Source organism: Cyprinodon tularosa, unplaced genomic scaffold (assembly GCF_016077235.1).
Source record: "Cyprinodon tularosa strain WSP-4 unplaced genomic scaffold, ASM1607723v1 ctg1300, whole genome shotgun sequence".
NCBI lineage: Eukaryota > Metazoa > Chordata > Actinopteri > Cyprinodontiformes > Cyprinodontidae > Cyprinodon > Cyprinodon tularosa.
Genome location: NW_024038116.1, coordinates 34,050 through 95,817, shown reverse-complemented (window position 1 = coordinate 95,817; position 61,768 = coordinate 34,050). Strand labels below are relative to the sequence as shown.

The 61,768-nt window shown below is 38.2% G+C and overlaps 3 protein-coding genes and 1 long non-coding RNA gene across 10 annotated transcripts; all 4 read left to right on the top strand.

Annotated features, from left to right (window-relative positions):
• Window positions 1-5,393: 5,393 nt before the first annotated feature.
• LOC119778213 (solute carrier family 12 member 3-like) lies at window positions 5,394-27,841 on the top strand. The gene is given in 29 exon segments (XM_038277363.1): window positions 5,394-5,479; window positions 6,162-6,350; window positions 8,439-8,595; window positions 12,107-12,241; window positions 12,353-12,428; window positions 12,871-12,966; window positions 16,417-16,556; window positions 16,694-16,804; window positions 16,918-17,029; window positions 17,821-17,873; window positions 17,875-17,952; window positions 18,030-18,114; window positions 18,375-18,532; window positions 18,660-18,767; window positions 18,871-18,994; window positions 19,125-19,226; window positions 20,636-20,791; window positions 21,270-21,369; window positions 22,248-22,359; window positions 22,513-22,647; window positions 23,058-23,164; window positions 23,292-23,374; window positions 23,485-23,553; window positions 24,644-24,748; window positions 25,430-25,541; window positions 25,685-25,771; window positions 26,498-26,633; window positions 26,765-26,832; window positions 26,972-27,841. Coding segments are annotated over 28 exon segments (3,114 nt in total). The 5' UTR covers window positions 5,394-5,479; window positions 6,162-6,180; the 3' UTR covers window positions 27,111-27,841.
• A 3,542-nt stretch (window positions 27,842-31,383) lies between these two features.
• On the top strand, window positions 31,384-35,990 carry LOC119778212 (piggyBac transposable element-derived protein 3-like). 7 transcript variants are annotated; one of them, XM_038277360.1, is made up of 6 exons: window positions 31,928-32,684; window positions 32,793-33,626; window positions 33,884-33,934; window positions 35,366-35,435; window positions 35,574-35,631; window positions 35,707-35,990. In XM_038277360.1, exons 1-4 carry the CDS (start codon window positions 32,492-32,494, stop codon window positions 35,419-35,421), a joined length of 1,134 nt encoding a protein of 377 aa, XP_038133288.1. In that variant the 5' UTR covers window positions 31,928-32,491; the 3' UTR covers window positions 35,422-35,435; window positions 35,574-35,631; window positions 35,707-35,990. The 7 variants fall into 7 exon arrangements, 6 of the variants coding, with proteins under 6 accessions (XP_038133288.1, XP_038133287.1, XP_038133285.1 ...); XM_038277359.1 differs by having other exon boundaries at window positions 35,704-35,990; XM_038277357.1 differs by having other exon boundaries at window positions 35,519-35,631.
• Window positions 35,991-42,105: 6,115 nt separating this feature from the next.
• Window positions 42,106-44,829, top strand: LOC119778208 (macrophage mannose receptor 1-like). The gene is made up of 5 exons (XM_038277355.1): window positions 42,106-42,207; window positions 42,420-42,512; window positions 42,617-42,994; window positions 43,207-43,557; window positions 44,138-44,829. The coding sequence occupies exons 2-5, from the start codon at window positions 42,467-42,469 to the stop codon at window positions 44,482-44,484; spliced, it is 1,122 nt and encodes a 373-aa protein (XP_038133283.1). The 5' UTR covers window positions 42,106-42,207; window positions 42,420-42,466; the 3' UTR covers window positions 44,485-44,829.
• Window positions 44,830-58,725: 13,896 nt separating this feature from the next.
• On the top strand, window positions 58,726-59,977 carry LOC119778210. The gene is made up of 4 exons (XR_005280030.1): window positions 58,726-58,824; window positions 59,034-59,126; window positions 59,231-59,614; window positions 59,827-59,977. It is a non-coding gene; the product is annotated as an uncharacterized LOC119778210 (long non-coding RNA).
• The last annotated feature ends 1,791 nt before the right edge of the window (window positions 59,978-61,768 follow it).

Sequence of the window (61,768 nt, the reverse complement as noted above, 5' to 3'; positions counted from 1 at the left end):
TTTTGAACCATGAGACAGACAAGACATTAATCTCTTGTGAATTTTTGAAGCTTAAACAAGGACAGAAAACAGTTTTTGAATTAGCCATAGATTTCTGAATTATGGCAGCCGCTTCAGGCTGGAATGAAGCAGTCCTTAAAGGGGTTTTTTCTCAAGCATTTTGTGAATTTTTCAAGAATGAATTAGCTTCCTTAGACGAGCCTGAAACGCTCGAGGATTTGATTAACCTCTCTATTCATTTGGATAATCGTATTCCAGCCCTTGTTAAGGAGAAGAGTAGCAAGATGGCTCCTACCAAGCCTCCAGTAAACAATTTTCCTGTCAGACTGCCTGCTAGTCCTTCTGCACCCTAACCTATGCAGTTAGGCAGCCTTCGTTTAAGCCCTGAGCAAAAGCAACACAGAATGCTATCCAAACTCTGCTTATATTGTGGTGAGGCGGGGCATTTTGTAGCCTCTTGCCCTCTGTTGGGAAAAGCCAGGGTCCACCAGTAGAGAGAGGTCTACTGGCGGACCAGAAAATTTCTCCCTCCTCACCTCGTCTTCTCCTTCCTGCATCATTACAGCTAAAAAATAGATCCTTCTCTTTATCGGTTCTGACTGATTCTAGCTGTGAATGGAATCTTATTGACTCAACTTTTGCTCAACAGATGGGAATAGAGTTTATTCCTCTACAGAGTCCTCTTCGTGTTTTTGCCTTGGACAGAAGAGACCTGCCCCAAATAACTCATCAGACAACACCCCTACAGCTAACAGTTTCTGGTAACCACATTGAGAACATTTCCCCTTTTGTTTTCCCGACAGCTTACTCTGCCTTAACCTTGGGATTTGAATGGCTCCAGGCTCTCAATCCCTCTATTAACTGGACCAACAGACATGTGGATTCATGGTCTGTTGATTGTCATTCGCACTGTCTCAGATCTGCTGTTCCCCCAGGTTTCCAGGTTCAGGAACCCCTTGAGTCAGAAACCATTGATCTTTCTTCCGTATCTGCTGACTACCGCTACCTCTCCCAGGTATTCAGTTAATCCAAAGCCTGTTCTCTGCCTCCCCACAGACCATACGACTGTGCCATTGACCTGCTTCCTGGAGCTCTGTTTGTGTCTCTCTGTTTGGCTTCATTGCATGTGGGTCCGAGCCTTAGAAAAAATCTTGACTTAAGTAAAAGTGAAAAATAGTTTCGAAAATACATAATAAAACAACCCTGTTTGGAAGGTTTTCCAGGAGAATAATTCTTATAACTAAAGGCACTGTTGAAGTTTTTAAGGCAACTTTTCAGTTTTTAACTGACTCTTCATCCTTACCAATCACCAGGCAAAACCCTTACTCTAACATGACAGACTGAGCTATCTTACAGTAGCTACTGTTTGGTTCTGGCCGAGATGAAAGAACTGCTTTCATCAAGAGGTCACAGAGAACGGCATCCAATCAAAGTGCTGTAACTGAAATATTTAAAGCTCCATAGTTTAGTTGTATGACCTAATATTAAAAAATGTTGAGCTTGTAGGTGAATCTAAATCAATTTATCGTCACTTACAGCTTATTTAGAAAGCATACATGCTGGGTACCAGATGGATTATTTGACCTTGAATCAAATGATCTCTTTAACACTAAGCCTTACAACTAGTGGTGCTTTTGAACACCATCCAAATATTAGCCAACGGACTTTAGCAGCTTGTTAAGGAGACTGTGAATTTCCCTGTAAAACAAAGTACTGTAGTAAATGTGAGGCTGTCCAATTACTGCAAAATAAGGTCATGCAACTGGACACTAATCAGAGAAACAACAGACCATTTTCAACAGAGATCAGACAAAGACCTAAAAAGGCCAAATCATGGTCAAGAACTGAAGCTACTTTAAAGGGTCAATTCTAATGGATTTCTGTAGAGTTATTATCAGTAAATTGTCACTTATATACAGCAGAAATGCCATATGTGTATACTTATGCCTATTGAAAACAAATTAAATCCTTACAGTAGTTAATGGCATAACGAGGTAACCAGATGGGAATCATCTGTTTTGCCTGACTTACCTTTTAAAAGAAACACAACATGAAAATTATAGAAGTGGTATCAGTGGGATATACTACAGTGGTAGAAGATGTTAATAGTTTCCCATTAAACAAGGGACTTTTTTTTTTAAATGTGGAGCCATTGCTTACCAAGCACCAGCCATGATTTTATTAGTCTTGCTGCAGCACAAGCTGAAAATACTTGTCAGGTCCAGCATGAATGGAGCAAACTTTTTGATGTGGCATCGGCTAATTTACAGCCGAGAAGATGATACGTTTATGTGAATGCAAAAGCTTGTGGTATTTAAAAAGGATTAAACCTTTTGCTGTATGATAAGGCCCTGAAAGGGTTGACATACCTCTCTCTTTCTGTGCATTCAGGCTATTTAGACCATAAAGACAAACCAACCTTTAAGCAATTCTTTAGACCTGCTGAAAAACTGTATCCTCCTTTTCAGAAAAGCTTAATGTTGCTTAAGTTTGTAACATTTTACTCAGACGTTGAGAAAAATAAAACAGTACGAAGTATAAAATTTTTAAGAATAATAAATGATATAGAAAGGTGGAGAAATTTGAGCATAATTAATTTGCATGAATAAATAGAATGAATAAAAGGAGCCTGATAAAGTGACTTAAAGCTACAGTGTGTAATTTTCAGCGACATCTAGCGGTCAGACTACAGACCGCAGCAACATGAACATCTCCCCCCCACCGCTTCTCCCCCCCAACAGTACGGCGAGCGTTACTGGACAAAATGTCTTCCACGACGTCGGAATCACCTACCTTCTCAAGTGATGAGGTTTGTTTACATAGATAATTTTACAGATAGTATTTCATTAGTCTGTGTAGGGTATAGATTTCATGTAGACTTAAGATAATAAATATACCCGTTATTTTTTCTACATCGTTGTGACGTTTTGGTGAGCTGCTTTGCATGGTGATATAAACAGACGAAGTAATTGTAGTCATTAGTTTAACAGCGAGATTGTGTTCGCTGGAAGAATATATATTCCCCGTTTACAGAGTCCAAGTCATGTTTGTGGCACGGGGGTTACAAGGCGAGGGAGGGGAGCCAGCGGGGTGACTAGAGCAGAGGAGGAAAGGCTTGAAGACCTCCAAAGGAGCCGGAGAGAAGTAACCGAGGTATATATCCAGAAAATTATTTTACAGAAAATTACTGAATCATTACCTGTGAAACGTCAGGGACGTTGCTGAATAAGTATACTGGAGAGTAACAGCATCATCACGCAGCATGTTATTGTTTTAGACAGGTCTGAGCATCCTGTACTCCAAAAACTGCAGTGATATTAGACAATTGTGTGTGTAGGATTAATTACCTGTCCAAGAGAAAACTGGCAGCGTCACTTTGAAAGCCTTTTTCCTCCATCAGTGACTTCCATCGTGTAAATGCCGTGCCAATGTTGATCCGTGTTTTTTGTCGTTTCTTGTCACGCTTGCGTTTATTCTCGTCGTGTTTCCGCTTCTTAGATGACGGGGGTTCGGTGTCCGCCGTTTTTCGTTGTGATACAGAGTAGGCATGATCCTCCATTCGTCTGATGTTTGGCCACACAGTGCCAAACAGTTTGCAAAGTCACTCACGCCTGCCGCCTTGTTCACCTTTCTTGTTACTGAGGCGCAGTATACCTGCTTCTTCTTCTTCTTTGGTTTCAGGCAGACTAAACGCTTCTCAGGCATAATACTGCCATCTACTGTTCAGTACCGTCTCAGTTCATCTCTCTCAACTTGCCGTAGTTATTTTCGAGCGTCATGGGAGATCTCGCAATCGCTAGTTTGTTGCCTCTGCGCTTGCCGTAGCGCAAAGATGTCAGCCTCCATGGCTGCGAGACCCGCTCCTATGTAATTATAAATAACGAATTCTAAGGCAACGCAAATATTATGGTTAAAAGGCTGAGCTCATAGGTGATGATAAATAACATAGTTATGTATAATATATTCAATTTCTGACTTTATATGCCTGTAATTATTACACACTGTAGCTTTAAGATGATTAGATACTTTTCTTAACATTATTTCCCCCACGAATGTATTGCATTTCACATTCTCCAGCAAAGTTCCTGATTTAAAAGCCATTTAAACTTTAACGTTCTTTACTTTCACACCAAGTCGCATATAAAAGGTTGACGTATTATTATGCATCAGCATAGACGTACCTGACTTTTTTCTTCCAGCAGCGTAGGTGCAATGAGTGGCTTCAACTAGAGTACAAAGGCTTTGTGTGAAAGAAAGGCTTTGAAGCAAGTTTAATTATAGCAGGGCTATGTGGAACGCACTGGAAAAAATCTCCACCTGTTAAGGGATACCCAGTGCTGAGGTTTTATAACATCTTTACATCATATTTTTTCAGCTATTTAGGCATTTTAAATATATATATATATATTTATTTGGAAGAAGACCTCAAATTTGTGAGAGATGGTAACATTAACTTTAATCTTAAGCTTAAAGCTAAATATGCATATTATTAATGCACTTTGTCAGCATGGTTTCCTGCAACACGTTTATAAGTAAAATATTTAAAAGGGAAGGAATTTAAGCTAGTTTTTTAGATCAATATAGATCAATGCTGTATGAAATCTTTGGAAAGGCATTTGTCTGACTTTCCTGTATTAACTTGGACTATATTGGAATACGCACAGATAGGGGCCCTTATTACTATTTTTACTATGGTCAGTGACAAAGCAGAGGTGGAGCTTCCTGTTTCATATTGATGTAGTAAACACTACAGGCTCATGTATTGTCAACAATTCTGAAAAAAAATATTTGAGCTACCAGTTAACTATTTACTTCTACCTCTTGGGAGCTTTCTCCCTTTTAGTTTCATTAAGATAACCAAAAATGAAATATTTCTCACATTTGGAAGACTTACAACTATTTTCTTGCAGCACTTCCAAGCTGTAATACAGGTCACATAACTGTAATAGAGATAATTCATATATTTGTGTAGAAATTATCAGATTTTTTCTTCATTTCACTGGTAATAACAATGCAATAAAATCATATTAGACTTGCCAAACAAGTTACAGGTATGAAATGCCTGCATATTCTTCTATTTAGTACAACAGCTTTGCTGCTACCAAACCAGTGGTACATGCTTCTGTTGTTGTGGGTCTTGTACTCAGATTTCTAGACACCATTTTCCAGAAACTACATTTGGAAAAATTAAAAGAAAAGAAAAAAAAAAAGTCTTCCATATATATGGTGTGCATATGTGTTCAAAAGCATGTGAACATGTGTGCGTGTCTGTGTTTTATAAAGATTTGATGTGTGCATGTGTGTGCGTATAAGTGTGTGTGTGTGTGTCTCTGAGGGGGAGGAAAGTACATGAAGCAGATGGGAGGGGATGTAACCTGCCTCACCAAAGGTATAAATTACAAGAGTTTTGTGTTGCATTGATAAACGCACATATTTCATCTTGGGAGTGAGCCTCATTCATCAGCTTAAGGAACCTTTTGTGAGTATATTACTTTTTGTTCTCCGAAGTTTAGGTTTCATATTGGGCTGACAAAATCTCTTCAAAAGTCTTTGGCATTTAATTTAAAAGCATGTATTATTGGAGAGATTAGAGATAATGTGTTTATTTGTTTTAAAAAACAAATAAAGCTTAGAACATTTCCATCTAAAAATATATTTGTTTGCAGGAAAGAGTTTTATAACCAGTTTGGACATCATACTTTTTAATAACATCATGTTTTTAGAAGGGTTCCTACAAAAACATTTATTTTTAAGCACCCATATTTATTTAACATGTTCAGTGTTCTGTTTACTATATAATGAAAAACAGTCTATTTGCGAAGCCCTTTTTAACAGATAAGGGCAGTAAATAAAAAACTGAATCAGCATAATTTTGTTTTATTATAAAGTGTTATTTATAATAACAGCAAAAAACAACATTAGTTCGGTTCCCTTAAGGCTCCTCTCCAAAGATAGGTATCAACAGTAATAGTTAGTGATTATGTCTTAAACAAATGTATACTTTAAGACTCATGAGTTTTAAGGATTTCTAAGCTTATGTTAATAACTGTGGCTTTGGCCTTCAAACATCGAACAGAGAAGGAAAAGTAATTAAAAACTAAACACTGGTTTAGTATGAACTAGTTGAACAATGATAAGTATTCCTCTGTCGGACTTCAAAGGAGCCACCAGAACGTCCTGATGGGGCTGTTTGCATCTAAACGTAAAATTCTGGGCCGAGGTGTGCACTTTTCCACCAATGAGGAGGGGCCTCCCAGGTACTCTCCACACCACTTTGATGGCAGCACTGTACACCGCAATCATGGGCTTCAAATTCCTCCAACCATCGTCGTCTCAGATGAGGAATCAAGGTAGGCGCTTTCCTTTACTTATTTTTTTCCTTTCAAAAAGACATTTATGGGAAAGCTATAGGATCAATTGACAGAAAAAAGATATTATAGTTTTATTAGATAATTATTCAGTCATCTCCCCAAGATGGTGGTCTTTAAATTAATTAATCAATTAATTAATACAGCCATGAACAAGTCTACACACTCATACACACACACAGAGACACACACACTATAGATATGCATATAATTGTCTTGCTAAAACACTATGTGGTTTTTTTTTTTCTTTATATCAGAGAAACAGTTGACAGTGTTTTGGGAATTGTTTCCATTATTTTGATCCGTCAGAGGCTCGTATTTCCCATCAATCCTAAAATGAAAGCATAACACCACCTGAGGCCAGCAGAGTTTGGTTTAAAAGTTTTATGGTGCTAAAAAAGACTTAAAGACCATCCTTTTTGCCAGTTTGCAGTCAACTAAAGAAAAATTGCCAATTTTAATAGAGATATATCTTGTAGTTTGATTTAAACTGATATGTTGGCCAAAATTTGTTTTTTATCTTTAGATTAAAGAAAAGCAAACTTTCTAAAATCATCTTGGCTGTAAAGCTCTGTAATTTCACCATCATCAGCTGTAGTGGGGAGTGTGTGCCTTTCAAAATAAATAACATTACAACGATAGACATCAACATGGAAGTTACTCATCTACAAGAAAAGTCATCACAAAGCCCTGATCTTAAGCCAGTAGAAAATGTGGGTAGAGCTCAGAAGGACTATTGTGAGAAGCCTCTGGATACACAGAACAGTTGACTGAATTAAAGACTTTAAGAAGCAATCATTTAAAGCAACACTGTGTAAATTTTGACACAATTATTAATTTAAACTGAGGATTTTAAAATTAAAGCGTTTTCAGGCCTGTGTACAACACTTCATTTCTATATATACTCTGAGTGGGCTACTTAGTTAAAAAAGTTTCCCTTGAACATCAGATCCGCCTGTCTAAAAGTGCTTGTTTGGCTATAAAATTAATATGACCCTTATCTAATCAAACATACTGTTTGTTCTCAGATGAAGGATGTAAGGATTTTATCATGACTTTTTACTCTTCTTTGCTGGTTCAAAGTGGTCTGTGATAGGATCCTTAAACTTGTACCCGTCGTCTTCTGCTTTATCTAAAACCGTGTCACGAATGTAGCAGTCTCGGAGAGTCACAGACTTCCATCTCCCCAGAAACCTCCTCCAGCTCTGCTTGGGGAAGCTCCAGGCGCTCCCAGGCCAGCCTAGAGACATGGCCAATGCAGTGTCCTGGGTCATCCCCTAGGCCTTGGCCAGGTTGGACATTGCTGGAACGCCTCCTGAGTGAGGCGTCCAGAGGGCATCCAAGATATCCAAGCCTCCTTAGCTGAATCCTCTCGATGTGGAGGAGAAGCGATTCTACTCCAAGCCCCCCTTGAATGACTGAGCTCCTGAACCTATCTCTATGGGAGTGTCCAGCCACCCTGAATTTAAACATTGTGTTTGCTTTTTTTTTTTTTTTTATGAAAAAAACTGCTTCTAAAACACAATGTTTAATTTGGCAACTGGCAACATTGTCAACGGCCTAACCTGGAAGTTACAGGTTTGGCTCCCCTAGGGTCTAAAGATTACACAGATTTGTTTTAAAGAGAAAGCCTCTCAAGAAAGTTGTGACATCTTTGTTATTACTCTAGCAGTTAGCAAGTACAATAAAACAGGTAATCCTAACTGATCTTCAGGAAGCATTAAACTTGATTTACACTCAGAAAGTAAGCGAATTGATGTTCATTTGGCTTTTTGAAATTTATATGTAAAGGTTTGGTCATATACATACATATATATATATATATATATATATATATATATATATATATATATATATATATATATATATATATATATATATATATATATGTTTTGAAATTCCATGCTTTCGAAATCACAATAAATAAAAATAACTTTCGACAGTATAAATATCTATACATCTTGGTAAGGTCCAAGCATTCATTGTAGTTATTTCTATTTATTGATCTGATTTTTACAATCTGGTTTATCTTTTGATGTAACACTATTGCTACATTCCAACAACTTTCAGTACATCAGAGCGTCGAGGCTCGAGGGCAGAGCTGCGTCGATCCTCTGTTTACAGCACTATGGACCTGGTACCCCAACTGGAGCATTATGCCAATTCTTTACCCCGTCAAATGATGAGGAGCAGGCCATCTCTTGAAACACTCCGCAAAACATTTGAGGTAATTTTCAGTTTTTTTTTTTCCCTTTTTATTTCATTTATTTTCTACAAAACTAATATAAATAGATTTTTTTTCTTTTAAAATCAGTGAAGACCAAATAAATATATATTATCATAGATGTTTAGTCGCTGGCATTTTTTTCAGTATCAGTATATAACTTAAAAAGGCTTTATTAGGAATATGTGTTGCTTTATCCTTTCATAATAGTTTACATTTCATAACATTACAAATATATCATGTTTGATGAACATTAAAATAAAACTGCCATATTTCAGTATGTACATACTGCTGTTAAATCTACATAAATGCCACAAAAACATCCTTTTATTGACCCACTACTAACATTACCTTACCTTCATATTATCTTTAGGGTCAGTTTGACCCTATTCACTTCTGTAAATGAATGTTTGACATACTTTAAAGGGCTTCATATTTAATCACTCTTCCTTATCTATAACAAACTATGCCTAAAGTTATTTCTTCATATCCTGTGTACGTGTTTTGTTCCTCGGTGGTCTGTGGAGTCCTTTTGATCACTATAAAATATACATACTTTTTTTTTTACTTTGATAAGATCATTGGTCCCAAACCAAATAGAACCGTGACTACATTTGTCTGAGAACCCCTTGTTATTAACATGGAGAAGTTGTATGTCTATGGGGGCAAGAAAATATCATTTCTGAGAATATGTTGACACTTCACACAACTTAGGGGGTGGAGCTGACTCATAGAAACATGCTCTGTAGCCTTCTGTACACTTTTCTCTTTGTACTCTGTGTCTTCTACTTATAAAAAATGTTTTCTAAACATTTTTTATTGCAGATATTCTGTACAAGATCAGTAATTGAAAATAATATAAAGCTATTATAAAAACTGAAAGATAAAACATCCACATTTCAGTGAAATCAGTGAGATTTTATGGTGACCTTGTATTTCTACATGGTGATGTAACAGGTACCTTGATTACGGAGGAGTCAGGAAACCATAATGAAGGACCCAGTATTCAGGCAAGACAGACAGTGGGAAGTTTCAAAATGTTCAATCAAACAAACAAACAGAACAGAAGCGAGCTGCTGTAGATCTGTGGATACGCTACGGCTGCGGGAGGAGGTGGTGCACAACCCATCACTGTCACTCTGGTTCAGGAAGATATACAGTGGCCATGATAATCTAATGGAAGATGATTATGTGTGTGAGTTATGTTTTAATATTTAAGTCCATCCTCACCGAGGAAGACAGGATCCAGCCGATGGACTGCCAAACGAGTCACGAAGCTGCCCCATAGTGTCCCAGTAGCATCAACCCCAGTGAGCAGGCAGAAGTCCGAGCCTGGTCAGGGAAACAGTTCAGAACAAGCATGGTTCTTAGATCCAGGAGTCCATAGCCTGACCCGGATTTCAGATCCGAACAGGAACGGACAGATCAAGGGTTCCAGGAATCCATGGAGTGTTCAGGCAGGTTCAGAGCTCAACGACTCCAGCAGCAGGACCAGGCAGACATGCTCGAATGGAGACAGGCAGGCTCAGTGGTTGAGAAGAACAGAGACAAAACATGGTACCAGGAGGAATGCGGAACTTTACACTGACTACATCCAAGAGCCTGGACAACAGGACACCCTCTCCACTTAAAAAAGAAAAAGCACATGCACAACCCTGTGCCTCCGTAGCTCATATACACCTGAAAGTGCGCAGACGCAGAAAAACATAGCTAACTGGAGACGAGCACATAGGACGGGCTTACGTAAATATATCACCAGAATGATTGACAATGAGAAGGACCACTTATTTTGGTGATCCATCTGGGAAAAGAATATCCTCCACTATACCTTTAAAATATCCAACTCATTAAATAACAATTAGAATCTTAAAATTTGTTAGAGCTTTCAAATCAGTTATATTAGATCCAATTCAATTCAACGTTGTGGGGGCAATCCTAGAAACCGATGGTAGACAATGGCAGTAAGGGATGCTTTCAAGCTGAAGAAGGAGTCCTATCGAGCCTGGCTGGTGTGTGGGACTCCTGAGGTACAGTAGTAAGCAGGTACCGCATCATGAGTCCAAGCATGCTGCTTCCCAAGATTTTGTGGAGGCATTAACTGGCCTGGGAAGGGTTTGGGGAGGCCTTGGAGTGTTTCTAGCAAACTGAGTGGTGTCTCCAGAGGGGAAAGTGGTGTTTTGCTCACATTCTTTGGAGAGCTGCTGACCCTGAAAGAGAACATAAGCAGACAGTGGAAGGAATAATTTGAGAATTTCCTCAATCTGGCTGACACACCTTTCCGTGTTGCAAGAAGAGACGAGGGGTTCAGGTCCCGTTCGTCACTAAGGATGAAGTCACGGAAGTGGTAAAAAAGCTCCACAACAGCAAGGCTTTACGGGTGTACAATATTCGACTTGAGCACTGTTATTTCCTCAGTGAACATTCCTTTTCAACACGGATTGAGGTTGAGGACATTGCCCCTGGATTGGCAGAATGGCTTGGTGGTTATGTCGGTAAAAATGGGGACTGGAGGGTGTGTACCATCAACTGGGGGATCACAGTTCTCACCCTCCCCAAGAACGCTTATATCAGGGTGGTGGAGTGGAGACTCCAGTTGTTTGTCGAACCTCCGCTTCAGGAGGTTTTTTTCTGGCCATGGAACAGTGGCCCACTCTATACTCTCTGCATAATACTTAAGGGTGCTTGGGAGCTTGCCGATCCAGTCCACATGTGTTCTGTGGACCTGGAGAGGGCAGTTAACCATGTTCCTCATGGTGCCCTTCGAGGAGTGCTTAAGGAGTTGAGTTGAGGGGCCTTAACTAGGGGCCATCTGCTTTCTCTGAAAGTGGAGCACGAGGTTGGTCCGCATTGATGGTGTAAAGTCGAGCCTGTTCCTGATGTATGTTGGCTAACCTATGTAGCCCTGAAATGAACTGCTCCTGTTAATAACCTTTATAGACATGACTTCCAGGTGCAGCCAAGGGCTGGAGACTGTCTGGTTCAAGGACAAATAGATCTCATCTCTGCTTTTTTGCAGATGATGTGGCTTCTTCATGCCAAAACCTACAGCATGACCTGGCGAAGTTCACAGCCAAGTGTTAACCAGCCGAGAGTTAGGTCCTCCGAGTCCAAGGATTAAATTCAACAAGACTGAAATTAATAAGATTATTTTAAATTCTAAGGTTAAAGGAATGTCAAGCTTAGGCAACCCTATCCAGACACTCAGAGAGATCCCGATTATTAGTTGGGAATTAAGTATTGAATATTTAGATAATCAGGTCACCATCAAGTATTGAAAAAGGTGAAAAAAAAATAAAGTAATATCACTGCAAAAATTATTTACCCCTTCAAGACAAAATATCATTCTAAATTATGAAGCTTCATTTCCAATAAACACTTAATTTTAATGATTAAGTGTTGATTAGTCCACATTGTTTTAAAGAACTTCAAATTCAAATACTGTTTTTTGAAACAAATTATTACATTAAATCACCAATTTTCACCGATTTGAACTGAACCCACTGCTCCATTGAAGGTAGTGGAGATTGGAATGGACGGAGCCTCCACTTCTGACTCGGGCAGCCTGCCAGGACCAGATATGGGAAATGAAGATTCTCAAGATCCAAACATCAAAGCTCCAGTTAGATTTGGCTGGATAGTCGGGGTCATGGTAAGAGTTTAATCCTAACTGTGGATTCAATTCACTGTGAGCGAAATTAATTTTAAACATCACGCAACATTCCAATATCAAACAGCTGCATCCATTGGTATTTTGGTATAGGTTCGTTGCATGCTGAATATTTGGGGAGTCATCCTGTTCCTCCGTTTGTCATGGATCACCTCTCAGGCAGGCATTGGTGAGTCAGCCCTTCCAACCTCTCATAATACACTCAGTTCACATCAGCGTTTTTGACTTTACATTATAGCATATCCTGCACCTCATATATTCCCTCTTATCTCATAGATTTAATATTTATTTTGTTTTATTTTTGTTTTTATAATGATAATTTTAGTGACTCTCTGACAGAAACTTTTCAAAACACCATGGTAAAATTACATTGTTTAATAAACCATTTTTTTTCAGTGTATTCAGTATGAGTATCTGAACAGAAAAACAATAGTTTAAATTTTAGTGAGTTGGAAAATATGCATTAGTTCTTTTACAGAATATTCTCAATATATATTTCAATACACAAAGCTTTGGAATGGATAGGCAAAAAAGAATAAATTACAAATGAAAATGTATTATTATTTTCCATCTGGTGTTTATAACTAATTTATGTTTTCATTTCATAACAGTGTTGACATGTGTGATAATCCTTATGTCTGTGGTGGTGACCAATGTGACTGCACTATCAATCTCTGCAATTGCCACCAATGGGAGGGTGGTTTCAGGTAAGTCAATTTGTTAAGTCAGAATTTGTCACACTCTCAAAAAATTGTTTTTTTGTTTTTCAGTAGACCTAATAAAAACACACACACACACACACACACACACACACACACACACAAAAATAAAGCAAGGGTGGAAATGCATGATTCAATCAGCTGGTGATTTGGTTTTTGCAAGCATTTAGAATCATAAGGAGACGATTTAGGCAGAAAAATAATTTTTGGGGGAAAAAAAAGACAACAACAATATTTTAGAAAGGTTACAAAATGTAAATATTTATTTATTCTATTGCCAATTGAGAATATTGCTTGCTATGGTAATTATGAGGCTCATAAAAGTATTAGCAAAAATCAGTATATTGTCATGTTATGATAACATTTTATGGCCTTACTTTCCAGGGTATCTTAATGATAAATAATTTTAATAGCTTTCTTGTATCCAAAAGAGAAATTTTTAAGTAAAACTGACATGGACATTTTCTTTTTCAAAAGAGATAGAAAAGTGTATGATTTACAGAAAATGGCTCCAGCAAAAAAAAAAAACAAGACATGTCTACTTGTCCTTCACCCTCTTCACCTAAACAGGTGATTTTAAACAAGTTATCTTAAGCTCAAATCATACAGGGCTAGTGCTCAGAGGCTTTTACTCTCAATCCAAATACTGCTTAATTTCTGTGAGTTAGGATTTGCCTACGTATTCTTTCATTCAAAGGAAGGTGGGAGTCTGTCTTAGGGTTGTCAAAAGTATTGATATTAAAAAAGTATCGATACTGAAACGTTGTATCCGGATACAATACTCATTTTCAAAAGTATCGATATGGTGCTACCACCAGTGGCACCTAAGCAGTCATTCATCTAAAGTGCAGAATAGAGGAAATGCACTTTCATAACACTGTGTGATTGAATAATTCTACGCACTTTCCAGTTTCAGACTTTTTATGTAACAGGTGCAGCTGCTGAGAATTATTTTTGTTTCTTAACCGGTTTGGCTAGTGTCATTGTTATGTGTGCAAAGCATAGCCAAGGAAGGAAAACTTAATTTTAATTTTTTATGTTTTTTTATCAAGCTTGCTTAATACTGTGCACAGCAAACAACCTCAAAATGTTGTTCTTATTGTTTATGGTATTTATTTATTTATTGTATTTTAATTATTAATCAAAATATTTCTGTTGAAATTTTGAGTTTTTATCCTTGTGGTATCGAAAATGGTATCGAGTATCAAATATTTTCCTTAGTATCGGTATCGAGTTGAAAAGTTTAGTATTGTGACAACCCTAGTCTGTCAATCTCCTAAGTGCCAAAGGGTCCCTGTGCTAATAAAACTATTGATAGGAAGCGACCTGCTTCATTTCCTTCCCCCCTCAGCGCTTTTTGGACAGCACTTAACATAGTGGCCTCTGACAAACTTCACTCTTTATCTTAAGAGTCGTTATGAATTTCACGAATTTGGCTCTTTCCCATGAACCATAGACCTAAATCAGACAGCTAAGCTACCTCTCTAGTCAACAGACAAAGGCTCGATCCAAATACGGCAAATTGTAGCTGCTGTTCTTATTCCTTTACCTTTCATGAGATAAACAGTAAGAGCTTTATCATGAATCTAGGGAGGGTTGTCCAATGTCAATATGCCACAGAAACACATATTGAGTTAAACCCGCGGTTCTCAAAGTGTGTGGCGCGACCCACTGGTGGGGAATTGAGACGTGACAGGTGGGGCGCGCCAAGTTCCGGTGTGTGTGTGTGTGTGTGTGACTATAAATGTAGAATGTGTGAGAGCAAACTGTCCTTATAGCTGTATGTTGCCGCTTTTTAGACCAATCAAACCCACAAAGTAATCATTACTAGCCTACATGCAGTCTAATTAAAAGAACATTAGATATGAGAAAAATTTCCCCTGGAACTGAAGTGCCAAAATAATGATTGACGTGACGTCGGCATATTATTTGTAACAGAATAAACTTTCGCTCCCCAGTGTTGCCAACTCAGCGACTTTGTCGCTATATTTCAGACCCCTCCAGCGACTCTTTTTCAAAAAAACAAATCTAGCGCCTTTTGGAGACTCTTACGTGAAAGCACGTATCGTTCCTTTTCTTGTCCTCCAGCGGCAGGTGCTGCCGTGGGGCGCCTCCCCCGTCCCAACCCCGTTCTCCCCCGCTATTGCAGGAGTCCCTATCAGCGCTGCAGTCAGAGCAGAGACACAGCATGTTTAACTTTTGCGTCCAGACTGCAAATAAAGCGCACATGCGCCGGGATTGACGGCGCAGGTTGATCATAAATAACTGAATTTGAAATATTTTATCTTAAATAAATAACGGCGTTTGATTCACACAGCAGCATGTTCATGTTTCTGGTTTGGAGTGGAGAGCGAGTATCCACTCATCGGGCAGAGAGCTGTGTGCATTCTTCTTCCCTTTGCCACATCATATCTCTGTGAGATGGGCTTTTCAGCTGCTGCTTCAATGAAAACAAAATACAGATCTCAGCAGAACATTGAGCATGACTTGAGAGTGGCAGTATCAAGCCTGCAACCCCGTTTTGAGAAACTGCAATGCAAAACAGGCTCATTGCAGCCACTAATGCAGGGATAAATAGACCTGTCTTGCCAGATGGATTTCACTTCTTTTCTTTTATTAACAGATTGCAGAGTGGCACTTTAATTTTTTCTATCTTTGAGCTTGATACAAATTTTGACACAGCTGCATTTTTATTTTCTTTATTTTTGAGCTTGCTGTTATTTGATGTAGATTTGTATTTAGATACTACTTGTTACTTCAATAAAATTGGAACATTTTAAGATTGTTGAATATTTCATTAGCATTGTGTTGGGGCGATGGGGACAGGCGGGGCTTGAAAATTCCCCCTTGTCCAAAGTGGGGAATGACAGAAAAAGTTTGAGAACCACTGAGTTAAACCAACGTTTCAAAGAGTAATACATGATATTTCACTTCCATTTTCAGAATTTTCAATGTGAATGTTGAAGTCTCTGATGATAATTAAACCATCATAAAACAGATATTACAGATAAAGGTTTATAAAATCTCTGAAAAGGTGTGTTTTGTACTTAGGAGGCCTGCGAATATCAAAGAGCAACATTCAGACTCGACTCTTTACAAGGAGAGACAGATATTCAAAACTCAGAAATACCTTGTTACCCTTCTAAAAATCTTGAAAAAAAGTTGGCCGCCCACCTTTCCTTTGCTGTCTGTTCACACAAAATTAAAATCCTAAAAATAAGGATCCTAAAGACCCCTGACAAAGCATGATTAGTATTACTACCTAGTTTGATATCTGAATGCGTTTCTGTATTACTATGCAAATGTAATATACTTTCCAATGTGTGTTTTCCTATCATGTTTTGTTCATGTACAGTATTTTAAAAATAAAATTTGCTAAGGTGTTCTTTTGTAGTTTTTCATGAAAATAATCTTGTTCTTGTGTTTAACATTTTGCAGGAGGTGCTTATTTCATGATCTCCCGTACATTGGGTCCTGAAATTGGAGGACCAATCGGTATGGTTTTCTCCTTTGCAAATGCTCTGGCCTGTGCTCTCAACACTGTTGGTTTTGCAGAGGTGGTCCGTGATTTGATGCAGGTACCTATATCTATTCTAACCTAAATCAGTTTTGTTTTGCTACAAAAGAAAACAAATTATACATTAATGCTGATCATGTAACCACTTCAAATGAGAGTATAGTGAGTTTCCTGTTTTTATGTTTTCACTTAATTTAGGAATTTGACGCCACGATGGTGGATCCAGTCAATGATGTCCGTATTGTGGGTGTGCTCACTATCACGGTTCTTCTCCTTATTTCAATGGCAGGGATGGAGTGGGAGTCCAAGGTGTGCATATTCATTGAAAATTCCAACACAGGACACAAAATATTAGTATTTTTTTTAGTGATGCAATGCCATTTATTAAACTCCCCCTATGTTTTCATTTGTGTTGTTTTCAGACCCAGATTTTGTTCTTCTTAGTACTTTTGATTTCCTTTGCAAACTACTTTGTGGGGACATTAATACCTCCAAGCATTGAGAAGCAGGCTGTTGGCATCTTTGGATATCGAGGTATAGTACTCTTTTCCATCACAAATTTAATTGGCAGTGTCACATACAAACCTCATGTTGGTACTAGATCTGGGATGATGAATGGGCTAAACTTACTTAAGCTTGTGGAAATCTTTTTGAAAGATGCTGAATACATTCGACCTAAGTCTATGTAGTAGTTTAAAAGGCAATTCTGCCATAAAGTCAGACAAACCCCATTGCCTTGTTCAATCAACATTTGATCGACCCCGGTTGATTGCATCGACTCATTGACTCGGATGCAATCCTTTACACTAAGCATGCTTGTAGCGACAGTTTCTCAGATAGTGTACACGAAGAAGGAAACATGTTTAAGTATTAACATAATTTATTCAAGTCATGTATAACAAAATCATTGCAAATTATAATTAAAATCACAAATTGCAGAGGAAGATCTCACTTTCTATATAAGGCCTTTTTACATTTTGTCCATTTACTGAGGAACCAGCAAAATGGCAGAGAGCTTCTTCATGCTTTTCAGTTTATCTAAAGGTCAGCCAGGTGGTGCCTCACCCAAAGCCTCCAGTCAGCATCCAGCCTTTCTTACGTAGCATCCCAGCATTACCATATAAGGTGATGCTAGAGCCTCTCTAAAAGTCCTCATATCTAAACATAACCATGTCAAATTGGTCGTCTTACACAGAAAGTGTACAGATAAAGACATGAGAAGATATTACAGTTATCTAAAACAGAAAATAAAATAAAAAAGAAATAATTCTTCAACATCCTGAGACCTTTATGTTACTTAAACTCTATTTTAACCCTCTGTTTAGGTGACATTTTTGTCGAGAACCTCACTCCAAACTGGCGAGGTCCTGATGCCGGTTTTTTTCCGAATGTTTTCCATATTCTTTCCTGCTGCCATTGGCATTTTGTCTGGAGCCAACATCTCTGGAGATCTAAAGGTGTGACGCTTGACACAATGCGGAGAAAGACCAAATTGTCATAATGCCAGGTTATAATTGACTTCTCTTTTTTGTAGGACCCTGCAACAGCTATCCCAAAGGGTACCTTGATGGCTATTTTTTGGACAACAGTCAGTTACCTGGGGATAGCAGTAACTGTTGGTGGGTTAATTTAATTATGAATCAGGCTTGATGATTACTAGACATTGATTTGGCTTGTTAAATATTTAAATTAATTTTTAAGTTTTGCAGTTGTAGTTGTCCTTCATTAAACTTTAAACTTGTTTGAAATGTTAATTAAATATAACAAATTTGCAATACATTATGGGATTAACTTTCCAGTAGCAGGAAGGAGTGAGTAAGCAATCTTCGGGATAATGAGATAATGAGAGCTGAGCCTAAGAATCTTAATTTCTTTCTAGGATCATGTGTCGTACGGGATGCCTCTGGGAATGGCAGTCACATCTTGCTAGGAAACAATACAGATGGCTGTGTGGGACTGGCATGTAATATGGGCTGGAACTTCACAGACTGTATCCAGTCCCAGTCCTGTAAATATGGGCTCGCTAACAGTGTAAAGGTATTGGTTGAAACTATTGTGTTAAAACATATCGATAGTTTTGTTTTGTTTTTGCAGGTGGTGTTTAAAATCATTGCCTTTTTTATTTATTTTTTTCAAATATTCTAATTACAAATATTTCAACCAGGTACTTGGACAGGTGTCTGGTTTCTACTACCTCATTACTGCTGGTGTCTTTGCAGCCAGTTTATCTTCTGCCTTAGGTTTTCTTGTCTCTGCACCAAAAGTATTTCAGGTGAGAAAACATCTCAAGTTAAAATTCTCAAAAGAAAGGGCTGAACATTTTTTTTCACCTATGTGTACTCTTCTGAAAAAGATTTTTCTATCTTTCTTTTCAGTGTCTCTGCAATGACAAAATATACCCCTACATCATATTCTTTGCCAAAGGTTATGGGAAAAACAACGAACCACTTCGAGCTTATATGCTCTGCTATGTTATTGCTATAGCCTTCATTCTTATTGGTGAGTCTGAGACACTATATTTTTGAAATTCTGAATCATATTGAATTTGGTTTCTTGCACTTTCACACAGGTTAACAGTACAAGTTGACTCTTACCTTGTGTCTTTTCTTTCCCCCATGTACCACAACAGCTGAGCTGAATACCATTGCAGCTCTTATCTCAAATTTCTTCCTATGTTCTTACTGCCTTATAAACTTCAGCTGTTTTCATGCATCCATCACCAATTCCCCCGGTGAGTTACTTACCATTTCTATCTTTCTTATGATATGTATACTTTTTGATTTCTATTCATGAATTTTAAAATGTAAACTTGTGTTATTATATACTTATTAATCATTATGTTTATTACTAGATACAGATTTATTAAATCAATAACAAACTCTCAATGGTAATATATAGAAAAAAAGGGTTATTTCTGAAGGGAGGAGTGTTTATATCCATCCATCCATTTTCTCCCGCTTCATCAATCAGGCTTATGGTGGGGCCAGTACCTACAGTATCTCTGGCAGGCAATGGGCGAGAGCCGGGGTACACCCTGTGCAGGTCAATAGTCAGTCGCAGGGCAACACAGATACATACATCCATGCACACACACACACTCACACCTAAGGACAATTTAGAGAAGCCAGCTAAACTGACCGTCATGTCCCTAGTGTTGATATCTAGATTACAATAGAGACAATGTCAATAGGAAATTTATTTGAAATATGGATTGTATATGTAGGAGCGGCTTTCTAAAAAAAAAAAATTAAAAGTCAGAATTTAAAAAAATAAATAAAACACCTGATCAGAGCCTCAAAGAGTTATAAATCGTACTCAAATTAGAGAACTAAAGTTATTTTTCTCGTATAGGAGTTTTCTAATGTTTGTTTATTTACTTTTTTTCTTTATCCTTTTATCACCAATATAAAAATAAAGGTTTTATTCACAGGAAGCAGGCTCACACCTATTGCTATATCACTGAAAATATCCAACAAAATATATTCTTCTAACAGAGATTTGTAAGATTTCATTTTTATCAAAAATATCAAAATAAAGAAAAACACAATATGTGAACAAATGTAGCCTTTAAATATATATATAAAACCTGGCTAGTAGCTCTGCTTCAACAGTAATTCAAACATAATTACCTAAACTATTTTATTTTCATCTAACGGTAATATTCTGGGTTGTGGTCGTGAAAGGCTATTGGACCTTTGTTGCAGGATGCATGGGGAAACTCAGTCTGATCCAAAATACACCTAAATAATCATCCCAAAAAGGGCACACAGTGTATGCCTGGCTTTTAACTTTTTTGACTATATGATCTGACTGAACTGTCTCATATGATCGCATATGTGGGGAATTAGCACAATATGTATATATGAAAAAAAAAAAATGAATAGAATGGTAATGAAAACGATGTTTTAATTTAGAACAAATATCCCACATTGTCCTATCTATAAATCTACGGGTTTAATGTAGGAATAGTATCCCTGTCCACACAATAGATTTGGCAGGAACAAGGTACTTTTGATGAAGAGATTTCAGAACCCCTGTGTTTATATGGCCAGTCCTTTAAGACAGACCTTCAGCTTCTCATATAAGGTCAATAACTTTGGGGGAAAAGAAGCATTGTTTTTTTTTTTTTATTATTTTTAGGCTGGAGGCCATCATTTCACTACTACAGCAAATGGACCGCTTTGTTTGGAGCTGTGATATCTGTGGTTCTGATGTTCCTGTTTACCTGGTGGGCGGCTCTCGTCACCTTCTGCATCATCTTCCTCCTTTTTGGATATGTCAACTACAACAAACCGAGTGAGTTCATAGAGCATTAACTCAGTATGCTTTTAATTAGTGTTGCACCCATACCAGTATCGGGTGGGGCCCCGATCCAGCACTAAAATGCAGGTATCGGTATTGGCGAGTACCAACAAATAGGGCATCGATACCATTTTGAGAGCAAAAAGTTTATTCAACTATTGTCACACATTCCAGGTAGGCAATAAAAAGTTCTACTGGATTCACTTTTTATTAGTCTTTTTCCTGCTTCACAAAGGTAGGTAGCAACTTGACAAAGCTATGATGGCAATTATTTTGCATCCAAGTAGTATGCAGTTCTTCATATATACACACACATCAATTTCAAACAGATTGTATCGGTAAGGTACTGCACGGCCAGGTATCGGGTATTGGGGCCAAAATATGGCATCGGCGCAACACTACTTTAAATTAAAGCATGAATTAGAGTAAGAAATCGCCTTTCATGCGGCAAAATATTTTCTCCCCTCTACAGAGGTAAACTGGGGTTCATCAGTCCAGGCTGGTACATACAACATGGCCTTGTCGTACTCAGTCTCTCTGACAGGCGTGGAGGACCATGTGAAAAATTTCAGGTGAGTCATCTTTATTCTTAAACAGCTGCAGGAAAAGAACAAAGCAGACTTTAGATATATCTCCATCAATCAATGATCATTACAATCTTTTGTTCATACATTGATTTTAACCTTTTTAGGGCTTTTTAAGATCTTTTAATGTTTCTCATTTTAAATTTTAAAATTCCACAACTTTTTATGGTTATACTATTCATCATATCACCCAGCATCTGGTTTACTAGCAATTCACCAAGTTCAAATAAAATCTTTTCTACACTAAATGGCAATTGCTTCTTAGAGATTTGCATAATGTAGATGGTCAGATTAGATTTTTATTCTTTCAGCACCAACTGCAAAATATAAAGTTGAGTAGAACAATTTGGCCCGAAATATGGAAAAAAGGAGGCTTCAGAAACCATGGGGGCCAAAAGCTTGAATACTCTATAAAGAGCATTCTATCTCTGTGGTGATTTTTGGTCACGTTGCCCAAAGTGCCAAGTTCCTGTCGGTCACTAAATATTTTATATAATATCTTTAGAAAATAAACAAATAATTCTAAATGAATAAGTCATTTCAATATAAATTACATAAACAATGAGTCAGTTAATGGAATCTGATTTTTCTCATAGAATGTGCAAAATGTTTAAGCTTGTTTTGCTTCTTTGATGCAATAGGTTTCTGTCTTTGTAGCAAGGAGACTTGAATGCAAAATAGAGTTTGAAGAAGGTGTCCAAGAAGCTTGTCTTTTATAGGAAACCACTGAATGATAATTGTATTTTCCAGTTCTTTTTCCTTGAACTTAAAATGAAAATATAAGAGTTTGATTAAAGATTGTTATTAGCATCCTGGATCTAATATTTGCTTATTCACATCTTTTTCTTTCCCCTATCCTCTTCCAGACCACAGTGCCTTGTACTGACTGGGCCCCCAAACCAGCGACCTGCACTGGTGGACTTTGTGGGCTCCTTCACTAAGCACATAAGTCTGATGATCTGTGGAGATATCATACTGGTAGGAGCTCTGTTCATGAGTTATATACCAATAATCAGAACGATGAGACCTGCTTTTAAACACTGTGACAGATGAACTTAGATTTTGGTTGCTATCGTCCTTCATTATAACTTTTATTTCTCTAAAAAAAAGTTCCTTTCCTGCCTTTTGTAGGAGCAGGACAGGAAGACGCGACCTCAGGATGCTACAGACAGCTTGGTGAAGTGGATGAATAAGAGGAAGGTCCGGTCATTCTACACCCCTCTATCTGCTGACAACCTCAGGGCTGGATCTAAACAACTGTTACAGGTACAATACGGATTGCTTTCTCATCAATTTCCAAGTACGTATAGCACAAGTATGAAAGTAACTATGTAACTAAATGTATTAGCACTTTGAAAAGAGAGGAAACCCCCAATGTGTAAATTTCTTTGGTAAGGCCGGATGCTTTTATGTTGTTTTTTTATTTTTTTGTTGCTTCTCAAGATTTAGATAAATGTAATTATTTACGGAGACTTAAACCAAAAAGGATATGACTTAAGTTCAAGAAACAGGATCTTCAAAGCAAAGTGCTTTAATCTTATTAGTTTATTTAATTATAGTCTCATCAAAGAGCTTTATTTTGCATTTTGCAGTATCATATTCTGTAGCATTAGGTTTGGATCCCTTTTAATGATTTTACGTTTTTTTCTTTTTACATTTCCCCTCATCCTTTATAGGCTTCTGGTTTGGGTAAACTAAAGCCTAACACGCTGGTTCTGGGTTTCAAGACAAATTGGAGGGACAGTGCTCCTGAAAGCATTGAAGATTATATCAGCACCATTTAGTAAGATGATGAAATATAAATATATTTTAATCCTACAGCAAATATCATAGATATTAGTTTGGAATATGTTATTACTTTCTGTTTATATCTCTACTAAACTTTTTTTGTCCGTTTTCTATCATTACAGTGATACATTTGATTCTAACTACTGTTTGTGCATCCTGAGGATGATGGATGGACTGGATATCTCAGATAATTTAGAGTTTGAAGGTTTTTACTTAATAAATATGTTTTATTTTCTTAGAATTTAACAAGATAACAGCAATATAGTATTGATTTAAATCAAACCTCAATATGACCGTGTCATTTAAACCCCCCAGTGAACCAGGGCTTTGAGCCGGATGAAAATGTGGAAAACCAGGACCAGCAAACCAATGAGGAGGATACAGGTAGGAGACTAATTAGCTAAATATATGATTCCACTGAGATTGTTCTTTCTGATATGAAGCAAAATGAAGCAAACTCTAAATAAATCATTAGCAACCAGTGATACAGTCAGAGCCAGACAGAATGTGATGCAGTCACATTCAATTAGTGGATTGTTTTAGAAGGATATGTTCTACCTCTCTAGAGTTTACTGTAAAGATTTTGTAGCTGTTGCTGCCAGATCCATGGTGTCGTTACCTGTACTCATACCTTTAAACTCAAGTTTATTCATTATAAATAAAGCATTATTTTGTATAAACATGGCACTTTAAGTTTACTATATTATGTGTCCATTTAAATATATTTTGGCTGTTTTTTAATGTAATCCGTTTAAACTCAACATCTTTTTATGATCCTTAATATTTAAGCAAAAAGTTGCAAATCACATTACAGATTAGGTTTACAGGTAAAGGCAAAATGGTTTTTAGCTCCTTTGTTTTAGTTTGAGTTGTTAACTGTTAACAGCTGCTAATTTTTATGTATACCAATATATATGGTGGGAATTTGGGTTAGATATTATTTTAAGACAATTGTAGCTGTGTGTCCACAATGACATCTTCTTGGATTTTTCTTTTTTTTTTTTTTACATTTACAAATTTTTTTGTACATAGCATCTGGTATGTGGCCTCATGGGGGTGATATTGCCTAAGTTAAAGGAGGTAAAAACTAATTGCATAATATAGTAAATATTAACAGGTGATCTAGTGACCATAGGTTTCCCAGGGGTTAATTATCCAATGTGAGAAATTGTTACATATAAAAAATAACGAACTTTTTTTTATTTTTTTTATTTTGTGTGTCAACCTTTGCTTGAAGTATTTGTAAGTGAGTCAGTCATAAAATCTGGCCTGCACAGGCCATGTGTTGTAGTACATGTCTTGCACACCCTGGAGAGCAGAAAGTCCAGACAAAAAAGTCCAAAAAAAGTGGACCTGACATTGTTACATGGGACTCTTTCTACTGCTCTCACCAACATCTGCTGTTTGTATTATATTTTATAACCTAATATGGAACAACTTCCTCTTAAAATGTCTTCTTGTCTTTTGTTTTCAGCTGATGATATGTCTGATGAAGGCAGCAGTGATCAGATCAAGACAGTGTTTCAAAATGACCAGGGAAAGAAGACCATTGATGTCTACTGGATAGCAGATGATGGAGGTGAGAAAAACAGGTTTTATAAAAAAAAAAAAAAAAAAGTTTGACAAGGTTATAGAAGTTCCTAAAATAATTTTGTTTTGAACATTTCTACACATTAACACACTGTTAAATATGCATTGTCAAAGTACATTGACTCTTTAACAATTATTACGACCACAGACTAAGATTTACAGTATGTTGAGAGTTAATTTAACACCAATTCAGAGTTGGAGCAAATGCACATGGATCAGTGTTAAATTTAACTGTTAAATTGTAATTAGAACGCCTCCATAAGAAGAAATCCAACAGTTGAAAAAGTTATAGAGCAAAAAGCACAAAGCTGATCTCTAACTTACTAGAATAAAAAGTGTAGGTATACTCTGTAGCTTAAAAAAAAAAACATTTCTATAGGTTTTTTTGTGTGTGTGTTAATCATCATTTGAAATAAAATACATGTTAAGTGTATGAACCCCTCTGCAACAAATAACTTCTGACGACACTTAAGTTATGGGTTAAAAAGATATCAAGCTAATGGCTTTTATGACAAAATGCTGTAATTTATCAATATGTTTATGTGTTAATTTGCCAATCCTATGACCATAAGTCAGAACCACTTTAAATGTGTTTTCTTATGGTGTATCCTGCTCTCTAGATCAGTGCCACAAACTGCCACCCTTTGTAATCAACCTTTTCTCCTTTAAGGTCTGACCTTGCTGGTGCCCTACTTGATCACCAGGAGGAAACGCTGGCACAAATGTAAAGTCAGAGTTTTCATCATTGGAGATGAGCAGAACATGGAAGAAGGTCGCAATGAGTAGGTTTTCCTTCCAAAAAAATGTTTTGTTATTATTGGTTTTTCCTATTAAGACTTTTGATAAAATCAAGTTGTTGCAGCTTTTTTAAATTAAAATTGAACTGTAGAATTCTAATGACATCATTTCTTGTTTCATATTTTAGGATGTTGGCTCTGCTGAAGAGGTTTCGGTTGGATGTTAGTGACGTTATAGTAATGACAGACATCGAGAAACAGCCACACCCAAAGAAGTATGTGAAAAAAAAAACAAAAAACAAAAAAACAATTACTGAGCTACATCTCACACAATTTTAAATTAATGTAGACAGTGATAGGGGTCATGTAGTGGGCCTTTTTAATAAGATGACCTAGCAATAGGTTTCTTTTACACTTATGTTTGTCACAACAGAACCATCTTCATCTAAGTTATAGACTTTTTACACCAAAAGCATAAATTCTGTAAATTTGATGTGATTTAAGTAAATTAAATTAGTTATTTTAAAGTTCAAAGAAACAAAATGACAGATTGTTTTTCATACTGTTGCAGAAAGATAACATTCAAGGAGGATTAAAAATGTTCTCAATTAGTAAACTGATCTGAACTAATTATAAAACTGCATTAAAAAAGGTATTTTGGGAAAACTGTAAAAATAAAAAAAACAGGACATTATTGTCAGGCACGAGTTTGTTCGTTTGATTTTCTTTCTTAATAAAGTTATAAACAATTGCAACTCTCCTCAGAAATACTTTTAGATGGTATGTTAAACACACTTTTGGCAGTACAATATACTTCTTTTTGGCACTTTAACTGTTGCTTATAAAATTGTTGCTTCTGGTATCAACAAAACAACAGATAAATGCTAATAAATTGATACTCAAAAATACCTTTTAGCTTTTATAGGTATTTTTTCTTCGTCTTTCAAATCCTAGAAGCTGTATTTGTTCTTCTCAAAAAAACTTTATTGTCTTTATTCCAGCCGGAGCAGGTTTGTGGACAGTGTCGCCCCCTTCAGGCTGTACGATGGGCAGCAGGAAGGTGCCTCAGTGCAAGAACTCAGACATAATGCTCCATGGAAAGTATCTGACAAAGAATTTGAGGCCTTTAAGCTCAAGGTATGTTTAGCTAGATATTTGTTCACAAAAAAGAAAAGTTCTTAGTAAAATATTTTAGTAAATTCTTAGTAAAATATCAATATTTTGGGTAATATGTAACAGCCATCTGTATTTCTTTTTTCATTTTACAGTCTGAGAGAAAAGTAAGGCTGAATGAAATCATTCGGAAGAATTCACAACACACAGCTCTTGTTCTAGTGTGAGTACAAAATATAAACATATTGTGTATAGCAACGGCTGAAATAAGCATGTGCAGCTAACTAAGCTAATCTACTAACAGTATACTATATTTAAACCACTGATTTTATTATTTCCCATCAATTGCTATCTCCTTCCAGGAGCCTTCCAGTTCCTCAAAGTGACTGTCCCAGTGCTCTCTACATGGCCTGGCTGGACACCCTGACCTGTGGCCTTCACTGCCCTGCTGTTCTAATACGAGGAAACCAACAGAATGTCCTCACATTCTACTGCCAGTAAAGCTTCACAATTAATATCCAACAGCAATGACGACCTGATCTGTAAATAATTCTACGTGAATCCCGTAAAAAAGTTTAAAAACAATCCACTGGACTTGGTTTCCAAGGTTTGAAGATGTTTCGATTCCCCTCCAGGAAGCTTTTATCAATTCAAATGTCTGGAGCGAGTGAGTTTGAGGCTTTATATAGACAAGGCCTTGTATTGCTTGGAAACAGCAAATTGAAACCGACGAGCAGTTTGTTTGGTTTCATTGTTAGCCTGTAATATCTGAAACTTGTCCATGATTCTGAATTCTACGTAAATATTTGAGAAATTACATGTAGAATCGTAAACATAAAAAGTGTAAAAAAAAACTTTAAAAAAGAGGCAACATTTTCTTTCTAACTCAAGTCCTACCATGTATGGATGCAACTTTATCTATGTATATGGGTCTTTATCAACAGTCTTCAGATCAAAGTTCAAAAAGCCATATTGCTTTTTTTAATCAAGGGGAGGACCAATCAAGTGAAGGAAATAGAGATGCATGCAATTGTATTTATTATTTTCTTAGTTTTATATGTATATATGTAGATCTTATTGACATTGTCACTTTAAGTGTTGCTAGTAAGAAGTAGTGACTAGCTCAACATTCCTTGACTTGCTTAACTCTTCCTTTATTGACACCTCCTTTAATTCTTTAATACTCAAAGTGTACCTAACCTTTTTTTCAATATATAAATATAGCCAATTAAGTAAGTTTTTGTAATTTTTCATGTATGATTTTTTTCTTCTGCAATATGTGTTTTAAAACATTCTCAGTGCCCTAAATTGTTAAATGGCTATTAATATTAATATTCCTATTTTACCAAACAACTGGTTTCATCTTAGCAGTGCTTTTGAGGATAAATCCCACCAATAGCTGCTACAGTAAGTCAGGGCTCCATAAAACCTCAGAAATCAAAGTGGGTGCCAAATGATTAGTCCTGCCCCTCAGAGCTTCTTTGCACCAAAAACTTTGGTGGCATTTTTTTTTAAACAATGCTGTGAGCAGCATTGTTTTTTGTTTTTTTTACATGGGGTGAGTTACAATTTAGCTGTACTTATGAAATTAAACAGTTTTAAATGATTCATACTCCTGGCGGATCTAATTTTCTAATTGTTTTTATCCATTTAATCATTGAGAAAACTCTCAAAAGATAAATTACAATGTAAAAGCTTTAAATGAAAGTAATTTATTTGAAAATGTGTCCTTTTCATTTACAATTTTGATAAAAAGAAGAAAAAGTTGAAAGGTCTCATTGGGATCACGACAATCAAAACCTACCTTCCTCTTTTTAAATTAGTCTCTAAGGATGGAAGGCTTCTTTACCATCACCCTTATTTTTTTACTCCACATAGATTCTGTTTCACATTCAAGTCAGAACTCTGGCTGATTCTCCCTAAATGTTAACATTACTTTAATTTGGTAAGAACAGTTAATCGTTCATAGAGAGCTGTCTGTTGCTGGACAAGCAGTCCCTGATTTGCACAGTACCAGAATGGCTATAATAATTAATCTCACAATCATTCTATTCACCCTTTAATAATAGAATAGAATAGAATAGAATAGAATAGAATAGAATAGAGTAGAATAAAATTAGCACAGTATTTTCCCAAATAGCTGGGAATGACATGACACTTTAATGGGGTTCTAAAGAAGAAAAAAAACACATAATATCTATGTAAGAAACAAAAGCATATCTCTAATTTGAGAGGCAAAATTAATCAATTAATATCATCACAGTGTTCTATGATTAATTGCTCCTTGAAATGCTAAGATATAATGGGGTATTTTTTGGTGCTTCCATACTAAATACATATATTTACCACATAATGTGACTAACTGACTGTTGGAGTGAGCCTTTTGGAAGAATCAGGATTTTTTTCCTTTCAATTTCCCATTAAGTTTTCTTTTCTTTTTATGGCCATTGATTTTGTTGTAAAACTATATAAATATTCACTCTGTAAATATGGTCAGGGCTTTGGTCTGTCTTCACATAAGATTAATATTATTTATTGATATGAATGCTCAGCTACAGAAAAAATAAAACTTTGTTAATAAATAGTAAACAGTTTATGGCTGTATGTGTTTTTGTTTCTTTTATATTTATATATACACTGTAAAAAAGTCAGTAAATTTACGGTAAAAAAAGGTAAAAAACCAACAGTTTTTGACCGTTGTATCCAAAAACATTGCATTACCGTAGAAATTACATGGAACTACCGTAAGTCGAAACTGCAAAGAAAGTCAGTAAATTTACGGTAAGAAATGGTAAAAGAACCAACAGTTTTTGAACCGTCGTACCCAAAAACGTTGCATTACCGTAGAATTACAGGGAACAAAACCGTAAGTCGAAACCTGCAAAGAAAGTCAGTAAATTTACGGTAAAAAATTGAAAAAATGCCACAGTTACTGACCAGAATTTTTCACAGCATTAACTGCCGTAGAAAATACATGGCTTTATCATAACTGAATAAATATATATCATAAAATAATTGTGACAGTCACGAATGTAGAAAAACAGAAATATAGTGTAAAAAAATAAAAGTAAATTGTAAAGTTCTTAAAAAAATTGTAAATATTGCCAGCAGTTTAATTACCCTAAACTTAACAGTAGCAATCAGCCAAAATTACAAATTTTGCTGATGTTTAGATCTACAATGTAAAAGCGTAAACAAGACTGCAAAAGAATTTTTTACAAAAACAGAATGCTGGTTTTTTTTTTAAATAATGCCTTTAATACACCAAACTGAAATCTCAGCAGTAGACCAGGCATCGATCAGGCGATCCACCGATTCCCAAAGCAAACTCCTACAGCCAACGCCACCAACACTTATGAGAGTATTTGATCTTTAACATTAAGAGAACTATATGTTAGCCCCTCTTGCTTGAATGAAGCTGAAGTTGGGTTTTCCCCAATTGCTGCTTCCAATTTGGGAAATGGCTAAAGGGCAATTCCACCTAATTTTTCACTACAATCAGCATTTTTAATTTTAAACTCTGGCTAAAAAACTACAACACCTAGACTCTCCAATCTGGACTGATTATTCTCAACTCATACAGAATATTTAAAACCAAGTGTGGGGTTTTGTAAAACCTTTATCTGATTTGTGAAACTTCAATAAAAGAACAATTCTAGTGTTATCCAAAATCATACAATTGTAAAGTCACCCATCATTGAAGTTTCACAAATCCCACACTTGGTTTTAAATATTGTGCTATTAGTAGAAAAATAGTCTAGAGCAGGGGCCCCCAAACTTTTTTCCTGCGAGGGCCACATAGCTATTCCTTTCTCTGCTTTGGGGGCCCGGGTCTTAGTTTTTGGAGAAAGATACCTTAGAAACTTATTGTCGGCGGGGGGGGGGGGGGGGGGGGGGGGGGGGGGGGGGGGGGGGGGGGGGGGGGGGTGGGGGGGGGGGTGGGGGGGGGGGGGGGGGGGGGGGGGGGGGGGGGGGGGGGGGGGGGGGGGGGGGGGGGGGGGGGGGGGGGGGGGGGGGGGGGGGGGGGGGGGGGGGGGCGGGGGGGGGGGGGGGGGGTGGGGGGGGGGGGGGGGGGGGGGGGGGGGGGGGGGGGGGGGGGGGGGGGGGGGGGGGGGGGGGGGGGGGGGGGGGGGGGGGGGGGGGTGTGTGCTGTTTCTGTCTTTTGAAACTGTCGACGGGGGGGTATTGCTGACTACGACACATTCGCGGTCGCTTTTAGATAGATTTTTACCCAGAAGGGAAAAATGAAAAAAACCGTGAGTAAAAACGGTGACTGGGACTGACTAGTATATATTTGAGGGAAAGTTAGTTTAACATCTGCTCAAGGCCCCCCCCTGGGGTTTTGAAGAAAAATCCACAAACCAGAAATACAATATATGAAAAAAATACACTGAATGGTCTCTGGTATGAGGAGGCGGGCCCGGATCCAGCATTGCCAGACCAAATGACACAGGCTGTAGTTTGGGGACCCCTTGTCTAGAGAGTTTTTCATTTTGTTATTGTGATAAATAGCAGGGTTTACAGTAAAGGGGAGACTGTTATTTGTCATGTAAACAAATAATTATCTAGTTTGCATTGCTGCTTGATCCTTCAGCATCACAGCAAGATTCTTTTAACTCTGTTCCTGTAGTGGTGTCCTAAACCCTCAACACAGTAAAGTCACTGTGTCTAACTAAGGTTTGCTAACTAGGGTGCTGAGACCCCAGTAGGCCTGGTCCTTGTCAAGATGCTGCAAACTGTCTTTGAAATCAAATTTCTGCTATTTTTGCACGTTAAAGGGGGAGAAGGGCAACACATCACAGGTTGAGTCCCTTTCAGGGTTTTTTTAACTGAAGTTAGCTAACTTTAAACCAACTGACAAAGAAATGTGTAGTTTCTGAGCCATGCGGGTTTATGTATATGCACTGCAGCTATAATTTTTTTACTATACGGAACATTTAATCTTCACAGATGCAAAAACTTCCTTTAAATTTGTTTCTGTGGGAACGGCTGCATAATTATATTTCTGGTCTACTTTAGACTACATGTGCTTAAAGTTATTGTTAATGGCAGAAGCAACTTTTTCCAAGTTTGGTTCAATAATTAATTTAAATTTACTTTGATGTGAAATGTTCATGCATGCAAGTTAAATCTCTGAAGAACATGTTAGCTTTGTTTCAATACTTTGTTAATACTTAGAAGTATAAAGCTTGGCATCAGAGATATTATTTAATATTTTCCTTTGGGACGTCTTGACTCTCCCCCCCAAAATACTTGCACTAAAGTCCTGGGTCCATGACAGTTGAAGGATTTTAAAATAAGAGAATTTATATATTAATATTTTACAGCTTTTCTCAGTTTGGGTGCATCTCTCAGAACAGAATTGAAATTCCTAAAACTACCTGTTCAATCTTCAAATTACTGTGTCACTTCTGCACATCAAAAAATTAGTTTTGCAAGTTTTGCTTTTGTACATCATGTAGCTGGTTATGTACACTTCTATGCTTTTATAATTGTAATTTGCTTTTATCGTCTTGATCAAAATATGTTAACCCTCCTGTTGTCCTCGGGTCAAAATGACCCGCCACTGTGTTAACCCCCCCCCCCCCCCCCAAAATCCCCTAAATGTAATTTTTTTAACTTGAGATTTTAAGACTTTTCCTAGATTGGCCCAGACAATAGAAAAAGTTCAGTGTTGCTTTTAGTCTCATTTCCATGTAAGCTGTACAAAAAAAGGTACAAAGATGGTCTTCAGGTCAAAATGACCCGTGAGGCAAATGGAGTTGAAATCAAGGTCACAGAGTTATTTACAAACCATAAAATGTTACAAAGTTTTAGTTGTGTCTCAGATCAATCAGTAGCAGAAGTAAGCAGAGAGTGGAAGGCCAATTTTCCGAGCCACAATGCCACTCAAACTCTTTCACACCTACTCAAGACTGATGCGATTTGATGACCGTGAATCAAGACCAGCAAGATGTATGACAGACAAACTTGCAGCCATAAGAGAGGTATGGGACAAGTGGGTGGAGCGGTTACCCTACCTCTACAATCCAGAGCCTGATGTAACAGTGGATGAGCAACTGGTTCCATTTAGAGGTAATCTGTTTTCATATTTGTAATAAAAGTGATTTTCACTATTGATTTCTTTGACTGTTTTCTGTGACACTGATACTAATCACTGATGCTAATGTCTTTTGTCCAAAGGTTGTTGTCCTTTCCAGCAGTATATGCCCAGCAAGCCAGCAAAATATGGGATCAAGTCATGGGTGGCTTCCGAATCAAGCTATGCTTGGAAAATGCAAGTCTATACTGGGAAGTCAACCAGTGGATGCCCAGAGAAGAACCAGGGGTTGCGAGTTGTGCTTGATGTGACAGAGGGACTGAGGGGTCACAATGTGACATGTGACAATTTCTTCAACTCTTATGAACTCGGACAGCAGCTCCTGAAGAGGAAGATCACCATGGTTGGTACAGTTCGAAAGAACAAGCCTGAGCTCCCACCTGCACTGCTTGGGTCAAAGGAGAGAGAGGTCTTCTCCTCAAAGTTTGCCTTCACACCCACCACCACTCTAGTTTCCTACCTCCCAAAGAAAAACAAGAATGTAGTTCTTCTGAGCACACTGCACAAAGACGGCGACACTAGTGACCGTGAGGACAGGAAGCCAATCATTATCCTGGAATTCAACCGAAACAAAGGAGGTGTGGACAACCTAGATAAGGTGATTGGAGCATATAGCTGCAGAAGAATGACTGCCCGCTGGCCCCTGGTCATCTTCCACAACATCATTGATGTGTCCTCCTACAATGCCTTTGTGATTTGGATAGAGATCAACCCAACCTGGATGTCTCATAAGCACAACAAGAGGAGGGTGTTCCTGGAGCAGCTAGGAAAGGCACTTGTAACTCCACTCATTGAAAGAAGGAAGCATGTCCCCCGCACAGAAGCCTCAGCAGCAGTTGTGAAAGCTATTCAGAGTGCAGCAGCTCCTGATCAACCTGAGGATCCATCTACCACAGCCACTTCCCCAGCTAAGCCAAGTAAGAGGAAGAGATGTCAGTTCTGCCCTCAGACTGTAAAACACATACTTTTGTGCTGCAGGTGTAAGAAATATATCTGCAAAGACTGTGCACTTGCATACTGCCCTACATGTGCCAATTAGTTGAATGGGTTATGTTATTTTTCATATTTTTGTATTGTACATCCTCTTGTTCACTGGAGAAAAGTAAAAGAAAATTAGTCACTGTGATGAATAAAAATGCATTCGAAACTCATTTTGCACATTTTTTTTCTTAAGCTATAGAAATTCAAGTGGAGAGGGAAAACTCAAGTATTCACACATTTTGTGGTGAGTGACAATATACAAGATAGAATTTGGTGTTTAAAATTCAATTAAGCTGCTTATATTGGGGGTTTAGTGAAGACGGGTCATTTCGACCCGGAGGATAAAGGGTGTATACAGAAAATGAGGACAACAGGACAACAACGTGTCTGTGTTGAATTCTCAACTTCCAAAATAGCATCAGTTCATTGTGTAAGTCTTAACATGCATAAGTCTTAAAGTTGTCATAATGTGAATCATATATTAATTAATTTATATTCTATTATTTTCTAAATCTGTCCTGAATTGGTAAATTGCTCCCAAGTGAGTCCTGAGTTTCTCTAACAGGTCAGTGTATGAACCATTAGCTCAACCAACGATCAACCAGTTTTCTGAAACAGATTGGAGGTGCATCTTGTGAACCATCAGTTGGCAACATTATGCTCTATATAGTCAGAACACAACACAATGTTACATGTCTGAGAACTGATGAACAAGTATCTGGACAGAGTGAACAGCCAGAGAGAAGAAGAGGAGTGAGGCTGAGGAGGAAATAGTTGGGAGGAAAGCAGAAGAAGAGTCAGAAGAGGCTGAGGACATCTGCCAGTTTCCATCAGTCCAACATCAGGACATGGCTGAGACCCACAACATGACGCTGATGGAGGTCCTCCCACCCTACTGTTCATTCCTTAACCCCACTGAGGAAAAAAGATCCTCAGTGGAGTTAAGGAACAAAGTGACTATGGAAATTAAAATGTAATGTAATTTCTACAGCACTGTACAGTTTTCCTTGAGAAGATTGTCCTGTGGCTCCTTTTCTACTTTTTTTGTTCTCTGCATTTCTGTCTTTTTCTTTCTGAATCACCAAGGCATGGTCCATGAATAAATTATAGCAAAAGCGTAAATCAGTGTTTCTCAATCCTGGTCTTCAGCGTCACCCTGTCCTGCAGGCTTAGGTATTTCCCTTCTGCCACACACCTGAATTGTATCTCTGGATGATTAACAAGCTTCTGCAGTACTTGATTGTCATCCAGTCATTTGAATCAGCTGTTCTGGAGTAGAGGCACATCTAAAACATGCAGAGCAGGGGGTGGTGAGGAGCAGGGTTGAGAAACACTGGCGTAAATGATCCTTTTGTAGTCTCTTCTCATGACTAATCAATTTGACTGTCTTATCTGTACATAGAGAGACTATAACTTATTATTTTGAGTCACTGATATGTTAACAGACAGAATTTTAAGAGCTGAACTAAGGATTTTGAAAGCAAACAAATGCTATTTTTCCTGTTTCTACAAATTGTTTTGAGAAATGCGCTTACTGTTTTGTAAATGCCAACAATGACTTGAGAAATGCACCAAAAGTGACTGAGAAAAACTAACCTAGCATAAATTGTCTCAGCTGTATCAATTTGTTTGCCTGTATGAAAAGTGTTCACATTTACAGCTTTGTTTCTGCTAGCTTGCAGGAAATGTAACTTACATAAATGGTTGAAGACAACCTATTGGCCTTCATGAGACTCAGATAAATGGTGAGTATCTATTTCATAAATTGCCTAAAACAGTTATATTTGTTTTTATTTGTTTTTTGTTTGTGTATTTTGTCTGGTTGCAGACCAGAGGATCACACCTGTTGACAACAAACAAAGGTTTAACTACTGAATTTTCAGTCAGAAATGATCGCACCACCTGGTTGAAGTACCTGTGTCCATATGCAAGTCAACAAAGGTGAAACAAACATTTAAGCGAATAAGATGTTCATGTAGTGCATCTTTCTAACTTTTTCTTTTTGTTTTCCAGCAGAGAGGAAACACCCGATTGACAACATGCGAGTCTCAATTTCAACCTGTGACTGGGAAGACTACAACCATCCTGAGCAACGTCTGATCTCAGCGACTTGTGACTCTCAACCCAGAACAAGAATCCTTTTATCACCATTTTGTCTTCTACAATATGTTATCTCTTATGTGGACACATACTGTTTGTTTTGTTTCTGTTTTCCAGATCTCAGTAATACCGTGAGGAAACTGGACAGAAAATAGAATCAGTTCTTTTTTTAACTTGACTTTTTAAATAGAAATTGTTTCTTTAAGGGGATTACTCGTAATCTGTATTTTTGTTTAATTAGAAATTATTTTCTTTATAACTTTCTGTATAGAAATGCTTGACAAGTTACACTTCCTTGTGTGTTGTACTATAATTTGTATGGTAAAATTCTGGTAGGAACAGAGACCAGTAATTTACCATAAGTTTTTTTTGGGGGGGAGGGTTTACAATAAAATGTCAATATATCATCCAGTCTGGATGTGTTTTTCACTCATGGAGATATTATGCCTCAGTCAGCATGACCGTATTTACTACGGCAAAACCACATTTTATTTTTTTTTAAATATTTTAGGAAGTACGGTATTTTACCGTATTTTAAAAATACGGTAGAATCCTGCATTTACAAAATACGGTAATAAACTGGCAGCTGTGGTTGCCAGAATTTTACCGTATATTAAAAATACGGTAAAATCCTGCATTTAGCAAATACGGTAAAAAAACTGGCAGCTGTGGTTGCCAGAATTTTACCGTATATTAAAAATACGGTAAAATCCTGCATTTAGCAAATACGGTAAAAAACTGGCAGCTGTGGTTGCCAGAATTTTACCGTATTTTAAAAATACGGTAAAATCCTGCATTTAGCAAATACGGTAAAAAACTGGCAGCTGTGGTTGCCAGAATTTTACCGTATTTTAAAAATACGGTAAAATCCTGCATTTAGCAAATACGGTAAAAAACTGGCAGCTGTGGTTGCCAGAATTTTACCGTATTTTAAAAATACGGTAAAATCCTGCATTTAGCAAATACGGTAAAAAACTGGCAGCTGTGGTTGCCAGAATTTTACCGTATATTAAAAATACGGTAAAATCCTGCATTTAGCAAATACGGTAAAAAACTGGCAGCTGTGGTTGCCAGAATTTTACCGTATTTTAAAAATACGGTACCTGCATTTAGCAAATACGGTAAAAAACTGGCAGCTGTGGTTGCCAGAATTTTACCGTATTTTAAAAATACGGTAAAATCCTGCATTTAGCAAATACGGTAAAAAACTGGCAGCTGTGGTTGCCAGAATTTTACCGTATTTTAAAAATACGGTAAAATCCTGCATTTAGCAAATACGGTAAAAAACTGGCAGCTGTGGTTGCCAGAATTTTACCGTATTTTAAAAATACGGTAAAATCCTGCATTTGGCAAATACGGTAAAAAACTGGCAGCTGTGGTTGCCAGAATTTTACCGTATTTTAAAAATACGGTAAAATCCTGCATTTAGCAAATACGGTAAAAAACTGGCAGCTGTGGTTGCCAGAATTTTACCGTATATTAAAAATACGGTAAAATCCTGCATTTAGCAAATACGGTAAAAAACTGGCAGCTGTGGTTGCCAGAATTTTACCGTATTTTAGAAATACGGTAAAAAACTGGCAGCTTTGGTTGCCAGAATTTTACCGTATTTTAGAAATACGGTAAAAAACTGGCAGTTTTGGTTGCCAGAATTTTACCGTATAAAGACGGTAAACTTCTGGCAACTCAGCTGCCAGTTTTTTACCGTAAAATTAGGCCGTTTTTTTTTTACAGTGTACCTGTAACCCATAGTAATTGTACCAACTCTGCTCTTCTATTTTAAATTAAAACTCTGGTTCAATACATGGGTTTTGGATTTAATAAAAATATATATATTGTTCTGTTTCACTGACAGATAATCTGATCCTGGTCAAAGAAAAGATGAACTGGGAGGATGCCTTATCCTACTGCAGGGAACACTACCATGATCTGGTCACCATCAAAACCCTTGAAGAGCAGATATTGGTCCAAGAGAAAGCCGAGAAGGCATCGACTCCTTTTGTCTGGTTAGCACTGCGCTATAACTGCACTAAGAAGTTCTGGATCTGGGTTTCTCCTGAGGGGGTCACTAGCAGAACCCAGAACTCAGGTGGAGAGATTGATGACTGCAACGTTTCTGCAGCCATGGACACTGGTGGACAACATAAGTGGTTCCAAAGAAACGGGGGAGAGGAGTTAAATTTTATTTGTTCTAAGATTTAAGGGCAAAGGTTTATCAGTCAAAATTTAAATAAACGTGTAGCAGTCTTTATTTTGAAGGTTAATTTAGGGATTTATCTACAGTTTAACAGCCATTCCTTGACCCAAATTTGCCAGATCTGCTTCCCTCTTTAGTAAATAAGAGGAAATTATATAACATGGTTTAGATTACATGTCCTGTATAGTTTCTATGAGTGATCCTTATCATGCTTTACTCCTGTTGAAACAGAAACCTTGTGGTTCTTTACTTTATCCGACTGTAACATGTTTAACCGAATGATGTCAGCTTTCTTGGTGTTTTTCTTTACTCGATTTAATAAGCTTCATGTGTTGATCACTAATACTGCATTGCATTACTGATTAAAAACAGTTTATGTGAAAAAAAGCATTTCTGGGTCAATCATTTATGAGCATTGCAAGTTAAAAGTATGTGGGTGTTCTTAACACTGATTTTATAAGAACCATTGAATTTATTACCAGATCTACCTGAAAGTGGAGATTTAATCAGAATCTATTGATGCAACAGGATCAACTGCAACAGGGAGACAGCTGATTACATCTTATAGTAACAAAGTCCTGAAAAAAGGAAAACAGAAAAAAATACCTATTGTAAACCCTCCTTTATTACTATTATTAGTAATACATATATGTAGTACCTATAACCCAGAAGGAGAATCCAGTCTAGGTCCAGTGAGGAGGATGTTGGTTTTTTCACCTGTACAAAGGCTCAGATATCCACCCCAAATAACACACTGGACAACAGATTAGCGGAAATAAATAAGGTGTATTGAATTTAGTCACACATTAACAGTAACACCAAATTGTGCCAACCACAATTTGGTGCTGCACCTGCTGCTTGAGTGGAAAACAGATCCTCATTCGCTGTGGAGAGCATTATAAGACAATCACACTCGTAATATGATAATTGGTTTCAGATGTGACTTAATATGGCCGACCCTCAGCAGGCAAACTGAGAGAGAAGTTCGCAGGGTGAGGGAGTAACCGCCCATTGAGAAAGTCCCTTCCTGTCTTCTTACCTGGAAAAGGTTTGCAACTACAGCTCTCATGTACAGAGAGACACCAGGTGGCGCTAGAGAACCTGTGTTTGTTTATTTTTTTTACTCAAAACAAGTTGGTGCCCTCCTGACATCACTTATCTTTAGAGTGTGTACTGTGTGGATTTAAAAGCCCATGTTATCAGCATGGAAAATATATTTTATCCAAATGTTTAGAGTCTTTATAACTGTTGCAGGATCCACAGCAGTTACTGCAGAGAGAAACACACAGATCTGATTCAGTGGTATAAACCAGCTGCAGGATCCACAACTCATGGGAACAAGTTATAAGCTAGTTAAGATTTACTGCACAATCAAAGTAATGATTTACTGGTCAAAGTAAATATCCAGTTAACTTTTATGATCTAAAATGTTGAAGGATTTGGATATATTTTCTGTTATTGCAACTTTAAATACAACTGTAAATTCAATTATAAAAAAGAACTTTGATACTGCTTAATAAGAAGAGTTAATTAAGAGGAGTACATATCTGAAAACATTGAATACTAATCTAAACAATGTTGGCGTGTGGAGGCACACATGAGTTGCAAAATAATCATGTAGATGTGATTATTTTTTTAGGTTTATAATAAAAGAACAATTAGGAACAATGTCATTAAATCAGTGGCTCAGCTCCATCTTCTCTGCTCTTCTTCTTTGTTCATCACATGCTGAACACCCGCCCACATTACAGTTCATCAGCCAATCAGAGTCACATATCTTCATCTTAGCTCTCTGCTCTTTGCTGCAGCAAAAGTCTCTCTTCTTTGAGCAGAGATGAAAAGTTGCTTTTAATTATAAGTAAAGTAACTCCGTTATTATGTAACGCCGACACTAGATTTCTGTATCTGAAATAAAAGTGTGAAATTGTATTCTGCTGCTTAACAAGAGGACACATTGTCTTCACCCTAATGCCTGCCGATTGTTTCTTTAATCTACTTTTCTTATAATCAGGGAGGAACGAGCATTTTGGAAATAGCATCTCTGTACTATGAAGTATCTAAAATAGTCAGATTATTATAGTATTATAGATTATAGTAGTCAGCTATTAGCTACATATATCATAAAAATGTTAATCTTGTTGGACTAAGATAATCCTGCAGCAGAGGTTCCTCAGTGTTGGTGACTCTATGTTTCTGTAGTAACAATATTTACCAGCTGGTAAGTATTATATCTCTCTGGCAGATGAAGAAAACTGAGAGGTAAATTGTTACTTATGTTTAAAGTTTCTTCAGGTATTTTTGAATTGCAAATTTTAAAGTTTTGTTTGCAAGAAAAGTTCCCCTGATTGTCTTAAATTCACCCTTCCTATATTTAAACTTAAACAATAACATCTGATTTACAAGAATAGCTTCCTAATTTGGTAAAAAAAAAAAAAAGTTATTTCTTTACTTTTTTATAGATTTGATTATTCTGTTATTGAATAATATTAGTAAATCAATGATCAATATTCTCTGAAGAACATTCAGAACAAAAAGCTTCATTTATTCTGTATTTTGAAGTTATTTGGAACAAATCAGAATTTTACACCATATTGTTTGTTAACCGTATTGAGTTATATTTCTGTATTTTAACAGATAAAGTGAAATTTCATTGATTCTAATGTGGAGATGTTGTTTACTTAAAAAAAAAAAAAAACTCATAGAGTAAAAGTAGGTTTGTTTACTTTAATGTTTTACAATTCAAATGTTGACATCTGTGTGTTGCACTTAAAGTTTATGAATATCAGGAAATCATCTCACTGGTAGATTCCCATGAGCTGCAGATGAGAATAAGGTCTGTTATCAGCAGGAAGGAGGATGCAAATGTCTCTATATGGAACTCCTCAGTTTATCAGGAGATAACAAACAGCTCTTAAGATGACGTAGGTCAGGTATAATAAAAAATATATATACATCAATTTAGCTGTAGTGTATAAAACAAAACAAAAAATAGAGGCTATCAATAGTAACTATTTGCAATTACATTTTCAGTCTGAATTTATTCCTTTTTTATTGAGTTTAGATATAAATCTTGTTTGTAGACACAAACTTTTCCTCTGGTGAAATCGCATCACTGAGATATTTTAGAAGTTGTTTGTACCTCTAATTTTTTTATTGAAAGTCTGCATGTTTGACTCCATCAAATATTTTATTCATGGTGAGTTTGCATGTTTCATTCAAATTCCAACTGAAATACAAATATTTTCTCCAGGGTTTAACAGAGCAGCTGAAAGTACAGAACTCATTCAGTTTCTCAACTTCCTCTACTTTTGCTGTTTTTCATGATGAAAAATAAAATCCAAATACTTTCTCCTGAAGACAGTTAGAGTTTTATTAGCAGCAGAGTTAAACAGAATCATCCTGATCAATAGATTGAAGACAGTTTCAGTTGGAGCTGATTGTAGAAACCAGCTGTGGTCACATCTTCTCCAGCTGTGCTGAGTGGTCAGTCAGTGATCAGCTGCAGAGGAAGGACCACCATCCCAGCAGAATGAAAATATATTTGTAGAAGAAGAAGCTAAGACATTTCTATGTGGCTGAACTATTACAACAACATTTTCTGCTTTCAAAAGAAATCTTTTTGGAGCCTGATTGTCTGTTTATCCATCTTGAAAGACAGATAGGCAAAATTGGGACGTGAGAATTAGGTGAGCTGCTTAGTTTAGATAATCCTAAAGTATCCTAGAGTGTGTGAGTGAAAGATCTGTGATGAACTGCTGACCCGTCCAGGATTTATCTGCCTGCTGTGGATCCTCATTGGTCCACGTCCCCAAAATCAGACAAGGTGAAAGCAGATATTGAAAAAATATGGATGAATGCATTTATTGGTGACATCACTGAAACCACCTGCTTAACAGATGTTTAATTGCAGTAAATGACATATAAAAGGCATTATTATTAAATATTATTGATAAATTAAAATATATAAAGGTCTCAGATGTGGATTCTGTTCTCATTCCTCCTCCCACGTTCTTCTATTACATCATGATCCATGCCAGGTCATTGATGCAAATGAACCTCATAGCTGCACGCCATGCTGTTTTTAGCCATGAATATTCAGATGCAGTTATTGAGGCAGAAAAACTGATCTGTTTGAAACAGGACTGAACATTTACTGAGAGCTGCCTTCAACAGAACATCAAGATAAAACAGCTTTAAAATCCCAGTGAGCAAATCCAGAGGTAAGTTTCTCCTTTTTATATTTAGAGTTAAGTTATGTGGAGAAATGTTTGATTTAGAGCATTTCCATATGATATAAAGCGTTCCTGATTTTTTTTTCGTATTTATATGTACCTTTTTAATGTTTATTAGATATATAGGGAGATTCATCGGGCTATAAATGAATTACTCTTTGTTTATTCCAAAAACTAAAATGCTACAATTATCCCAACAGAAAACAACACAATTTGAACCAAAAACACCAACAAAATAAATTCATGCATGAGAGGAAAAATGCAGTGGGATTTATTTCTGGTTATTTTGTTCGGTAAGAGACTTTGAATAAAAACTGCAGTAGAAAAAAAGTATACCACTATCATCACAGACTGTTATAGTTGCTTATTAATCCTGTGGGTACTATTATGTTTTCAGCTCAGCCCAGTTTGATGGTCTGTCAGCTCTATGAGTATCACTACATTAATGTGGGAAAGACCTGGACTGAAGCTCAGCAGTACTGCAGAGAGAAACACACTGACCTGGCCACAGTGTCTAGCATGGCAGACATGAAGAGACTCCTCAGTAACTCAGCAGGAAACATGAATGAAGCTTGGATTGGTCTGTATGATCAGACAGATGGTGACAGAACATGGTACTGGTCTCTGCTTGGAGTGGAGTTCAATGAAAGTGAGACAAACTGGGGCCAAGGAGAACCAAATGATTATACATATGAGAACTGTGGGGCGATCCGACAACATCTGAAATGGGAAGACGTACCTTGTAAAAGGTCTCTTTATTTCATTTGCTATGATGGTGAGCATAAAAAATATTTACTCTGATTTTTTAAAATGTATTTTATAGCTCGTTCAGAAATAATATAAAGTATGAAAATGGTGTAATGATTATTTTACAACTGGGGGGATTTTATTGTGTGGTTTTCTCAGACAGCATTGTTGACTTTGACAAACTAAATCATTTTGTGTTGATTCATAGATTTTCACTTGAGTATTTTTAACTCTTTACAGAAAGTAAAACATCAGAGAAATTCTACCTATTTAAAGAAAAGAAGACCTGGCTGGAAGCTCAGAGTTACTGCAGAGAGAATCACACAGACCTGATCAGTGGAATGAAGCAGCTACAGGATGGAGAAGCGAAGGATGTTCTACCTTTAGATAAAAATGAAGCAGTGTATATTGGTCTGTTCAGAGACACCTGGAGGTGGTCAGATGGAAGCAGCTTTTCTTTCAGACACTGGAACCTTCAGTTTGATGATGAGCACTACAACAGTGGTCAATGTGCCATGACTGTGTTTGATGATGGAGGCAGATGGAAGAATGAGGACTGTTCCATCAGAAAACCCTTCATCTGTTTTGATGGTGAGTTTAATTGGTTAATAATAAACTCATAATATCTCTGTAGTGACCAGCCTTTTACCAAAGAGCCACATTCACCCAGCAGCTCAAACAAAGGATTCATGCATTTGAACGTCATCTATACCATAAGCAACAATGACTTGTTAATGTCTTGCATAAATATTGAGATGGACCAATTTAGCCACAATCATCACTACTATAGATGCCAAATGTTCAAGGAAGGCAGTGATGTTTAAATGATCCTCAAACAACTCAGTTTATATACAAAGCTGCTTTTATGCACCATTTTACCACAAGAACCTTGAAAAAAGCAGAATAAATCAATGCTTTCATGTATCTTTCACTAAATTATGACTTTGCCATGTAAATCCTCCTGCTTTGCAGCAAGAGTCACAGGACAAAATAATGTGTTTAAAATATCTTATTGGTTTAGAGAGACTGTTCAAACTGTACCTATGGTTCCCTACCTGTAACCCATAGTAATTGTACCAACTATGCTCTTCTATTTTAAATTAAAACTCTGGTTCAATACATGGGTTTTGGATTAAATAAAAATATATATATTGTTCTGTTTCACTGACAGATAATCTGATCCTGGTCAAAGAAAAGATGAACTGGGAGGATGCCTTATCCTACTGCAGGGAACACTACCATGATCTGGTCACCATCAAAACCCTTGAAGAGCAGATATTGGTCCAAGAGAAAGCCAAGAAGGCATCGACTCCTTTTGTCTGGTTAGCACTGCGCTATAACTGCACTAAGAAGTTCTGGGTCTGGGTTTGTCCTGAGGGGGTCACTAGCAGAACCCAGAACTCAGGTGGAGAGATTGATGACTGCAACGTTTCTGCAGCCATGGACACTGGTGGACAACATAAGTGGTTCCAAAGAAACGGGGGAGAGGAGTTAAATTTTATTTGTTCTAAGATTTAAGGGCAAAGGTTTATCAGTCAAAATTTAAATAAACATGTAGCAGTATTTATTTTGAAGGTTAATTTAGGGATTTATCTACAGTTTAACAGCCATTCCTTGACCCAAATTTGCCAGATCTGCTTCCCTCTTTAGTAAATAAGAGGAAATTATATAACATGGTTTGGATTACATGTCCTGTATAGTTTCTATGAGTGATCCTTATCATGCTTTACTCCTGTTGAAACAGAAACCTTGTGGTTCTTTACTTTAACCGACTGTAACATGTTTAACCGAATGATGTCAGCTTTCTTGGTGTTTTTCTTTACTCGATTTAATAAGCTTCATGTGTTGATCACTAATACTGCATTGCATTACTGATTAAAAACAGTTTATGTGAAAAAAAGCGTTTCTGGGTCAATCATTTATGAGCATTGCAAGTTAAAAGTATGTGGGTGTTCTTAACACTGATTTTATAAGAACCATTGAATTTATTACCAGATCTACCTGAAAGTGGAGATTTAATCAGAATCTATTGATGCAACAGGATCAACTGCAACAGGGAGACAGCTGATTACAGCTTACAGTAACAAAGTCCTGAAAAAAGGAAAACAAAAAAAACCTATTGTAAACCCTCCTTTATTACTATTATTAGTAATACAAATATGTAGTACCTATAACCCAGAAGGAGAATCCAGTCTAGGTCCAGTGAGGAGGATGTTGGTTTTTTCACCTGTACAAAGGCTCAGATATCCACCCCAAATAACACACTGGACAACAGATTAGCGGAAATAAATAAGGTGTATTGAATTTAGTCACACATTAACATCAGAAAAATAAAAGTCCATCAAGTCCTTCCTTCTTATATACAACAGTTAGAACCCCTGAAGGACTTGGAAAAAAACACTCTGAGATCTCAGGCATAAAAAGTTCAATGTCCAAAAATAAAATAAAAATACTGAGTGCACTCAATCCTACCACCCTCTCAATAAGTGTCCATGAATGGAAAATGGTCCAGAACAGGCAATACGAAGGGAGACGGTGCAGACCAGTAGAAGATCCAGCCAAGTGGGAACCAATGAAACAGATGGCAGCAGGAAGGTACGGACTCGCCTCTGCTGAAATCTCCAAAAGGAAAAAAAAACTGCCTGCACAGATGTGCAGGAAAATTACTCTCTAACTCTACACAAATTTGCATTTATTACATCATTGTTAATGACTAGTTTCACAGATACCCTTTTACTGCATTCAACTCATAGGAACCTCACTTACTCACGCAATAACCACATATCAAAAACATTTCCCCTCAGTATAACAATACAGTGGTTAAACCAACAATCCTAAAATTCTACATCTACAGCACAAGTTAAATAAAATGCACCTAAACCATCACATATTTTAACTTTGTTCATTTAACTCCCTTTAAATCTATCCCGACTGGTTTTTTAATAAAATAAAGAACTCCTTTAGTAACATTCCACACTTTGCTAACTCAATTAGCATGCTAACACAGTGTAAGAAACTTGGAAACTCACCAGGATATCGGTCACACAAAACTCAAATAAATCCAAGCTCGATCACAGAAATGAAAATCTTCTCTGATTAATTCGGTAACAGAACAACAATTCTGCTTCTCACTGGGCGTTTCTCAATTCACGAGAACGCGAGTATGTACTCGCTTTCTCGTCAAGTCCGTTCTTGGCGAGAACGCAGGAAGATCGGACTTGACGAGAACGCGAGCACGCAAGCACGTATGTGTATTGGAGCATAAGTGTACTCGTGACGTCATCACAGGCAACGTTGTTTAGCATTTCTTTAACAGTCAAAACTATTTATTCCCTACACAAAACATTTTGAAAACAATATTTTTAATTTTTAAAGCTTAAAAAACATTAAAAAAAATTACCCAACCGCAAAAAACCGCCATCAGAACGAGCGGTAGTTCACACATAACTAGACCGAGAGAAGTGCACTACAGACGGGGTAAATTTAGCCCTGGCTGCGGTTACCCTCGGAGGTCTGCTGGTCACTCTGGTCCGCTCAACGTCGGACTTTTTTTAAAATTTCGCACTAACTCTGTAAACAGACCACACAGGGAGGCTTAAATGTATAATATTATCGCCTCAAACGATTTCAGAAGAACAACAGCAGCAGAAAAGGGAATGTTTAACTTAACACTGTGAGCGCTGTCTGGAATCAAGCTGTGGCCGCGGGGCATTCTGGGGAAGCGGTCAGTCTGAAGAATGCACAAGTCTGCTCTGATGCATGCTCGATAAAGAGGGCGGGATGAGAACAACATCCGGGGATTTGATGCGTTCTCGATCTGGCGTTCTTGAGAATTGGAACGGTACTCGGGCTGAGGCTGATGACGTGTCACGAGTACACGAGCACACGAGAACGCTCAAGAACGCATATTGAGAAACGGCCACTGTAAGCTCTCTACTTCGTCCTCCCACGCCAACGGCAGACAGCGATGATCCAGATGCTTTTTTTCTGGAGAGCAGGGGATTCTTCCCCTTTGGAGTAGGGAGACTGATCATCTGCTGCCCCCTTGTGGCTAAGCTCAACATCATAAGTAAGCTGAGTTAAAGGAGCTGTGCAGGTTGCAGCAGCTCCATTTGTAGGGTGTGAGAGTTAGATTAACCTGGTTAACCTATAATTTACTATGATGATTTAGAAATCAGGAAGATAAAAAATTCAAAGCAATTTAATTTATGATCACACTTAGCCATAACATTGAATCCAATAAAACTCTATAATAAGAATATTAGATTCTCTGCTCTCTAATTGCTCACCATGGCCTCATAAGACGATCTGTCCAACACTAACTTTGAGGTGGACACTTTGTGGGACTCGTCTTTCTTAAAAAGCCCCATAAACAGGTCCCCTCCATCCACCCCCCTGTCCACCTCTTCTCATCAGCGTTCTGACCAGCTGACCAACCAGAGGTGATCACAGCTGATCTAAGAGACAGAGAGGAGAGAAAAAGGACCAATCTTTGGATCCTTTAATTGTTGGAGACAAAAGAATCTAACAGAGCATCACTGTACATCCAGTTATTTACTAATGAAGCAACAATTAACTTTATGAAATGAAGATCATGAAAATGATGAATTTAGAAGCAATGACAATATAAAAAATAGCTCAATTTTGAACCTATTTTTATTGTCTCGATTAGAAATGATTTACTCTGCACAGCAGCATTTGTTAATTTAAATAATATGTAGAAGTTGTACAGACTTCAAGGATATTTGTTTTTGATAAAAGCTAATGTTTCAATGCATTACATTACATTAGAGAAGGTTTTTTTATTTATGCATACACACATACATACTATATATACGGCACATCTATAAATATTTGGGTTCTTTGAAAAAAATGTGTCAGTGGACCACAGGAGATTTTAAAGTTTAGCTACGACTCTGCATGGACCTAAACTACAGGTCTACTTGAAAAGACCAAAGAAAATATTTAATAAGCTCACATAGTCAAGAGTTTTCAGTTTTGACTTTATTTTTAGCAAACAGAACAAATGGTGAGATAACTTGTCAAAACAATTACACCTTTAACAAAATTATTACTATCCACTATTTGGAATAATATTTGTCCATAAGGTGTTTCTTTACTCAGTGAATGTGTGCAATGCTTATAAAGAAGTTACATCCCGTCCTCCATTCCAACCACAATTTGGTGCTGCACCTGCTGCTTGAGTGGGAAACAGATCCTCATTCGCTGTGGAGAGCATTATAAGACAATCACACTCGTAATATGATAATTGGTTTCAGATGTGACCTAACATGGCCGACCCTGAGCGGGCACGCACAAATGGAGAGAGAAGTTGGCAGGCCGAGGGAGTAGCCACCCATTGGGAAAGTCCCTACTGTCTTCTTACCAGGAAAAGGTTTGCAACTAAAGCTCTCATGTACAGATAGACACCAGGTGGCGCTAGAGAACCTGTGTTTGTTTATGTTTTACTCAGAATAAGTTGGTGCCCTCCTGGCATCACTTTTCTTTAGAGTGTGTACTGTGTGGATTTAAAAGCCCATGTTATCAGCGGGGAAAATATATTTTATCCAGATGTTTAGAGTCTTTATAACTGTTGCAGGATCCACAGCAGTTACTGCAGAGAGAAACACACAGATCTGATTCAGTGGTATAAACCAGCTGCAGGATCCACAACTCATGGGAACAAGTTATAAGCTAGTTAAGATTTATGGCACAATCAAAATAACTATTTACTGGTCAAAGTAAATATCCAGTTAACTTTTATGATCTAAAATGTTGAAGGATTTGGATATATTTTCTGTTATTGCAACTTTAAATACAACTGTAAATTCAACTAGAAAAAGCTGTTTCGCAGAAACAGCAAAGTGGGGATGCTTTTTTCTGTTGAATGAAAAGAGAAAAATTAGCTAAAGAAACTGTGAGAAGGAAAAGAAGCACAAATTAGCTAAGGAACATATGAAAATGTGAAAGGAAGTCATCAGAAGCTTCAAACTGCAGAAAACAATTGAATCATCTGAAGATTCTTTAGGGTAGAATCATTTGGCAGTAAAATGGCAGAAACAAACTCATCTTAAAAGCTGCACAGCAAAACCATACATAATATAAAAAAATGTCTTTAATATGTGCACTAGAAGGGTCTTAATATAATGTCTCCCAAGTTTCTAGAAACATTTCTAAAGAAATTTTGAAGGGGGGCCACCTACTGCCCAGAAACATGTCAGGCGTGTTATGAATTAGCAGCAAACAGAAAAGCTTAATTCCTGTCCAGAAAGAGAGCAGAATGTAGCCAAAGTTCTCAGCATAGGCTGAAAAATATTAAATTAGCTGAATCAGAAAAGAAATTAAAAAAGAAAAACTTGAATCTTATCTGGTTGAAGCAAATATAAGTAGCTCAAGGATGGGAAGTAAAATGTTGAGGAAGATGGTATTGAATAAGTATCAAAATTTTGAACTTGTGGAAATGTCAAGACTTTGCAAAACAATTTGAAATGATTTAAAATGTGTCGGTTGATCAGATTAAAGAAAACAGTGTCATCCTTAGAGGATTGAAAATCTACAAACCTATGTGCAAGACTGACCATGAGAAGCAGAGGAAGGACAGAGAGAGAAGCTGAATTTATCAAAAAAACTAACCTGCATGTAACGAGCCACTGTGGTGATGAAAGCACTATTGGAAGGCTTATTCTGCATGTTACGATGTTAGCAGATGCTTTATTACAGTGTAAATCTTAGAACCTGATTAAGAAATATGCACTGAGGTGTGTGGTCAACAGGCCTTAATAGTGTAATTTGAAGAAATTGGTTGAGTTTGGGTCATAGTTACGAGCAATACGGCACAATGAATGAGTGTGTGTAAGGAAGTCTAGCATGGATGTGTGTCCAGGGAAAGGTCATGCCCAGCAGTGATAAAGAATCCATTTCTAAATGTGAAATAACTGGTTTTCCATGTTATCGGGTGAATAGATGCTGTATTAGAGCGTAAATGGGAGACTTTTATTTTTAAATTCGCTCTGGGGTATGTTTTAAAAAGGTCCTTAGAGTCTAATAGAAACAAGCTGGTAGAGATTGGGTCATAATGCTGAGCCATTTGCATCAATTAATACACGAGTATAATATAGAGGCTTTTATTTTGTAGGGTCCCTGGAGTCTTACTTTGAAAGGTCAGCAGGGTTGTGTGTTAAGCAAGGGGTCAGATCCAGCAATGATACTTCATGAATTTCCAATAACTGAATTGCTCTTTTTACCTGTTTTTACTTCTATAGATGAAGTGGCAATGGGAGGCTTTTATTTTGAAATTTGACATTAGGTGCGTTTTGAATACTAATCTGTACAATGTTGGCGTGTGGAGGCACACATGAGTTGCAAAATAATCATGTAGATGTGATTATTGATTTGGTTTATGATAAAAAAACAATTAGGAACAACGTCATTAAATTACTGGCTCAGCTCCATCTTCTCTGCTCTTCTTCTTTGTTCATCACATGCTGAACACCCGCCCACATTACAGTCCATCAGCCAATCAGAGTCACATATCTTCATCTTAGCTCTCTGCTCTTTGCTGCAACAAAAGTCTCTCTTCCTTGAGCAGAGATGAAAAGTTGCTTTTAATTATAAGTAAAGTAACTCCGTTATTATGTAACGCCGACACTAGATTTCTGTATCTGAAATAAAAGTGTGAAATTGTATTCTGCTGCTTAACAAGAGGACACCTTGTCTTCACCCTAATGCCAGCCGATTGTTTTTTTAATCTACTTTTCTTATAATCATGGAGGAACGACCATTTTGGAAAAAAAGCATCTCTGTACTATCCAAATTATCTAAAATAGTCAGACTATTATATTATAGGTCATAGTAGTCAGCTATTAGCTATATGTATCATAAAAATGTTGATCTTGCTCCTCAGTGTTGGTGACTCTATGTTTCTGTAGTAACAATATTTACCAGCTGGTAAGTATTATATCTCTCTGGCAGATAAAGAAAATTGAGAGATAAATTGTAACTTATGTTTAAAGTTTGTCCAGGTATTTTTGAATTGCAAATTTTAAAGTTTTGTTTGCAAGAAAAGTTCCCCTGATTCTCTTAATGTCATGATGGGTCAAAGAGGCAAGCCCATATGCAGAACACAACAGAGGCTGGATAAAAGTTCAACAGAGTTTATTGAGGTTTCACAAAAACACACGATTATGAACTGATCTGGAACTGGTTTGAGCTGGTTCACAGAAGTCTTGACTGGGACCAGAGACTGTTGGTTAGCAGAGTTCATGAGGAGCTAAAGCATCTAGCTTCAGACTTAGCATGGCTGACCTTGATCTGAGCTTCCAGCTCTTCACAGAGAACAGCAGGGGATATCCACATAGGAAATCTTCAGGTTGACTCCACTTAGGAATCATCAGGTAAACTCCACATAGGAGTCTTCAGGTTAATTCCACATAGGAATCTTAAGGTTGGCTCACCAGGGCTGATTAGCAGGTTTAGCTCACCCAGAGCTTTAGGCTAGAGACAGGTTTCCAGTGAGGCAGCTCACCCAGAGCTTCAGACTAGCGACAGGTTTCCTGTGAGGCACCGACAAAGGAGAGATTAGAATCTGATCTCACACTAGAGACAACTAAGATTCTTTCAGTAACAGAGGCTCAGGTTGCTAACCAAACTAAGATCAACACTGTGGCGTGGAAGCAAGGTCTGGCCGGTGTTTATAAAGGGAAGGTCTCCTAATGAGTAGATGCAAATCAGGTGTGCTGGAAGACTCCAGCCCTAGGAAACCCACGGCGCACTCTGCTGGAGACAGAGGGTAATCTCCAGATCCCAACAGTAACTCCAGTCCTAAAAGACAACAACAAAGAGCAGAAGAGGATCCTCGGCGCCCTCTGGTGGGCAACCCCCCCCCTCAAGGGCGGATTCCAGACGCCCCCTGAAAAAGTCCAAAAAGTAAACAAAAAACAACCCACCCAGGGCGGGCGGAGGGGGCACTAGGACAAGGAGGGCCAAGAACAACGAAAAACAGAGTCCAGAAAACAAAAAACAACCCACCCAGAGTGGGCGAAGGGGGAAACAGGCCAGGACGGCAAAAACAAAAACAGAGTCCAGAACAAAAAACGATCCACTTACGGTGGATGAAAACAAAAGAAACCCCAGACGATTTCTTGGGCAACGTCTCAGGTGGCCGGCAGCGGGACAGAGTCTCAGGTGGCCGGCCGTGGGACTGGTGCTGGAACAGAGTCTCGGGTGGCCGACCGTGGGGCCGGCAGCGGGGCCGGAGGCGTAGCAGATGCTTAGGAGGCCAACCGTTGGGACGGAGGGGAGGCCGATGCTCAGGAGGCCGACCACGGGGCAGAAGGCGAGGCTGACGATCCGGAGGCCTACCGCAGGGCTGGAGACGAAGCAACGTCTTAGGGGGACCACTGCCGGGCCGGAGGCATGGAGGCCGGCCGAGGGTCCGGCAACGGAGCAGAGTCTCAGGTGGCCGGCTGTGGGGTCGGTGGCGAAGCTGACGCTCTGGGGGTCTGCCGCGGGGTCGGAGGCGAAGCTGACGCTCTGGAGGTCTGCCGCGGGGCCGGAGGCGAAGCTGACGCTCTGGAGGATGACGCCCAAACTTCAGTAGGTACCCCCACGGGGTACCCCGTCCCCTCTTCAGCGGCTCAGGAACAGGCTCAGTAGCAACCGGCGACTGCGGCTCTAGAACTGAGTCAGAGGAGGCCGCTGACTGCGGCTCTGGAGCAGGCTCTGAGGAGACCGCCGACTGCGGCTCTGGAAGAGGCTCTGAGAAGACCGCCGACTGCGGCTCTGGAAGAGGCTCTGAGGAGCCCGCCGACTGCGGCTCCTGGACTGGAACAGGGGAGCCCGCCGACTGCGGCTCCTGGACTGGAACAGGGGAGCCCGCCGACTGCGGCTCCTGGACTGGACCAGGGGAGCCCGCCGATTGCGGCTCCGGGTCAGGAACAGGGGAGCCCGCCGATTGCGGCTCCGGGTCAGGAACAGGGGAGCCCGCCGATTGCGGCTCCGGGTCAGGAACAGGGGAGCCCGCCGATTGCGGCTCCGGGTCAGGAACCGAGGGGACCACCGACTGTGGTTCAGGGACGGGCTCAGAGGAGACCGCCACCTGCGGCTCCTGGACAGGAAGAGAGGAGCCCGCCGATTGCGGCTCCACATCTGGAACAGGGACGACCACCCACTGTGGCTCTTCATCAGGAACAGGGGAGAACACCGACTGTGGCTCCACATCTGGAACAGGGGAGACCACCGACTGTGGCTCCACATCTGGAACGGGAGAGACCACCGACTGTGGCTCCACCTCAGGAACGGGAGAGACCATCGACTGTGGCTCCACCTCAGGAACAGGAAAGACCACCGACTGTGGCTCCACCTCAGGAACAGGAGAGACCACCGACTGTGGCTCCACCTCAGGAACAGGAGAGACCACCGACTGTGGCTCCATCTCAGGAAGAGGGGGAACCACCGACTGTGGCTCCATCTCAGGAACAGGGGAGACCACCCATGGAGGCACATGTTCAGTCTCTGAAGTGGCTTGAAGCGCCTGTAGAGGGCTCTTGGCGGTTTGTGGCCCCTGCTGAGAGGCTCTTGGAGGCATATTTCCACCAACTCCGAACTCTGAAGCCCTTTTAAACGTAAGCTCAGGGGTCTCTGGACGGCACGGGGCAGGCTCAGGGGTCTCTGGACGGCACAGAGCAGACTCAGGGGTCTCTGGACGGCACAGAGCAGACTCAGGGGTCTCTAGACGGCACAGAGCTGACCCAGGGGTCTCTAGACGGCACAGAGCTGACTTAAGGCGACGCCGTTTCTTACGCCGAGGGGTCTTTGGAGCTAAGCTAACAGGTTTAATGACTGATTCTGACAACAAGTTAACGGGTTGAAAAGTCAGAGTTCCAGAACGGATTACTGATTCAGAGGCTAAAGAATCAGGCATGGGAACAGGTTGAGAAACAAAGGTGACGGGTTCAGGTGTCTGATCAGGCTGGCGGGGAACTCTAACTGTCTGAGGTGCAACTTGTGGGCCTATTTTGAGTCCTTTAACAGACGGAGCTAAGTGACGATCGCGTAAATGAGAGCTGAGACTAACCTGGTGCAGAAGGGAGCTGGATCTGGTTTGTAGTTCAATGTCTAGGCCAATAGCTAGCTCTATGAGGTCCAAGTTAGCTGGCTCATCGTAAAAAGCTAGCTCGTTCCTGACTGGTTCATTCAGAGCTAGGAGATAAGCGGTTTTGAGTGCAGACTCGTTCCACCCGGAAACGGCTGCTTTAACCCAGAAATCAAAGGAAAACTCGGCAACGGATCTATCTCCCTGTTTTGTTTCAAAAAGTCCACTAGAAAAGATGGACTTATTAGTGACCTGATTAAAGGTCCTTTCAAACTCCTGGATGAATCTCTCATAAGTACAGTTAGAACTAGTTTTAGACGGAAATCTAGTCTCCGCCCATTCAAGGGCTTCCCCGGACAGGAAAGACACAACAAAAGCTATCCTATCTTTATCATAAAGAAAACTCGATTCATAAAATTCAAAAAATAGCTGACACTGGAACAGAAATCTCCTTAACTTACTTGGGTTGCCGGAAAATCTCTCAGGCAGAGAAGGGCTGAGTTCTAAAAACGACGGGCTGGGTTCTGACCAGAAAGGAAGATTTCTATCTTGGCCAGGTAGTGACGTCACTGGCGGTGACCTAGGAGGCGGAAGTGGATCCAGAACGGGACGTGCCGCTGACGTGGTGTTAGCATTGCCCATGTAGCTGGCATATGTTTTAAGCATTTGATTCTGGTGTAACTCACGGAGGGTTTGCGCATGTCCATGGATCTGAGCGTCCCGTTCCTCAAACCAACGACGGAGGTGATCTGCTGGGCTTTGTTCTGTCATGATGGGTCAAAGAGGCAAGCCCATATGCAGAACACAACGGAGGCTGGATAAAAGTTCAACAGAGTTTATTGAGGTTTCACAAAAACACACGATTATGAACTGATCTGGAACTGGTTTGGGCTGGCTCACAGAAGTCTTGACTGGCACCAGAGACTGTTGGTTAGCAGAGTTCATGAGGAGCTAAAGCATCTAGCTTCAGACTTAGCATGGCTGACCTTGATCTGAGCTTCCAGCTCTTCACAGAGAACAGCAGGGGATATCCACATAGGAAATCTTCAGGTTGACTCCACTTAGGAATCATCAGGTAAACTCCACATAGAATAGAATAGAATAGAATTCAACTTTATTGTCATTGCACTGTCACAAGTACAAGCAACGAAATGCAGTTAGCATCTATCCAGAAGTGCTATACAGGATATAAATATGCATTTACAAGTGTACAGAGGGTATGTATAAATAGACTATAAAATGTATGTATAAACAGTATAACAGCATTAACAGTGATTGAGGCTGTAAATGAATATAGACACTATATACATGTATATATAGGAGTCTTCAGGTTAATTCCACATAAGAATCTTCAGGTTGGCTCACCAGGGCTGATTAGCAGGTTAAGCTCACCCAGAGCTTTAGGCTAGAGACAGGTTTCCAGTGAGGCAGCTCTCCCGGAGCTTCAGGCCAGAGACAGGTTACCAGTGAGGCAGCTCTCCCAGAGCTTCAGGCCAGAGACAGGTTACCAGTGAGGCAGCTCACCCAAAGTTTCAGACTAGTGACAGGTTTCCTGTGAGGCACAGACAAAGGAGAGATTAGAATCTGATCTCACACTAGAGACAACTAAGATTCTTTCAGTAACAGAGGCTCAGGTTGCTAACCAAACTAAGATCAACACTGCGGCGTGGAAGCAAGGTCTGGCCGGTGTTTATAAAGGGAAGGTCTCCTAATGAGTAGATGCAAATCAGGTGTGCTGGAAGACTCCAGCCCTAGGAGACCCACGGCGCACTCTGCTGGAGACAGAGGGTAATCTCCAGATCCCAACAGTAACTCTAGTCCTAAAAGACAACAACAAAGAGCAGAAGAGGATCCTCGGCGCCCTCTGGTGGGCAAGCCTGAGGATCCCAACACTTAAATTCACCCTTCCTATATTTAAACTTAAACAATAACATCTGATTCAAAAGAACTGTTTCCTAATTTGGTAAAAACAAGTTATTTCTTTAGTTTTTTATAGATTTGATTATTCTGTTATTGAATAATATGAGTAAATCAACGAACAATATTCTCTGAAGAACATTCAGAACAAAAAACTTCATTTATTCTGTATTTTGAAGTTATTTAGAACAAATCAGAATTTTACACCATATTTTTTATTAACCGTATTGAGTTATATGTCTGTATTTTAACAGATAAAGTTAAATTTAATTGCTTCTAATGTTGAGATGTTTTTGTTGTTTGGTTAAAAAAAAAACTTCATAGAGTAAAAGTAGGTTTGTTCACTTTAATGTTTTACTATTCAAATGTTGACATCTGTGTGTTGCACGCAAAGTTTATGAATATCAGGAAATCATCGCACTGGTAGATTCCCATGAGCTGCAGATGAGAATAAGGTCTGTTATCAGCAGGAAGGAGGATGCAAATGTCTCTTTATAAAACTCCTCACTTTATCAGGAAATAACAAACAGCTCTTAAGATGACGTAGGTGAGGTATAATTAAATATATATATATATATATATATATATATATATATATATATACATACAGGTGCTGGTCATAAAATTAGAATATCATGAAAAAGTAGATTGATTTCAGTAATTCCATTTAAAAAGTGAAACTTGTATATTATATTCATACATTACATACAAACTCATATATTTCAGATGTTTATTTTGTTTAATTTTGATGATTACAAATGACAACAAATGAAAATCTCAAATTCATCATATCAGAAAATTAGAATATTACTGAAGACCAATAAAAACAAAGGATTTATAGAAATGTTGGCCAACTGAAAAGTATGAACATGAAAAGTATGAGCATGTACAGCACTCAGTATTTAGTTGGGCCTCCTTTGGCCTGTATTACTGCAGCAATGCGGCGTGGCATGGAGTCGATCAGTCTGTGGCACTGCTCAGGTGTTATGATAGCCCAGGTTGCTCTAATAGTGGCTTTTAGCTCTTCTGAATTGTTGGGTCTGGTGTATTGCATCTTCTTCTTCACAATACCCCATAGATTTTCTATGGGGTTAAGGTCAGGAGAGTTTGCTGGCCAATTAAGAACAGGGATACCATGGTCCTTCAACCAGGTACTGGTAGCTTTGGCACTGTGTGCAGGTGCCAAGTCCTGTTGGAAAATGAAATCTGCATCTCCAAAAAGTTGGTCAGCTGCAGGAAGCATGAAGTGCTCTAAAACTTCCTGGTATGTGGCTGCGTTGACCCTGGACCTCAGAAAACACAATGGACCAACACCAGCAGATGACATGGCACCCCAAACCATCACTGACTGTGGAAACTTTACACTGGACTTCAAGCAACGTGGATGAAGTGCCTCTCTTCTTTTCCTCCAGACTCTGGGACCTTGATTTCCAAAGGAAATGCAAAATTTACTTTCATCAGAGAACATGACTTTGGACCACTCACCAGCAGTCCAGTCCTGTTTCTCTTTAGCCCAGGCAAGACGCTTCTGACGCTGTCTGTGGTTCAAGAGTGGCTTGACACAAGGAATGCGACAGCAGAAACCCATGTCTTTCATACGTCTGTGTGTGGTGGTTCTTGAAGCACTCACTCCAGCTGCAGTCCACTCTTTGTGAATCTCCCCCACATTTTTGAATGGGTTTTGTTTCACAATCCTCTCCAGGGTGCGGTTATCTCTCTTGCTTGTACACTTTTTTCGACCACATCTTTTCCTTCCCTTCGCCTCTCTATTAATGTGCTTGGACACTGAGCTCTGTGAACAGCCAGCCTCTTTAGCGATGACCTTTTGTGTCTTGCCCTCCTTGTGCAAGGTGTCGATGGTCGTCTTTTGGACAACTGTCAAGTCAGCAGTCTTCCCCATGATTGTGTAGCCTATAGAACTAGACTGAAAGACCATTTAAAGGCTTTTGCAGGTGGTTTGAGTTAATTAGCTGATTAGAGTGTGGCACCAGGGGCCATCAATTTTGAACCTTTTCACAATATTCTAATTTTCTGATATGATGAATTTGAGATTTTCATTTGTTGTCATTTGTAATCATCAAAATTAAACAAAATAAACATCTGAAATATATGAGTTTGTATGTAATGTATGAATATAATATACAAGTTTCACTTTTTAAATGGAATTACTGAAATCAATCTACTTTTTCATTATATTCTAATTTTATGACCAGCACCTGTATATCTATATATCTATATATCTATATCTATATATATATATATATATATATATATATATGAGATTATATATATATATATATATATATATATATATATATATATATATATATATATATATATATATATATAGAGAGACATAGTGAAAGGTTCTGTGATGAACTACTACTGACCCGTCCAGGATTTATCTGCCTGCTGTGGATCCTCATTGGTCCATATCCCCAAAATCAGACAAGGTGAAAGCAGATATTGAAAAAATATGGATGAATGCATTTATTGGTGACATCACTGAAACCTCATCTGTAAGAGATGTTTAAATGCAGCACATGGCATATAAAGGGCATTATTATTAAAGATTGTGATAAATTAATATATATAAAGGTCTCAGATATGGATTCTGTTCTCATTCCTCCTCCCACGTTCTTCTATTACATCATGATCCATGCCAGGTCATTGATGCAAATGAACCTCATAGCTGCACGCCATGCTGTTTTTAGCCATGAATATTCAGATGCAGTTCCTGAGGCAGAAAAACTGATCTGTTTGAAACAGGACTGAACATTTACTGAGAGCTGCCTTCAACAGAACATCAAGATAAAACAGCTTTGAAATTCCAGTGAGCAAATCCAGATGTAAGTTTCTCATTTTCAAAGTTAGTTCAGTTATGTGTACGAATGTTTGATTTAAAGCATGTCCATATGATATAAAGTGTTCCTGATTTTTTTCGTATTTACATGTAGCTGTTTAATGTTTTTTTAAATATATAGGGAGATCCATCAGGCTATAAATTACTTACTCTTTGTTTATTCCAAAAACTAAAATGCTATAATTATCCCAACAGAAAACAACACAATTTGAATGAAAAATACCAACAAAATAAATTCATGCATGAGAGGAAAAATGCAGTGGGATTTATTTCTGGTTATTTTGTTCGGTAAGAGACTTTGAATAAAAACTGCAGTGGAAAAAAAGTATACCACTATCATCACAGACTGTTATAGTTGCTTATTGATCCTGTGGGTACTATTATGTTTTCAGCTCAGCCCAGTTTGATGGTCTGTCACCTCTATGAGTATCACTACATTAATGTGGGAAAGACCTGGACTGAAGCTCAGCAGTACTGCAGAGAGAAACACACTGACCTGGCCACAGTGTCTAACATGGCAGACATGAAGAGACTCCTCAGTACCAGAGTGGGAAACATGAACGAAGCTTGGATTGGTCTGTATGATCAGACAGATGGTGACACAACATGGTACTGGTCTCTGCCTGGAGTGGAGTTCAATGAAAGTGAGACAAACTGGAATGGATTTGAAGCAATTGATCTTGGATGGAAAACTGAGAATTGTGGGGTAATAACAGAAAACTTCAAATGGGGAGACAAACCTTGTAACAATGGACTTTATTTTATCTGTTATAATGGTGAGCATAAAAATATTTTCTTTGAGTTTTTAAAATGTATTTTATAGCTCTTTCAGAAATAATATAAAAGTATGAAAATGGTGTTATGATTATTTTACAACTGGAGGGATTTTATTGTGTGGTTTCCTCAGACAACATTGTTGACTTTGACAAACTAAATCATTTTGTGTTGATAAATAGTTTTTCACTTCAGTAATTTTTACTCTTTACAGAAAGTAAAACATCAGAGAAATTCTACCTCATAAAAAAATGGAAGACGTGGCTGAAAGCTCAGAGTTACTGCAGAAAGAAACACACAGATCTGATCAGTGGTATGAAGCAGCTAAAGGAATTACAACTGGATGACGTTCTACATGTATATGGTTGGGTGTTTATTGGTCTGTTCAGAGACACCTGGAGGTGGTCAGATGGAAGCAGCTTTTCTTTCAGACACTGGAACCTACGGTTTAATGATGAGAAATACAACAGTGGTCAATGTGCCATGACTGTGTTTGATGATGAAGGCAGATGGAAGAATGAGGACTGTGAGAAGGAAAAACCCTTCATCTGTTATGATGGTGAGTTTTCTGACAATTCTTAAAGTTTTAAGGATGGAGGTTTTTCTTTCTAGTTTTTGATTGTTAACATCTATGTTCTGTTTCTTTCTTGGGGAGTAAATCTTTTTCAAAGGCAGCTGTGTTCAGTTGTTGTCATGCTGTTTATTATTCCGCCACTTATCCTTGAAAATAGAAAAACACTTTTGTTGTTCTAGATCTGAGTAACTGAAAGAGGGTTTTTTAAACATGTTTTTTGCATCTTTAAAATATGCCAGTGGCTTTTGATGTTTGCAGTCAGAGGTCCATTATAGTGATTCTATTGGGATCATTGCTGATGGTTGAGTAACAGTGGAGCTCAGGTGCAGCATAGATGCTGTGTGTGAGCTGTGGCTCTGATGATAAAGAACATTTTAACATGTCCTAACAATTTGTAGCAGCCTAGTGTACAAGATAAGAAAACTGTTTTCTACACTACGGTGAATTTAATGGCATTGGGTCATTCTATACATTACTGATAGGATGAGTAGATGCACAACAGGGTGACAGTAGAACTACATTAACACTCATTGACCTTATATCAAGATAGACATTTTAACAATGCAGAAACTTAAGAGACTTTCATTTCTTTCATTTATTAATCCTTTTAGAAAAACATTTATGAGTTTAAAAAAGGACTTTATTCCTTCATTACTTCTTTCTTTCAGATAAAGTGATCCTGATAAAAAAAAAATGAACTGGGAGGATGCCTTTCACTACTGCAGAGATCACCACCATGACCTGGTCACCATCACCAGCCTGGATGAGCAGAGATGGATCCAGGAGAAAGCCAAGAACGCCTCGACTGATTATGTCTGGATGGGACTGCGCTACACCTGTACTCTGGATTTCTGATTCTGGGTCAGTGATGAGGTGGTCAGGTATAAGAACTGGGCCTCAGGGGAACCAGAGGATGACTGTGACATGTCTGGAGCCATGGAGACACGTGGAGGACATAAGTGGAGGAAAATAAATGATTTGCAGGAGTTTAATTTCCTCTGTTCAAAGTCCTGAAGCTCATTATATTATCTAATAAAGTTCTTGTTATTCATATGATAATTTTTTCACTTCTTTAGGATGCATTCCTTCTTTTTCAGAAGCTACGAAATCTTCTTTCTGCATATCAGAAGTAGAATATTTACTTACAAGTAGTTTTTTTATTTTTGCTATTTTTGAAGTTTCCAAGGCCTCTATCACATATATTGAACTTATTAACTTCTATTTCAGAAATGTATTTCCTTCTATTTACTAATATATTTAATTATTTTAAAACAAATGAAGTAATTAAATACATTCCTATTCTAAATCTAAAATTAGAAAAATTTTTATTTTATTTTAAACTTACTTAAATCTCCAAATATAAAATAAATGATTTAGAGGAGTTTTATTTCCTCTGTTCATAGTCCTAAAGCTGATTATTCTATCTGATGAAAGTTCTTTTAATTCATTTCACCACTTTTTCAGTTCTTTAGTATTTTTTTTTTTTTCTAGTAATCTTGCTCTGTATTGTAGACCCAGATTGTCAAAAAGTGCTTTTAGGTTTTTATTTTTAAGCTTCATATGACTCACATTATGTACATGT

Coding starts and splice junctions, on each gene's coding strand:
- LOC119778212 (XM_038277360.1), top strand. CDS start 32,492: ATGCCACTCAAACTCTTTCACACCTACTCAAGACTGATGCGATTTGAT. Junction 32,685..32,792: donor GCAACTGGTTCCATTTAGAG/GTAATCTGTTTT, acceptor TTTTGTCCAAAG/GTTGTTGTCCTTTCCAGCAG. Junction 33,627..33,883: donor CACTTCCCCAGCTAAGCCAA/GTAAGAGGAAGA, acceptor TTTTTTCTTAAG/CTATAGAAATTCAAGTGGAG.
- LOC119778208 (XM_038277355.1), top strand. CDS start 42,467: ATGAGAGGAAAAATGCAGTGGGATTTATTTCTGGTTATTTTGTTCG. Junction 42,995..43,206: donor TTATTTCATTTGCTATGATG/GTGAGCATAAAA, acceptor AACTCTTTACAG/AAAGTAAAACATCAGAGAAA. Junction 43,558..44,137: donor ACCCTTCATCTGTTTTGATG/GTGAGTTTAATT, acceptor TTTCACTGACAG/ATAATCTGATCCTGGTCAAA.